This window comes from Alexandromys fortis, unplaced genomic scaffold (genome assembly GCF_014885135.2).
Source record: "Alexandromys fortis isolate MF-2015 unplaced genomic scaffold, M_Fortis_MF-2015_v1.1 scaffold_231, whole genome shotgun sequence".
NCBI lineage: Eukaryota > Metazoa > Chordata > Mammalia > Rodentia > Cricetidae > Alexandromys > Alexandromys fortis.
Window position 1 is genome coordinate 1,603,438 of NW_026068613.1, and position 67,273 is coordinate 1,670,710.

A 67,273-nucleotide genomic window follows, 5' to 3' on the forward strand; every position below is an offset into this window, starting at 1 on the left:
TGTTTATTAAAATAAAGTTTGCATAAAGATCAGAGTGCAAAGCAAGCCACACTAGTCAGCCATATAGGCCAGGAGGTGGTGGGGCACACTTTTAATCCCAGCATCATTAGAAAGGAATAGAAGATGGGAGGACAGAATCTCAGGGGTTCAGTCTCAGTTCTGTTGGGAGAGCAGTGAAGTCGGAGTTTTGGTGGATTGCTCCTTTGGTCTGAGTATTTGTAGAGGAGAGACCTCTCTATTGGCTTGACTGTTTTGCTTTTCTGATCTCCAACTTGAACCTCAATATTTTTCTCTGGGTTTTTATTTTTTTGTGTTACAGAAACTGTCTCCCAAGTAAGGTGGAAGTGATAGAAGGAGATTTCCATTCTTTCCTTAGCAGTTATTTATGATAGCTGTGCTGTAGATTGCAAGTGAATGAATTTAGTAAGTCTTCAAGAGGTGAAAGTAAAGGAACAGTTGGCAGACAGCAGGTAGGCAGCAAAATATCATCAAATCTGGAACTTACAATGTTCCTCAGATGTGACTAGGTGAGCCTAGATGAGGCCTAAGAGTTCCTGACCTAGATTCCTAGGCACAACACAGCCTCCCAGTGGGTGAGAATGGTAAGCAAAAAATCAAATTCAAAGTATCAGATAGACAGAAAAACATCATCAACTTAGGTGTTTACAATATCTGATAGAAAGGACCTGAGAGGCCGTGATGAATGTTAGGGTATAGCTCCTGATCCAAATGTCTCCAGGAGACCATTATATCAAAGAGCTTTCAGTGTCTCCTTCACATTTCTGGAATTTTTATATCATGGGCTAAAGAATAGTAACCCCAATAGAAAATGATTTATAATATAACTATTCTCTCATGTCCATTGTTCTTAGTACCCTTAGCTGTTTTCTTTTCTTCCTTTTTCTGTGTTTGTCTCAGCCTCAGGAGCCTAGACTGCTCTTGGACAAGGCGTCTTGGAGGACAGGAGATAAACAGAGTTAACTGTGAGACAAGGGCTGTCCATCTTGTCTTTTTTTAAATCTTTATATTATATTTTTTAAAAAAATCTATCTTTTCTCCTTTTACATACCAATGCCAGTTCCCACTCCCTCTCCTCTTACATCTTCCACCTTCCCCCCACATCTACACCTCAGAGAGAGTAAGGCTTTTCATGCGAAGTCAACAAACTCAAGCACATTGCTCTGAGAAAGGACCAAGGCCCTGCCTACAATATCTCCAAAGAGAATGGGTTCCAAAACGTCAGTACAAGCAGTAGGGATAAATCCTGCTCCCATTGCCAGTGGCCCCACAGTCTGCCCCAGCCATGCAAATATCACCCATATTCAGAGGGCCTAGTTTAGTCCTATGATGGTTTCTTCACTGTCAGGTGCAGTGGTGAGCTCCCATTAGCACAGGTAAGCTGTTTCAGTGAGTATCCCTATAATGGTCTTGACTCTTTGATCATAATCTCACTTCTCCCACTCTTCTACTGGAGTTTGGGAGCTCAGCCCAGTGCTCTGCTGTGGATCTCTACCTCCGCTTCCATCAGTTGCTGAATAAAGGTTCTATGATGACATTTAATATATTTGTCTATCTGAATGCAGGGCAAGGTCACCTTTTGCTTAGGGTCTTATCTAAGGTCATTCTTGTGGATTCCTGTGAATTTCTCTAGTGCTATGTTTCTTGTTAACCTCATATGGCTCTCTCACAAAGATAACTCTTTCTTTGCTCTCCATCTTTGTTCTTCCCTCATCACCACTATCCCATTTCTTCAAGATCTTCTCCCTGTCCCCTTCTCCCGTCTTCTGTCCCTTCTGTACTCCCTTCTCCCCACACCCACATGCTCCCATTTTTCTCAAGAGGACTTGTTTATTTCCCCTTCCCAGAGGGAATCTATATATGTTTCTCTAAGGGTTCTCCTTGTTACTGAGCTTCTCTGGGGTTGTGATCTCTAGGCTCATTATCTTTTGCTTTACAGCTGGTATCCACATATTAGTAATTACATACTGTGCTCATCTTTCTGGGTCTGGGTTGCCTCACTCAGATTTTTTTTCTAGTTCCATCCATTTGCATACAAATTTCAAGATGTCAGTATTTTTTTACCACTGAGTAGTACTCCATTGTGTAAACGTATCACATTTTCTTTATCCATTCTTCAGACAATCTAGAAGACATCTAGAAGATGTCCCTTCCATGTTTTGACTATTATAAAAAATACTCCTATGAACATAGCTGAACAAATGTCCTTGTAGTATGATTGAGCATCTTTGGGTATATGTTGTGCTTAAGGTCCTTTAACTCCCAATTTTCTGAGAAACCACCATACTGATTTGCTACAAGGGGTATTCCCCTTATTCTTTATCCTCTCCAGCAGAAGCTATCATTGGTGTTTTGATTTTAGATATTCTGACAGATGTAAAATGGAATTTCAGAGTCATTTTGATTTGCATTTCCCTGATTGCTAAAGATATTGAACATTTCCTTAAGTGTCTTTCAGCCACTTGAGATTCTTCTATCGAAAATTCTGTTTAGATCTGAACCCTATTTATTAAAATTGGATTATTTGATATTTTAATGTCTAATTTCTTGAGTTCTTTTATTTTTTGGAGTTTAGTCCTCTGTCTGATGTGAGGTTGGTGAAAATCTTTTCCCATTCAGTAGGCTGCCTTTTTTGTCTTACTGACTCTTCTTGGCTTTACAGAATGTTCTCAGTATCAAGAGATCCCATTTATTTCTTGTTGCTCTCAGTGTCTATGCTAATGGGGTTATATTTAGGAAGTGGTCTCCTGTGTCCATGCATTGAAGGCTACTTCCTACTTTCTCTTCTATCAGGTTAAGTGTGGTTGGATTTATATTGAGGTCTTTAATCCATTTGGACTTGAGTTTTGTGTATGAGGATAACTATGGATCTATTTTCATTCTTCTACATGTTGACATCCAGTTATTCCAGCACTAGTTGTTGAAGATGATTTCATTTTTCCATTGTATAATTTTAGATTCTTTGTCAAAAATCAGGTGTTCTGTTGGCTGTAAATGGTAGGTAATGCAGAGATTTTATGTAGCTATAAGTCTGAGGATAAAAATGAGTGTTGGGTCTTATGCTGGCCCTCTGGATCATCCTCAATAAAGCTCAGTGAACACTTCAGAAGAAGAAAGAAAATATATAACACTCAGAAGATGGTAAGGAATGCTGTAAAACATATCTTCTCAATGTAATCTGACACTCATGAACTCATTAGAACTAGATATTTGTACAAGATTGTACTTTTCAACATTAAATCATGAATATGGAAAATTTCATGAGATCTCACACTTACCTAAGGAACTATGAGTAGTTAATGGGTAATAGGAAATATGGCATGGTTTTCTTCAGTTCTGCAGTCACTGTTGTCTATTGCTGTATGAACACAAAGAATCACCTTCTACATATGCTGATGCAAGCAGCCGTAGTTAAATTTAGTGGGTCACACACACACAAAAAAGTAATATAAAAGTAGGAAGAAGAGGACTGCTGAGAAGAAGAGTTTCAGCAAGAGAGAATGGGATAGCTGGGAGAAAATGAAAATGATCAAATTCATCATGTGCTTTATTAAACTGTTATAGAAAAAAGAGTATAGTAGCATAAAAGTGAATGATTTTGAGGTAAAATTCAATGATGGAATATGCTGTGGGACAATGGTCTTTTACTCTGTAAAGATTTGTCACTTGTATTGGTTTAATAAAATACTGATTGGACAGTAGCCAGGCAGGATGTATAGGCAGAGCAACCAGAACAGGAATTCTAGGAAGAGGAAAAGTTCAGTTTACAGCCCTCACCCAGATGTGGAGGAAGCAAGATGAGAATGCCTCACTGATAAAAGGTACCAAACCACATGGCTAACACAGGCAAGAATTATGGGTTATTTTAGATGAAAGATTTAGTTAATAAGAAAGCACGGGTAATAGGCTAATCAGTTTTTTAATTAATGTAGGCCTTTGTGTTTTCTTTGGGAGTAAACAGCTGTGGGACTGGGCGTGACAGAAACCTCTGTCAACAGGAATATATTAAAATGAGATAATATGAGGTTATAACCATTAAGTAACAAGAGTATCCCCCAAAGGAAAAAAAGAACATAAAATAAAAACTAAGTTTATAGCCTCTGACAACTTAAATAATGGAATTTATCTTTAGGTTACATTTGGTGTGGCTGTGATTGTCTTGTGTGCTTATCAGTAGCCTATACTAAAGTTTTGTAAGAAGGTCTGTAAGCTCTGAGTCATTGTATCATTTATCCTCCCTTTCTCAAGTCTAGTCTAGTTTTGGGGTTTTCAGGTTGTTATTGGTAAGTGTTACTAGACATCATTGTGCTGTTGGCTCTCCATTCATTCACTGAGGCCAGGTTGTTTTCAATATTTTAACTACATCCCTTTTGTTCCTAAGGTCAGTTGTGGAGGCCTCTTGTTACTCACACTACTTCTACAAATTAGGCCATCAACTGGGTGGGGTGAGTCAGGGTCTTGTCAACAATGCTGCTTCCCTTGGAAGCACTGAAGATACTTGCCTCTATATTCACCCTTTAGACCTTTAACGAATTTGCGCAGAGTAAAGTCCTATTTCTGGGGTCTATATGGCCTCTCAGACCAAGAGATTTTTTTGAGAAGATGAATTCTCACAGTTTCAGGCTACATTCGAAGATGTCTCATCTTTCCAGGAAATCTACCTGGTGTAGGGGAAACTCCTAAAACATTGACTTGTCACAGTAGATTCTCATTGATTTTGGCTTTTCAACAATCAAATGTGGTTGTCAAACACCCAGAAGGTCAGTTACACCAAAATTGAATAATAAAGTGTGGTTTAAAATTTAGCTGATGTGTAACACTTAGCTGAAGCCCAACAAGGACAAATTGGTAAATGATACTTGCCTCTGTCAAGACTAAGTTTCCTAACTAGAAACTCAGGAGAGACAATAAGCAATTGTTCTGATAAAAGGAAAAAATCCTTTCTGTTTAAGAAGACTTTTATAAATATACTTTTTTTAAAGTTTTAACCTCTACAAACATTTTTTGTGACATACTTTAACATTTTGATTGTATCCTAATCTCTATTTCCATTTTGGAACAAACTTTTTCCATAGAAGACAATTTCAATGTAAAATCCTTACTATAATCTAAAGTCATTACCTTTATTCTTAAAATTTTAGAATGTTATGGATAACTGTTTAAGATGATAATACAAATGATGTAGTTGAATATTAACAAAAGGCAGTCAAGTAGAGGGACAGCATTTCAGATGAACTAATAATACGGGAATTGACATGTTTTCTACAGTGTAAATAATATTGGAAGACCACATTTCCCATTTTGGAACATCTGTTTACAATGATATCATCAAGATAATTTCATGTACAGATGATGAATAGAGTTGACAAACTAATTGCTCCCTCAGAGCTATCCCTGAACTCCACATAAGAATTAAGTGTTATTTTTTTTTAAGAAAAAAAGAACACTATGAGCTAGCAATCTAGGGCAAAAGTATTCTGATATTGATTGCATAAGCCTCAGGAGACCTGATTCATAATTGGGTATGGAAGCTCCTTGACTCCAGTTCACTGTTCTGATCATAAATAGGAAATGTAAGTTCTAGTCATTGCACTTAGTAAAATGGCATCATGTTTCCAGGTCTACTTGAACTTTTGACAAGGTCTCAATATCAGCCTTTGCTTTTCACACTAACAGGTAACACACACAAGACTTCCTGATCCTTAGGGAATGCATTTCCATTAAATCAATAGGAAAATCCAACGAGCCAATGGAGTCACAGAGCATCATGGTCTCTAAGCATAAATAAAGACCAGAAACTTTGAAGGTCTTTCCTTAGCCAAGGAAGGATATGGAGGGGTCACTGGAATTGGAACTTTTTAGATATGAACAGCATTTGTAAAAGATAAGTGCCCTCAGCCTCTCATCAGAATGTTACTGTGTCTCTCCATACAGTCTAAATTTTACTCAGTGGAATGTGTTCATCCTTGTTAGCCTGGCTCCTATCTTTAGTGATATTCTTTTAGCAGCTCTGCTCTCAGCCTGTCTAGAATTTTTATGAACTTTAGATCAAAAGTTCCTGTGTTGGAGTTTATATCAAGATATAATGTTTGAAAGGAAAAAGAAGTATATTATGTGATTTCTAAGATGAAACAATATTTCAGTTTAATCTAAAATTAAGATAGAAAATGAGGACCATGGAAGTGAATCAGCCAGTAAAGATGCCTACCCGATCACCTGAATTTAATCCCTGAAAACAATAGAGTGGAGAGAGAGAAAGATAACTCCAATAAATTGTCCTTTGATCAACACATGGCACCATGGTAGGTGCATGCGTATGTGCATGTGTTGTGTGTGTACATGCAAACACACACAACACATGCACACACGCATGCACATACACACACAGGCACACAATTTTAAAACAAAAAGGCTGAAAATTACTGGGGAAGAATGAGACATAAAGTCTTCCTTCACTTTTGTATAAGGTGACCATAAAAGTCCTATAGGAAGTGCTTCAATTCCAAGTGAGAGAAAAGGCTTTCTAAGGAAGCAGAGACAAAAAGAGAACAGATCTTACTAAAGATTACAAGGACAGATATGGAATAAAAAATAAAAGGGCTATTTTTGATGTATTTGAAAGTCAATTTTCTATCTGCAGATCTGGTTTACAATAGAAATATTTATGGATAAATATTTTTTAAAATAATCAGGTTTTATGAATGACTCACCAGTCCTTGGAAAACAGTAAGTATCTACTACATGGTAGGTGACTGCATATGCAATGACCAGTGTTGTTACTTTCATTACTAATGGAGTAGTGAGTGGAAAGATTCTCAGTCTCCTAAGTTGTCTACTCTGATTTTGACTTACATAACCCTCTCTTGCCAGTCTGTCCCGTGTCTTTACTTAACACAGAGCATTGTATTTTCCATTTCAACACAATACCTTACCTTTTATATGTATCCTGCTTTTACTCTATCTTTGGTTAATACTTGAGTTGCCTTATTTCCATTTAGAACAGATAAAGGCCAAGAGTAAAGAGCACAGAAGTTCTGTTAGGTCTGGGGACCTTCTCTCAGCACTCTAGTTTTCAAATCTGCAGTGATGTAATTTAAGGAGGAGGTGATATAAGTACACATACTCCTTTTATATAGTAAAATTAAGGAATGAGTAAAGAGAGGCAGGAATAGACTTCCTTAGGGAAGAACACACCATATGGCTATCTAGTACCAAACAGTCAGCTCTGAAAGCACATACGTGTAACATGATATAGAATGAATACTTTGTATTTTGTATGTGTATACATATATGCATGAAACAACAATGTAAAAAGATGCTATGAATTTGAATAAGAGCAAAGAGGGTTTAATGGGATGGTTTTGGAGGGGAAAGGGAAATGATGCTATTATATTATGATTTAAAAATAAGAGAAGTAATAAAAAAGTGTATTGCCAACAGTGACGACACTGGCTACCAAGTTTGACCTTCCAGTGGAATAAATATAAATTAGACAGAAACATATCTGATTCACTATATTAAATTATCCTTTCTTCCATAGCAATTCAATAATTGTCATTTTAAAATGGATAAGGCTTTGGGCATGACAATGTTTGCCTTTAATGTCAGCATTCAAGAGACAAAAGCAGAAGGATCCCTGTGAATCTGAGACGAAACTTAACTACATAAAAGTCAAGTCAACCAGGGCTATGAGTTGAGATCCTGCCTTGAGAATACAGATAAAAACTAAATTCTTTTTCATATCTAACATGAAACAATTAGAAAAGCTAGTGGATATTCTGTCCTATATATCTACCTTCTTTCTCTAAAGTTAGTCAATAGCATCGTGTGTACATCTGCATCAAGAATCCAGTGCATTACAGTGCAACAATAGAATTCAAAAAAAATATTTTGCAAGATGATTTGAGTTTTGAAAGCATATGAATTGCCAGTGAGTTGATAGGTATTGTGTCTTATTAGTAATAGCTGTACAAAGCAATTGATTTAATAAGTTAGTAATATGGGTGCCTTGGGATTCTCTTTTTATTTATAGTTTATGCATACTAAATAGAGCTACTAGGTTTTTATATTTGAATTTGTCAATATCATTTAATTATTATTTATATAGGATCTTGTTTAGCATTGCTTTGTTTTTCTTGAAAAAAAAAGACCTAAGTTAGTAAAAAACAACGTTTGCAAATAATTATAGAAAACCAGTAGTAATGGAAGACACTTAAAAACTAAATTGTATCCCATCCAGAACAGTCACTCTGACAAGTTTTTGCTCTCATTGACAAAAGAAAATAGGAATGGACACTGAGAACTTTAAGACCATTTACTGAGGAAAAGAGAGTGAGAGAGAAAGGAGTGGATAGAGAGAGGGAGGGAGGGAGAAAGGGAGTGAGGGAGGGAGGCAGGGAGGGAGGGAGGGAGAGAGAGAGAATTAAAGAAGGGTTAATAAAAAGTTTCACTTTCATTAAAGGAGAATTAAAGTAAGAAGAAACATAACAAAAAGACAAGGTGAACAGATCAGGAGAGTAAGAACTGTGTGCTCAGGACCTTTTTTATTTGCCGTCTTTATTGTAGGAGATACAAAATTGCTTTCTTCCCACAGTGGTATGGGCTTTGGTCAAGAAAGCAGTACTCGTCCTTTCATGTTTCCTGAGAGAAATATTTAACATTAATATTCTCTTGTTTGAGTTTGCAGGCAGCTTTGAGTTATTTTGTGTGGTCCAGAACTCAGGAAGTATATGTGACTGAAAAGAATAACTATATTTATTGCTGTCAGCTTTCCCTCTTTCTCTCTTATCTTTGGGTCTGGAAGGAATAGCTATTTACATGTTCTGTTATCAGTTTTATACTTTACATCTACGACCAGGGTACAGACGCTGTCATAGGCTCATCTTGGTTCTTAGTTTTAAGCCACGTTTGGATATTTAATTTTTATTTAATGACCAATGCATGAAAATGAATTACAAGAAGCTTTGGGATTTTTCAATGTTGTGTTTAAAATCCCCTTCCTTTTGAATTTTGTACCTCTTATCTCTTTGGAGGAGACTGACAATGAATATTTGAAAACAAGTACCCTAGTGGTGGGATTTGGGGGTATCTACAATCCATATCTCATCCTCAGGTATGTCACATTTCTTATTTCTGGGGCTCATGCTGACCTTCTTTAACACAAGAGAGAGCTTGCCTTAGAGACAAGCTCTGCTGTGTATATGGAAGACAGCCACACTCAACATTTGTAAAGAAGGTTTTTTTTTTCATCCCCTCCCTTCTTTCTTAACATTCCCAGAAGGTGTAGCTTCATAAAGTTAAGGATGAGCTTACCTTAGAGTTTAATAATAGTTTTGCTGGGAACTTTCAGACAATTTAGAAATTGTCTGATATAAGAACACATTGATGTTGACATATTGCTATTAGACTATGTATGTCTTATACTTTGTAAATGACTATAAAACACATTGTGTAAATTGTCTCAGTTACTACAGCTAAGAAGAATCAAAGTCAGGATTCCTATTAAATGTCATAATTTCTCAAACAATTTTTTCTTATTGCTTTGCAGAGGATAATGAATAGTGACAGCAGGTTACTTACACACACCATCAAGATTCAACAGACATGTTTTCAAAATATAAACTTAAGTAAAGCAGTGTCTAATTTGAGAATATTTGACCAGGTCTTGTAACTTCAGCTCTTGGAATAGAAGACAATCATTGATATTCATGAAGCATCTCTTCTAAAGGCTTGGTAGATCAACTTTCAAATATGAATCTATAGTAACTGGTACTTTTATAGAAATCTTGTTTTTGCACATCAGTAGAAAACAATTTGCTACTTCTTAAAGCATACTCAAAGCTCTCATAAGAAACAGTTTCTTAATGGATATCAATGACCAGACTGCTGACTTTTAATCTTTGCAAGGTCAAACATGCTCAAAGCTATGAAGAACCTTTCAGTAGTGACTCAGTTTATCCTTCTTGGCATCCCACACACAGAGGGTCTGGAGACCACACTCTTTGTCCTGTTATTGTCTTTCTACATCTTCACACTGGTGGGGAATCTACTCATACTCCTTGCAATTGCCTTCTCCACTCGGCTTCACACTCCCATGTACTTCTTCCTCTGCCAGCTCTCTGTGTGTGACATATTTTTCCCTTCTGTGAGTTCTCCCAAGATGCTATTTTACCTTTCAGGAAATAGCCGAGCCATCTCCTATGCAGGCTGTGTGTCCCAGCTTTTCTTCTACCATTTCCTGGGTGGCACTGAGTGTTTCTTATACACTGTGATGGCCTATGACCGCTTTGTTGCCATATGCTACCCTCTACGCTACTCAATCATTATGAGCAATAGAGTATGTGCCTTTCTGGCTATGGGAACATCAATTTTTGGCTGTATTCATTCAACATTTCTAACTACTCTCACATTCCAGCTACCCTATTGTGGCCCCAAAGAGGTGGACTATTATTTCTGTGATATCCCTGTGGTGATGAAATTGGCTTGTGCAGACACATCAGCCCTGGAGATGGTGGGATTCATCAGTGTGGGTCTCATGCCCCTTAGTTGCTTCTTCTTCATCCTCACCTCCTACAGCTGTATAGTCCGCTCCATCCTACAGATCCGCTCCACTGAGGGCCGACACAGAGCCTTCTCCACCTGCAGTGCTCACCTCACTGCCATCTTGCTCTTTTACATGCCAGTGATTTTTATATATCTAAGGCCAACACCAAGCCCTTGGCAGGATGCAACCGTTCAGGTCCTAAACAACCTGGTCACCCCTATGCTAAATCCGTTGATCTACAGCCTCCGGAATAAGGAGGTAAAATCATCACTGTGGACTCTTTTACACCCACGGTGCTTCATATCTGAACAATTGTAAAGAAACATCAGTAGTGAGTACTTAGGTATCCTTCAGCTTTAATGAAATAGATTTAGAGACTACTTGAAACTATTTTGTGTTTAAGAACATGGATATTACTATCTTAAATTTACACTATTACAGACTAAGATGCAAAGAATTGGCATCTAGAGAGAAGTGATGAATTAACCCTCCAGGACCAGGTACCTGACTCAGATCTACCTGTATTCTCAAGTGAACATTGCAGGTGAGAGTGGAGCACTCCTTCTGTAGACAGAACAATGTGAGCCTGCCACTTGTCCACTTTTCTTTCCATCCTACTTTTGAATAGCATTAGATAGTTAATCAATTTATTCACATAAGGGCTACTAAAGGTTGAGAGAAGTGATTTTATTTGTCAGTAATCATGTTACATTGAACCAAATGACATTGCATTAAAACAGGGCTTAAAGGAATGGTTAAGCAGACCTTCTGGTTAAATTCAAGGAAAGTATCACGTATATACTTTTCAGCTTGTACCTACTTGGACTTAGGGGTTGACTTTGGTTTACCGTCTAGCATTTTTTATTTTGTTTTCAGATAAAATGAACTGCTAATGAGACATAGGCTATTCAGTCTAACAAGCTACTAGTTTTATGACTGAATTCATTAGCAACTTGATTATATGCAGTGGGAATTAAAGCAACTGTGTTGCTCATTCTAACAATGGCAAAGAAAAGAGAAAAACACAGGTAAGAAGGTGACAGATGACAAAGGAGCACAGAGAGACAATTATCTTCTGCTTGCTTCTGTCAGAGTCAGAGAATAGTCACAGAACCTACCAGGCTAATCCAGCAACCCTATCTTTGTTTGAAGACCTTGAAGCTACTTTAGCAAGAGTTCCCGGAAAGCAGAGCAGCTTTTGCAGGGTCCTAATCTTAAGCTCCTTAACACTCTCTTTTAATGCTGTTTTCAAATAAACAAGAGACTAAAGAGGTTTCATATTATTTGTTCCGTCCATGGCAAGCCATCCTCAATGTTCTCAGGATCTGCTCTTCCATTTCTCCAATGTCTAGTCTTGGCTGCTCAGACAGTCATAACAATCTATGATGCAAGGGGAGGAGCCTGGTCCTGCCACACTTTGATGTGTCATGCTTTGTTCAAGCACAAGGGAGGCCTGCCTCTTTCTGAATGGAGATGAAGAAGGAGTCGATGGGGAGGAGGAACTAGAAAGTACAGGGAGGGGATGGAAGGAGAGAAGGGAAGGGAAACTGCCATCAGGATGTGAAATGAATGAGAAATGTTAAATAAAATAAAAAGGAATAAAAGATGGGGTCTTGCTTCTTTAAAAGAATAAACTCAGAGAGATGCCATTTGATGAGTAACTTCATGCTTAACTAGAAAGAGAAAGGTTGAAGAAGTCCTAGTGTTTGAAAACTGTGAGGTCAGTTGGGAAAATCAAGCAGCTAAACAATCATTAGAATAGGCCTGCATTAGTGTTAGTTAACCCTCCTTGCATTCCCTCTTCGACTCTGTAAATCCCGCCCCTACTGCATTTAACTTTTCTTGATCAATTATTTCCCCTTTCGCCTTTATTCCAATGTTTTCTTTTTTCTCTCCCTTGAAAGTCCCCACTCATGACCCCTTATGAATTTTCTAGCATACATCCTACATACCTATCTAAAGACTCAAAGCTAACATTCATAGATGAGAGAAAACATGGCAATTTTCTCTCTGTGTTTGAATTATCTCCCACTGAATAATTGTTACCAGATATTTCTATTTAACCGCTAATTTTATAATTTTTAAATATCTAAATAATTCTTCATTGTTTTAAATGTATCACATCTTACTTTCCATTATTCATTCCATGACAGATATCTAGGCTATCCCTCTTTCTTGTGAAAAAAAGCTGTAATAAACATGGATGAGCAAGTGTCCCTGTTGTAGGACACAGAGTCCTTTGGGTATATGTTCAAGAATGCTATAGGTTGCTCCTGTGCTAGATCTATTTCTACTTGTGAGAAACCTCCACACTGGCTGCCACAGTGGCTGCACCAATAGCAATGGGTAAATGTCCTCTTCCCTCACAACTGAATTAGCATTTGTAATCATTTTGTTCTTGTTGTTTTGGGATTTTTGCTGTTGTTTTGTTTCATTTGTTTATATTTTACATCATTCTTACTGAATTAATCATTGTAAAAAGTTCAAATTTGTATTTACCTGATGACTGAGTTTTTAAAAAAAAATTTTCAGCCATTTGTATTTCAAGCCTTGGGGCCTCTCTGTATAATTCTATGCCTCATTATTTAGTTACGTTCTTTTGTTTTTCATTTGTTTTATTGATGTTTAGGCAATGATTTTAATTCTAAGTATGTTCTTGATACTAATCCTCTCTCAGAGGTAGAATTGCTAAAGTGTTTTCATTTTTCTCATGATGCCTGTGTTAACTAGTTTTTATGTTGACTTCAACACAAGCTAGAGACATCTGAGGGGAGAGAATCTGATTTGAGAAAATGCCTTCGTAAGCTTAGGCAAGCCTAGAAGTTTGTTGATAATTAGTGATTGATGTATGAGGTCCCAGACAGTCTTGGGTGCTGTCAGCCCTAGAGTGGTGACTTCTATTGCCACATAATAGCAGTTTCAGCAAGCTATGGCCAAAAGCCAGAAAGCAGCTATCCTCTCTGACCTTGCATCAACCCCTATCTCCAAGTTCCTGCCCTACTGGAGTTCCTGCTCTGTCTGTCTTTAGTTTTAAAGGTGGGATGGGAGTGTAATTGCAATAAACCCTTCCCTCCCCGAGTTTCTTTTGGTCATTTTGTTTCATCTCAGCAGTGGAAACTTCAAATGGGACACTGCCTCTTAACTTAAAGGATCGTGTCCTTTGCTTTATCAAAGCTTTTTAGTTTCTTGTGGTCATTTGACACATTTTAATTCCTTGGTACCAGGGCCCTGTTCAGAAAGTCCATTGCTGTGCCTGTAAATGCAAGCATATTCTCTATTTTTCCTCTATCAGTTCAGGGTATCATTTTAACATGGTCACGAAGCATTTGTACATATGTGGTTCCCAGGTATTGTTTCTAATCATTCTCATTCACTACGTATGAAAGTCTCCTTTCCTGGCGGTGGCTAGAGAAAAAAGTATATTAAAACCCCCTTTCAAATTTAAAATAGATTATTCTCTCTTAAAATACATTCCAATCAGAGTTTTCCTTTTCTCCACTCCTTCTCCCCGCTCCCAGATCAACTCCTCTTCTGTTTCCCTCTTCAGAACTCCAAGAGATAGCAGCCCAAAAAAAACAAATCAAGATACAGTACAAGGCAAAAACTCTCTTATCAAGGCTGGACAAGTCAATCCAATAGGAGGAAAACAATCTGAAGAATAGACAAAAAAGCCAGAGACACACCCTTTCCCACTGATAGGAGTCCCACAAAAACACCAACCTATCAGCCATAACATATACCTAGACGACCAATTGCAGAACATTGCAGTCCCTCGGCTTGCAGTTTCCGCCTTTGTGAGCCCATGTGAGCATTGCTTAGTTGATTCAGTGGGCCATGTTTCTGTGGTGCCCTTCATCTCCTTTGAATCTTACAGTCATTCCTCACCGTCTTCAATGAGATGCCCCAATTTCCCTTGCTCTACATTCTCTTCAACACGAGCTGTCACTTATGTTATTGATTTTAGCCATTCTGACAGGTGTAAGGTAGAATCTTAAAGATAGTTCTAATTTTCATTTCCCTGATGGCTAAGGATGTTGAACATTTCTCTGTTTCTCGGTAATTTGATATTCCTCTGTTTAATTATTCCTTAGATCTGTATTCCATTTTAATTAAATTATTTGGTTTTTAATATCTAGTTTCTTGAATTATTTATATATTTTGGATATTAGACCTCCAAATATAGAGTTGGTCAAAATCTTTTCCCTTTCCAAAGGTCACCTCTTTTTCCAATTGACAATGTCCTTTGCTTTATAGATGATTTTCAGTTTTCTGAGGTCCCATTTATTAATTGTCTCATGAGTTTCATTTATTAATTTTGATATTAGTATCTGTGGGATTGTTCTTCTCTTTCCTTTTTGTCCAGTGTATGTGACTGGCCTCTTTATCAAAAGCCAGGTCTTCATAGGTATATGGATTTATGTCTGGCCTTTCAATTAGATTCCATTTGCCAACATGTTCTTTTTCATGCCAATACTCTGTGAGTTATATTTTTATAGCTCGGTAGTACAACTACAAATCAGGGATCATGATACCTCCAGCAGTTCTTTTATTATTTAGGATTGGTTTCTTTGTTTTTCCATATGAAGTTAAGAATTGTCCTTTCAAGGAATGTAAAAAAAAAATGTGTTGGAATTTTGATGGGGATTTCCTTTATGTGGAGATTGCTTTTGTATGCATGAGTGACACTAGAAATTCCAGTGGGGAACTCATATCGCTGATAAACACTTTCATCAAAATGGTTAGATACAAGTTTAACTAAAAAATAAATAAAGAAAATAAAATCAGGAGCCCTCCTACACATGAATGACAAATGGACTAAGAAAGAAATCAGGGAAACAAAACCCTTTACAATAGCCTCAAATAATATAAAATACCTTGTGGGAACTCTAAGCAAGTGAAAAACTTGTATAGTAAATCATCAAGTCTTTAAACGCCAAAATTGGAAAAGATATCAGAAGATAAGAAGATCTCTTATACCCATGGATTAATGGGAATCAACATATTAAAAATATAACAGTCAGAAACTATGAACAACATATATGTGAATCAAAAGATGAATTGGTAATAAAATATACTGCCTATACAGTGAAATATTATTCATCTGTTTAAGAAAAACCAAACAAACTGAAATCATAAAATCCCACGTAAATGGTTGGTTCCAGGAAAAAAAATCATATGGAATGAGGTAATCACGATGCCAAAAGGCAAATATTGTATAAATTATATTTTATATGAATAATAACCTTTAAGGCTTTGGTAGGCATGCTATAATCCACATGCCCACAGAGGTGAGGTACAAAGAAAGGGATAATGGGGAAGGGAAGTATCGCTCAAAGAAGGAGAAATAGAATGTATAGTTAGGAAGAGACAGGAGGGGCACCAAAATAAAAGGATTAAACAAACAAGGGGCCAGAAGCAGAATGATGAAGGGAATAAAGAGAGGGAAAACTAAAACTAAGCACCATCTGAGAGGTTATATGGAAACCTGCTACAATACAAGCTCCTTGAAATATACACATCTGTGGAATAAAACTACATGAAATCACCAAATATTGAGGACAACAAAGCTCCAGCAGTACATATCTCACCACCAAATAAACCTCTAGTGCCAGGAGTGGGTTCTATCTAATTTTGTTGTTCACCAAAGAGGCTCCATGGAAATCCCCTAACAATTCGGGTTATTGCCAATGTTATTTATTGATAGTAAGTCCCTGTTTCTGAAGACAACATCTACATATCTAACTGAACTTGGAGAAGTCCTGCCAGTGCCTAACTTCTTAAGTACAGACTAATGTTCGTGATAGTGGAAGAAACTCTGCTTGCTATCAGAGGAGAATTGTAAATACCAATCAAGCTGCAAACCTTTTGATATTCAGTAGTTGCCTTTGTGTGTGATACATTCCTGTAATGTATAGGAGTAACACAAATGTTATAAGAGTAACCAACTACTATCTGATCAGTACATGAAACCCACTCCTTGACACTGCTCTTTTGGCCAAATATCTGAGACTAGAGGGAACATGGACCTGAGGGAAAGTCAAATTGCTAAAGAAAGGTAGCAATGAAATGACTACTAATATTCTTTTACATAAATCAGTGTCCTTTTCAGCCATCATCAGAGAAGATTCTATCTACAGGAGGTGGAAATTAATGCAGGGATCCAGGATGGTACAATGTGCAGAAAGTGAGAGAGCCTTAGAACATTCAATCCTAAATGGCATGTCTCTACATGGTGCTTCAGGGCGTTATGTGAAAGAGGAGACAAAACGATTGCAAGAGCTGGTGGGATCAGATGGCACCAAGAAAACATTGCCTTCAGACACAATGGGACTGACGGACATGCAAACTTTCAGAAACCACGGCAGCATTCACAGAGTCTTCACAGATCTAAGCCAGATGGATTCCCAGTACTGAGGGGAGAAGTGGACACGAGCATCCATCTGTGACGCAGAAGCTTTCTCCAATTTTCAATTGCTCACAAAAAACAAAAGCAAGAAACAGTTTTTTTTTCTACAGAAGTCTCACAGAGTCTACAAACCACAGTTAAGGGCAGGCCACATGTCCAGCAATAGTTGGCCAGCACAAAACAAACACAATAGTAGTTTTGGAGAATTTTTATTTTCATCTCACAATGCTATAGTTGGATATTTTTCATTTTTACTGATATTTTCATATATATACTGTATTTTCTGATTTGGGGTTATTAATGATTTTGTGTATGTGTGAATGTATATGTCTCTTCGTGCACATGTTTCTTATGTTTTCCATGCTTCTTTTTATTCTGTTTGTTTTGTTTTATTCTGGTTCATATTTTGTTTCCCTTCTTTCTTCCTAAAGAGAGATACAAAGAAAAACAAAAGTAGGATGTTTGAGGAGGAGATGATGAAAGGGATCTATATATTCTATGAAAACCTTATTTTCAATAAAAAAAGTCTTCAGTTCAATTTATCACTTTTCACATTTGAATAATTCAACATTTGTTCTTCATGATTTGGTACCTGTCTTGTACTGAACAATTTTTCCCACAAATATTAAAAGAGTCAATGAATGCCCTTAATATTTGGAATTTGGTTTGAAGACACTTGAAATAAACACATGTTTCTCATTCCTGGTTTTCCATTCCTGACTTCAATAACTTTCTTAAGTCTATATCTTCTACTATAAAAAGAAAGAATAGAGTTGTTTTGTAGGCTCTGGAGACAGGTTATGCTAGCATTGAATCTAACTCGGTGCTGACTGACGCAGCCACAGTGCTAATCATCTGAAAGTTTCAGAGTTTTTATGTATAGACCGCTATGGTAGTTTTAATGTCTCACATAAATCTCAGTAATTTGATTACTTGGTTCTTATTTGGTGACTGTTTGGGGGAGGATTGGAAGAAGCAACCTTGCTGGGGCAAGTGAATCACTAACAACAAACTTCAAAATTTCATAAGACTAGCATGAGTTTGAGCCCACTCTTTGCTTCTTGTTTTTGGTTTGAGATCTGAGCTCTCAGCTACTACTTCAGCCAACTGCTACCTCTGCTTTGCCATCTTGGATTCTACACTCTGGAACTGTAAGCTCCAAACAAATGCTTTGTTTTCTATATTGCCTTGAGCATGGTGTTTTATTTCAGCAATGGAAAAGTTACTAATACAGAAGTTGGTTCCAGGAAGTGGACTATTGCAGTGACAGATCTCTCTCTCTCTCTTTTTTTTTTAAAAGGAATGTAGATTTTGTGACCTTGGGTTTAAAATATGGTTGAATGCTGTAAGAATTAAGTTATAAATGCTTAAGTCAACATATACCAGGATCTTGGAAGACAGTAGTGCTTTGAGCTATGTGGAATATGGAGGCCCAGAACAAGTGGTATCAGAGGAGAACAATATTAACATTTGGATGGAGACCACCCCATTGTAATATTTCACCAAATATTATAGCTGCTTTCTACTCTCCTAAGAACTTGCTCATGGTTACATTTACTAGAAATGGAATTTGCCTGGCTGGTTTCAATCTTCCTTTGGTCCAGTATTCCTCACTATATCCCCATCCTTTCTTTTGGAATAATAATGCACATTCTGTACCATTATATATGGGAATATGTGATCCACAATAAGTCTTGGGCATTTGAATACTTTGGTGCCCAGTTGGTGGCTCTTTGGGGAAAATTAGAAGACAAGGATTTGCTGAAGGAAACAAGTCACTGAGCTGGAATTTGAGGTCTAAACTACTGATACCTATTTTGAATCTTATCTCTGCATCCTGTCTGAGATGTGAGTCCTCAGCTGCTTCTGCAGCTATCTGCTGCTGCTACTTCTGTTTCAGCCTCCTGAACTCTCACCCTCTGAAACCATACACCATAAATAAACTCTTTTTTCCCCAGATTGCCTTAGTCGTGGTGCTTTATCACAGCAGTAGGAAAGTCACTAATACACTGAATAGTATTATTAATAATGCACTAATAGCAACATGAGTAGGACCTACCTTAGATAATAGAAATTTGAAACAAATAAGCTAAAGCTTAGTATTAAGTTCCCAGAACAGCATCTGGTAGAGTTAAGCTCAATATTACTTTTTTGAGAGGGGTTGGTTTTTCTAGAGTTTCTCTGTACTTTGGAATCTGTCTTGGTACTTGCTCTGTAAATTAAGCTGGTCTTGAACTCGCAAAGATCAACCTGTCTCTGTCTCCTGAGTACTGGGATTACAGGTGTGTGTCACCACTGCCCAGCTAAGCACAATAATTTTTTTTCTAAGTCAATCAGGTAAAAAAAAAAAAATAAAAGCAGAAGAAGATCTCAGCTTCCCCACCGATGGATATAAGCCTTACCACATCTCCCAGTAGCTACTCCATTAATTCCATGTCCTTTGTTGTTTAGAGATAATCTCATTTTCTATTTAATACAAGTTAATTTCATCAATAACAATGATAATGGACTAAGCCTCTGAAACTGTAAGCAAGCCCCAATTAAATGCTTTCCTATATAAGAGTTGTTGTTAACATGGCGGCTTTATGTTGTTGTTTTTCACAGCGGCAGAACACTGACTAAAACAAGGGTAGCGCAGCAGGTTTCAGTGAGAATGGCAGACAGATCTATAGGGTCGAGGCACTGCCTGCAGATGGCCAAGGCAGCTTTGCTAAACTAGAGGCCACTCTGTTTCAGTGGAGGATAAGGTTACAAGTCTTATATTGTAAACAGTGAATCTGGGCTGCTATCCAAAAATAGAGGACTTGAACAAATCTCTTATGCTGTCTGCTCCCCCAAATGTATTATCTCTTAGGAAGAAAAAAATTGCAAGACAGCTGAGTTTTGAAGAGTCTCCTTCTAGTTCAGTATCTGTGATAATAATAACTGAGCAGACATTCCTGGGAAGTAGCTCATTCAGAGTGTAGAAACTTTGTTACCACCTAAACCCATGGACATTCTGACCATTCTTTTAATTTGTATGTTCTCCTTTAATTTTTCTCTTTTAAATTGTATGTCCAATTTCACATAGCATGCACATAGATGGTAAGGGAACATGAAGTGTGAGGATCTATAAAGGTTTGAAAAAACAAATGCAAATGTTTGTACTAAGGCACCCCTTCTCTGTGTATCAGGAAAAAGATAAAAACAGCAGAAAATAAACTTCTGTCACCACTTATAATATGTCATGATCCTGTGAACCACCCTCTTTCAAATTCATGGCCTCTTTTTCATTGTTAGTAAAGCACATATATATGCTTATATGTACACTCATATATATCCCCAAATACATAAATACAGCCTGCTCAGTCTGTATAAAACTTTATGTATATATGCTTTCAGGGTTGAGTGTTATACTGAAAGAAAATCTAAGTGGAGCCAAGTCCACAGCTATCGATTTTAACACTCCTAGCCTGTCCTAGAACTGTTATGGTCTCAATAATAAGTTAAAATCGAAAGGAAATAAGAGGCCACAAGAGATTAGGGAATGATGCAAATTTGAAAACAATAGATTTGGCATAGCAACTTGCAGAGGTTCCCAGGGAACAGGTGGTCCAATGAGGCATTTACACAGAAGAGAAAGTGGTGTGGTCACAAGGGGTTCACACACTCTTTGTCAATTTCTTTAGGGATTATCTTCCTTAGTGAACTGTTGTGTAATAAGTGTTGAATCATTCCTTGAGCTCAGAAGACTTCTACTCTTGAGTCTTATAACATAAATGAGGTTCTTGAGGGACCATGACATCATTTAAAATCCTATAAACACAGAGGATCATTTCCCTTGTACTAACAACACACCATCCTGTCACCAAGGATGTAGTACACTCTTCTATGCATTGTCCTGAATAAAAAAGAGGCCACTTGTGATTTTTAAGTTAAAAAAAAAGAAATCTCAAACCCAATGTTGGCACCATGGGAGGGGAACACTTGGTGAGGTGAGACTCCCTTCACTTTTGGAAGAAAGTAAAGATTAATTCCCTCATTGAGCTGTTATGATCTGTAACCAAGTAAGTGTTTAAATCTTCTTCCCTTCCTTCTTTTAAGTTTTGTTTTTCACACTATGGAAGTCCTGGAATGCAAGGATTTATAGGTAAGTCCTTATTTTGGGCTTCCTTATCAGTCAAGGTAATGACCAGTGTCCTGGTGCCACTTAGCGTCTTACAACATGAAGAAATGAGGACTTTTACTGGATCATTATTCATTGTTAATTAATCACCTTTTATGTTCCACAGTACTACAAAAGATTGCCATTATAGAATTTAGTTAAATATTTTTCTTCAAAGGGAAAAAATAATGACCTTTACCAAAGATACATAAGACAAATGCTCAGGCCTGTCTTCCTAATTTTTTGAAAGATGAATGCATTCATTCATAAAAGTCTGCCCTTTTTCTTATTACCTGAAATACAGTATTTTCAAAAGCTTGTTTTCTAGTTACATATCTTCAGGCATTATTCTTTCTTTCTGGGTAATCTCATTCAGGATTAACATACTCACTTTTGTTTCAGTCAGTCATCTTCGCAAATGCTTTAGTAACAGACTCCCACCATGTCATGAATGAAACCGTGGGACTCACTATGTAGTGTGATCCTGTGCGTAAGAATATTTCAAGGTCATCATCACATTAAATCTTTCCAGCGACTGAAGTGAGTTTTGTTCCACTTTAGTGAAGTTCGTTAAGTGGATGTTTAGTGTAAATCAGGTGTGACTTACAACAGCACTTCATATGCTCACTGCAACACCCATGCAGTCACAAAGCACGTTATAGTAGCATACACTAAATAAATAAATGAATAAATAAATAAATATAGCAAACATCAGTATCAGGTGACACAGAGCAGAAGCAAGTGAGAAAAAAGTAATGGTCACTCAATGGTCAGACATGGATTTCCCTTTTTATTCTCATGGAGTTGCTTTAAACAGTCACAACATTCCATTTTACTCTCAAAAATCTGCTGGACATGGCAAATTTAACTGTGGAATTTGGCTTGAGTTTCTGATGTACAATTTTGTCCTTGCTTAAGATGAAAACCTGAGTATAAAAGTTATAAATCATGGACCTATAGTTATATCATCAAGAATCAGAATTGTTCCAGTTCTTATCTTCAGCAGCCATCCAAAAACTGGGTATGATGATGCACACCTGAAAACCCAGCATCACTAGGTGGAGCATGGTGACAGGGTGATTTTGAGGGCTTGATGGCCATCGAATCATAAAACCAAGCTCTCGTCAGTGAAGGACCTTGTCTCAAAAAATCAAGGTAGAGAGACATAGTCAAGGTAACTGAAGTTGATCCTTGGCCTCCATATGTGCACACACAGGCCACATGCAAGCACACCACACCCCCTCCTACCCTCCCCACTCCAACACACGAAAATTTTAAAATCAGGGTTGTATAATTCTGGTTAAGTTACTTTGACTAGACCTTTATTAAAAAATCTTTCTGAAAAAAAGTACTTTAATTTTGAGTTCTGTCTTTTATGAAATTACATCCAATTTAACGCTTTAGCAATTTCCTAAGTTGCTACTTGACTCACCATTTTTTATAGACATGTGTGACTCTTATGAGCTGGCCTAGTGGTGAGTATAGAATCAGTCAGAAGCTTTGGGGTTTCATGTGTTTATTTTTAAATTAAGCTTGAATTTGTAAGGGAAAATATTACAAAACGCTGGCAATCAGCATCTCAGTTTACAAACAATGCTAATTTCCTAAGGCTTTCTTCTGTTTGATTTGTAATCTTAGCATGAATCTTGTATATGCTGCTTTAGAATTGGCTGCGTGGTGGCTTATGCTTTCTCTTGTACATCAGTGCTATTAGTGTCATTTATATCACCCAGTGTTGGAATGTTTCGAGAGGCTACTCTCATGTGAGCTGTATGGGATACTATATGCACTTAAGCCTGTGTCCCCAGTCTTCTTATTACTTGCCATATTTCTCAACCAAATTCAGCTATCTCTACAGGGAACAAAGGGTTTCCTAAAGAGGCATTCCTACTTCGTGGTGTTCATGCCAATATTAAACCAGCGTGTTCCCTCCCGACCCCTTGCCTTGGGTGGAGATGTAAAATAACATTCCTGGACCGTTCTACACTACAAATGGCTAGGATGGTTAACATTTAAAGTAAACCTGATCTCCTTAAATTCTTATTTCTTCTGATTACTTCCCCTTTTCCTTCTGGCAGCATCAGAATTCCATCATATCCAAGGCAAATCATATTTTTATTTTTAACAGGGATTTTGGGAGAGTGATATTATCTGAGATCACCAATAATATGCATAAAACTCAATAACCATTACATATTAAGCACTCTATAGAGAATAACTCTAAAAGTTTTCAGTAGTATTTTTTTCATTTTATCATGGTTTTCAATGATAATCTTTTCCCCATTGTGTCCTACATTTTCATGGTTCATATCATTCATTACATTTCAACATCCTCTATACATTTTTGTTAATATTATTTCCCTGAAATGCATTCATACACATACACTGCAGTTTTGTTGTTTGCGCTTTATGCTTACTGAGACTAAATTAAGTTGTCCTGAAAACTCTAATGATGTTTATATATGGAGATGACTGTTCTAGAATTCTGGAACAACCAGTGACCATGACCTCTTCTCTACAATGATGCATATACCCAAACTGAATTCAATCCCAGATGATGTTCCATGAGAAATAGTAAATTTTTTAAAGAATAAACAGGAAGAAGATTAATTTTCTTCTAACAAGAGCCCTAACATATTCATGATTCAGTTACTTCAATGCAATAAATATTCATTATAGACTTCACATAATAGCAAAAATAAATTACAGTAATATTTTAATAATTTATCAAGTAAAATGAACACTCTAAATGTAGCTTAAGTGCTCTGTGTATGTATGTAGGGATTTCAGATATGTATGTATTTCAGATACTTTTACACTAATTTCTATTCATACTTTTTTCCTTTTTTCATGTTGTTATGTAAATTGTCAATAATCATGATGTTCTCATGTGGATGCCCTCAGGAAATTCCATTTCTTTCTGTTTACTCTTCACCCTACTTACTATTATCAAATTTTTCCCTTTGCCAATGGACAATGATTGCTTGCCAGCAACTAGGAAAATGTTTGGGCATCCAGACTGCCTCTCTCCTTGCCCAAGAATCAAATGCCTCACAAGGTGAAGAGTGTCTTAATATTCTCCAGTAGATATGGAATCTGGGGACAGAAGATGAATGCTGGGCCTCTGAAGTTCATTGTTCCAAAGTCCTGGATATGATTCCAGGGTGAAAGTAATCATTTCTGAGTCTTCAGAAATTTGGTATCAAAACAAGTAAGTAACACCGCAATTATGTTATAGAGCTGCAGTAATAACTGTGATAGATAAGCTGTCTTCCTGGAACACATAGTCCAGCTCTGTCCACATTGAAATTTCCAACTTGTCATTCAGGGATGCATTGACTGAACAAAGTTGTAAGTTCCAGCTCTTAAGTAAACACTTTCCTAGACTAGATTTAGATTAAAAATTGCAGCCTTTGTTTTAGGGACCTCAAGCTTTTTAGATGCTGGACTCAATCTCACCATAACATCATATATGGATGGTGAGGGTATTGACTTATCATTTCCAAGATTTTAAAAGACAATTTTTTTACACAGTAATCATTAATTGTAAGAAAAGAACAGACAAAAATGAACACAACAGTTAGACACTATAGTAAAGATCACTGGATAAATTCTACATAATTTATATCTCATGAAGATGGGTAAGGTAAAAATGCAACGTGAAACACAGTCTGCTCCTGTCTGAGTTCCAAGAACACTGAAAGGAAAGCATTTCAACAGCCTTCTTATCACACTTACCAAGAAGTACATTTGGGTTCTCAGCATATTTAGTTGCCTATTTCTATTCAAACTTAACAAAGCAAATTATGACATAGAGACTGAATGACAGTACAAGGGGATGTATGTAACCAAAGAGTACATTTTACATGTCCTCTGCTGAACATTCTTTCTTTATTTAGCATTATCCAACTATGTCCTAATAACTACTGGGAATATTGGGCCAGATTAAACATGCTTACCCTAATTTCTTTGGTAAATTAAGCATTTACAAATATTAAGTTTCCAAGAAGTCCAGACTTTTTGTTTTAATGCAATAACTTTTCAGAATTTAATATACAATGATTATTAACATTGTAAAATATTTTATATTTCTTTATTTACATAGCATATAATTCCACTAAAATCTAAAATCCACAAAATGCACCATAGCTGCTAAATTCTAGGGAATTTAACAATCTAATAATAGTGAAAAGTTTCACTATAAGTTCATTTCATGCAAATGAACCTTCTCATATGAGTAAATGTCCCAACCAACCTACACACAATGCATGTATGCATCTATCTACATTTATACACAAATATATGTATGTGTGTGTGAAATTAGAATAGGTAAATACTACACAAATTGTACTCTTATGATAACTCATAGTTCAAATTAGAAGGGGGCAACCTAAATTCAACTTTAATGAACATTTAGTATGGTCAGAGCTCAACCATCTATTTCAAAAGCTGTCACTGAGTGCAATTGAGTAATTTAAAATGCTTTAAGAGGAAAGAAGAGGAACAATTTTCCAGGTTGGATTTTCATACTGTATTAATTCTGAATAAAAAATTATGGGAATTAGCTAAACCATGTCACTCTTCTATTTGGAACTCTGTCATCTTACCTCATCCATTGCTTCTGCATGTTAAGGATTTACTTCATTCCTATTCATGCTTGAGAGGTAATCTCTAATATGAAGTCTGTGTTAGTATTATGTTTTATAGCACAGAAATGACCTTTCAATAACTCCCATTGTTATTTCTAAGGAAAAATTATTAAAAACCATGAGAGTAAATCAATCTTTACATTCATATTTTCATGTTTAGGAAAATCCAAAACAAGCTTCCTGGACCATGGGAAATCAAACATTGCTGGATGAGTTTGTTCTATTGGGAATACCACAGACACAAGGATTAGAGACTCTACTCTTTGTTGTCTTCTTATTCATCTACTTCTTCACATTGCTTGGAAATTTATTCATTTTCACAGCAATTGTTTCCTCATCTACCCTTCACACCCCTATGTATTTCTTCTTGGGACTTCTATCCATTTTTGATATGCTGTTCCCATCAGTAACCTGTCCCAAGATGCTATTTTATCTCTCTGGTCAGAGCCCAGTCATCTCCTACAAAGGCTGTGCCGCCAGCTCTTCTTTTATCACTTTCTGGGTTGTACTGAAGGTTGCCTCTATTCTGTGATGGCTTATGACCGCTATGTTGCCATCTGCCACCCCCTGAGATACATGCTCATCATGAAACCTGGAGTGTGCCTGAGTTTGGTCACAGTATCCTTGTTGGTTGGTGGTCTTCAGTCCAGCATTCTGACATCCTTTACTTTTCAATTAACTTACTGTGGGCCCAATCATGTCCACCATTACTTCTGTGACATTCCTGCAGTGTTGCCTTTGGCTTGCTCTGATAGCAGACTGGCTCAGAAGGTGGGTTCCATTAATGTTGGGTTTCTGGCTCTGATGCTTCTCTTCAGTGTTTGTGTCTCTTATGCACACATTGGGATTGCCATTCTGAGAATCCGTTCAGCAGAGGGCAGGCAGAAAGCATTCTCCACCTGCAGTGCCCACCTCACTGCCATACTCTGTGCCTATGGACCTATCATCATAATCTACCTGCAGAGCACACCAAACCCCCTGCTTGGTGCTGTGGTGCAAATATTAAATAATATTGTCTCACCCATGCTGAACTCTTTAATCTATTCACTGAGGAACAAGGAAGTAAAGAGGTCCTTAAGAAGGGTGTTTCACAGTTTAGCTTAGGTGTTTAAAAATTAAATATGGAGTTCATAATTAATTTTTAAAATTATTCTGTTACCATCAATCTCCTATTTAATTCTTTTAAACAAACAAACCCATAAGAGAAAACATTTATAGTATTTTCTATTTTTTTTGTCTCTATCATCACAAATGTCTCAAAATTAATTCTATAACTATTCTTATTTGCCATTCTTTTCTGGGTAAGTAATCTGTAGCCTCATAAAATGGCAAAAGATGTTTTTCTTGTCTTGATACATTCTTTCAATTTTGTAATTAAAGAAAGAAAAGACCTTTGACTCTTCCTTTACTTCTCTATGTGTCAAGTCTGGCCCCACTTCAGCTTCTGTTGTGCTTGGCATGCACTTCTACTTCATACCCTTTAGCCTTTCCCAGTTGCATTTTATAGATTCTTAAGTTATATTTTTAGAACACTAATTGTTCTTCAGACACTGAGGTGATATTTTTATATATACCACCTTATTTAATTTTCATTTGATGTCCATAAAGTAAAGTTTACACATCCCTAAAAGTACTTTAAGGATAAGGTCCTCAAGATACCAAACCAGCTTACTTTATCATTCACAATCACAGCTTTCGTTAAAAGAAAGTTGACTGCACAATGCTTGATGTTTGATGACAAGTACTTCACCTATTGAGTCTTATCTTTGGCCTTCACACTTTCACCCACTCAAGTCAATTCAAAAATAAGAAACTAAAGTAAGGATTTAAACACACACACACACGCGCGCACACACACACACACACACACACACACACACACACATACACACACACCTTTTAAGTCCTTAGAAATAAAGTCTCCTTAAATAACTTGCCTGCCAATGTGCCACTCAATGGTAGCTCTAAAGCCCTTTATGACAGAAAAGAGTGGGCCAAAAAATAACTGGGAATGATCACAGACACAGGTCTTTTTAATGCATCGAGTCTATCGTCACCAGTCATTCTGCTCTACGTTTGGCACCATTTGGAGGTGGGGTAAAGTCTTTTTCTCTGTGCCGTATTCAGATAAAACCAGGACTGGCCTAAGTCCCTTTGTAGACTCCTTTGCCATGATTTCATCCCTGCACTATGCTGCCAGTGCATTCAATTACTATCAGCCTAAACCATTGGGCAGGTTTCTCACCCAGTGACATGGAGTAGGTCCTACTTGTTCAGATAGTATGCTTATTAATTAATTTTCTCTCCAAGCAGCATTTTATTAACTATGCCACTATGTACTCTGGAGGTGAGAAACATTTCTCAATTAAAAAAAAAAAATCAGAGTCCAAGGGGAAAACAAGGATATTTGTGGTATTTCAAATGAGAATGAGCTCTGTTAGCTCATATATTAAGCTTTGTCCTTGCTTGGGGGGGACTGTTTTTGAAGGATTAGGAAGTATGGTCCTGCTGGAGGAAGTCTCTCACTAGGTCCTGGGTTTTGAAGTACAATTCCTAGTGCTCACTCCTGACTCGTGGGTGTAGGTCAAGGTGGGAGCTCACAGCTATGCCTTAGCTTAACCATCATGAACTCCAATCTTCTGATACCATAAGCCAAATAAAACTTTCTTTTACAAGTTCCTTTGGTCATTGTTTTTTTATCACAGCAATCGAAAAAAAAAACTATGAAAATTCTATTTACTGAGGATTTCAATCCAGTACATGCCAGATCTTAATTTTTATGACATCACTTGTGGGATTTGTTTCCATTTTTATTTTCTTAAATCTCTAAACTTTTTCAACCATAATATAAAACAAGACAAAGCAAAAAAAAAAAAAAACACCCAATATCAAATGTAAGAAAAATTTTCCTTAAATGAAGTAAGAATACAATGAAACCCATCCAGATAGAAAAATGATGCCATAGGGTGCAACCTAATGATTATACATTTCTCCTAGAATTACTCACAGTCATCTAAACCACAGAAAATCTTAGTTCTACATTTTTTATTAATATATCATACACTATATTTGTTGTTCTTATGGTTGGATTCTGGTAGGAGAACCCACCGTACCATCTCATCTGGAAAAGTTGAGACATTCAACCATACTTTTATAGACAATGGGATGCCCAAAGGATGTGTCCAATTAAGAGTTCATTGAGTTACTCAATACCATTTAACAACCCAAACTGTGATAAAAGAGCATAATTATCGTCACAGAACAGAAGCATTCTGGAATATTAAATTCCAGATAGGGAACACCAATATGCAAATATATATAAGTTAGAATGGAATACATGTCTTTTATTTATCCTTCTACTTTCTAGAGAGATCCAAGTGTTACCCCTTGAGTACTCTATTACTTAACCTCGCTAGGACTGTGAATTATAGAATTGTTATCCTTTAGTTTATAGCTCATATCCACTTATGCGTTAGTACGTACCATGTTTGACTTTCTGGATCTGGGTTACCTCACTCCGGAAGATTTTTTCTAGTTCTTTCACTGTGCTTTCAAATTTCATGAAGTCATTGTTTTTAACAGCTGTACCACAGTTTGAATACCCATTCTTTGGTTGAGACATTTCTGGGTTGTTTCAAGTTTCTGGATATTATGTATAAAGCTCAACTATTGTGAACAGAACTGAGCAAGTGACCTTGTGATGTGACTGAACATCTTTTGGGTATATACCCAAGAGTAGGATCGCTGAGTCTTGATGTAATTGGTTCCTAATTTTCTAGAAACTGCCATAGTAATTTCCAAAATGACTGTACAAGTTTATTCTCCTACCAGCAATGGAGGAGTGTTCCTCCACATTCTCTCCAACATAAGCTGTCACTTGTGTTTTTGATCTTAGCCATTCTGACAGGTGTCAGATGGAATCTGAGAGTTATTGTGAATCTCTGATGGCTAAGGATGTTGAACATATCTTTAAGTGTTTTGTAACCATTTGAGGTTCTTCTGTTGAGAATTATCTATTTAGATCTATACCCCATTTTTAAATTAGATTATTTGGTTTGTTGATTTCTAGGTTTGTTTTTTGGGTTCTTCACATATTTTAGAGATTGGCCCTGTGCCTGATGTGGAGTTCATTAAAATCATTTCCCATTCTGTATGTAGTCATTTTGTCCTATTGACTGTGAATGTTCTTTGTCTTACAGAAGCTTTTCAGTTTCATTAGGTTCCAATTATGATTTGTCTTCTTGTTTTGTTTTGGTTTATTTTTTGAGACAAGGTTTCTCTGTAGCTTTGGAGCCTATCCTGGAACTAGCTTGTATAGACCAAGCTGGCCTTAAACTCACAGAGATCTGCCTACCTCTGTCTCCCAAGTGCTGGGATTAAGGCATGCGCCACCACTGCCCAGATCCCAATTATTATTTGTTAATCTTAGTGTCTGTACTATTAGTATTCTAGTCAGGAAGTTGTCTCCTGTGTCGATGAGTTCAAGGCTATTTCAAACTCTCTTTTCTATCAAGTTCAACATATCTGGATTTATGTTGAAGTCATTGATTCAACTGGACTTGAGTTTTCTGTAGGATGATATATATGGATCTGTTTGCATTCATCTACATCCAGTTAAACCGGAATATGCTGAAGATGCTTTCTTTTTTTCCCTTGTATAATTTGGCTTCTTTGTTGAAAATCAGGTGTCTATAGGTGTGTGGATTTATACCTGGGTCTTTTATTTGATCACATTAATCCACCTATCTGATTTTATACCAATACCATGCATTTTTTATTACTATAACTCTGTAGTAATTGAAATAATGAATGGTGATACTTCCAGAAGTCTTTTTATTGTACAGTATTGTTTTAACTATCCTGGGCATTTTGTTTTTTTCTGTATGAAGTTGAGTATTGTTCTTTCAAGGTCTATAAAGAATTGTGTTAGAATTTTAATGGGGATTGCATTAAATGTGTATATATATATATATAGCTTTGATAAGATGGTCATTTTACTATGTTAATCCTACTTATTCGTGAGCATGAAAGATTTTTCCTTTTTCTGATATGTTCTCCAATTTCTTTCTTCAAAGACGTGGAGTTCTTGTTATAAAGGATTTTCTGAGTGGGCTAGAGGGAGGTGGGAATTGGAACATGTGGGATCAGGTGGGAAGGTATAGAGGGAAAACCCAGAAGGAGCCAACAGGAAAGGAGTGAATTTCAGGGTCAGGTAGAACACTGGTGCAAGGCAAACTCCCAGAAATTTGCAAGGATTACCACAGATAAGACTCGCAGCAACATTGAAGAAGTAGCTTCAACTGACCATCTTTTGTGACCAGGCAAGACTTCCAGTAAAGGGCTTAGGGAACAAACCCAGCCATATAACCTCTGACCTATAGTCTGTCCTGCCTATGGGATGTGCTGAGATCAGTGCCTGGCCCAACTGTCAACAGAGAGTCTTCATACAATGACCAATGAAAACAGATGCAGATATCTATAGCCAATCATTCAGCCAAACTTGGTAATCCTGCTGGAAAGAGGGTGGAAGGATTGCAGGAGCCAGAGAGGTCAAGGAAATCGCAAGAATATCCACAGAATCAACTAACCTGGGCTCCCAGGAGCCCACAGAGACTGAACTAACAACCACGGAGCTTGCAAAGGACTGACTTAGGCCTTCTTCAAAAACGTGACAGCTGTGTAGCTTTGTATTCTTATGGTACTCATAATAGTGGGAACAGGAGCTATCTCTGACTCTTTTGTTGGCTTTTGGGACCCTATTCCTCATAGTGAGTTGCATTGCCAGCCTTAATGCACGGGGAGATATATGCTGCACCTTAGTCTTACTGCAACTCAACTTGTCGTGTTTTGTTGATGTCCATGGGAGGAGGAGTGGGTAGGGGGTGCAGAGCACAGTTGGAGGGGTAGGTCTTGGAAGGACAGGAGGGAAGGGAAACTGTTGGGATACAAATAGATAAGAGAGAAAGAAAGAAAGAAAGAAAGAAAGAAAGAAAGAAAGAAAGAAGGAAGGAAGGAAGGAAGGAAGGAAGGAAGGAAGGAAGGAAAGAAAGAAAGAAAGAAAGAAAGAAAGAAAGAAAGAAAGAAAGAAAGAAAGAAAGAAAGAAAGAAAATAATGGGATGAGCCGGGCAGTGGTGGTGCATGCCTTTAATCCCAGCACTCGGGAGGCAGAGGCAGGCAGATCTCTGTGAGTTCGAGACCAGGCTGGTCTACAAAAGCTAGCTCCAGGACAGGCTCCAAAACCATAGAGAAACCCTGTCTTGAAAAACAAAAACAAAAACAACAACAACAAAAAAGAATGGGATGTATGAAATCTGAAATATTTATCATTATTTTGTTATCCCTTTCTAAATATGTATTGATTTGACTCTGAGAAAATAAAACTTAGGACACATTAAAGATTTCTTATGCATAAAAACATGTTAGTTAGAAACATACATGTTCATAAATTAGTATTTAAAATTTTCCTTTTCAGCAATAAAAGAAAAAAAAAACAATAAGAAAAAGTAAATAATTTGACAGAAATTCAACCTGAGTCATAAATGTCATTTCTTTAGCAGGTAGAAAGAGCAAAACATCAAATCAATCTACATCTCACTTTTATATCCATGTAAGTGATTTCTTATACAGAGGTATGTTTGAAATAGTGTTCTCATAAATGATCAGGCATGTGATCACATACAGGGAACTTTTACTACTATCCCTAAATGTTCTCCTTTAATTGCTTTATGATACCTTGTAATATTTTATAAGCTTTTCTCATGTAGAAAAAAAATACATAAGAATGGGACCTAGTAAGGCAGATTATTAAAGCTATATATTTGAGAGGAAAAATGAGAGCAATTTCCTAGAGAGAGAAATTTGCCCATGACATACAGATCTATGTTGTGGCATTATAATCCTGTTATATGATACATTTCTCAAAACTCATTTGTGATAAAATGCCATGATCCCACTGAGAGGTAATGAGTTATTTTCATTTGTTGTCCTTTTCTACCGACTCACACTCCCTGAGTACACACAGGTAATGTTTGTTGAGGATTTTGGAGAAGTGGTCACTAATAATGAGACTTGAATTATGATTTTCAGAATGCATTTAATCACAGGATGCTAAAGAACATTGTAATCAGATTTCTCAGACCTCTCCTTTTTATTCCTTTTTTCCTGACCAATTCTCTTTAAATTTCCTATTTTGATATGATTATTTGCCCACAAATATTATTCTGACCATCATAACTGCTGTTTCCACAGTAACTACAGCTAACTCTTCATATTTTCTCTCTAGTCTAATACTAAAACTCAATGGTGATTGAACTATGGTAAATACACTTAACCTCATAATAGACCACTGGTATTTTGTGTAATCAGATGCTCTGGTGACTCCTAAACTTCATCACACACAGATGTCACAGTCACTTACTGTTGGAGTTCTTCATACATGCATCCAGGTGGCACATGTGCACCTACGTACATTTACATACATTAAAAAATAAGTAAAATTTTATATATTATTGAGAACATATAATACTGTTCCCGGCAAACATGGGCTACCCAAGAAGTGCCATGTTAGGGTTCCCAAAGCAGAACCCTACCCCCCTCAAACAACTCATTTCAGTTTGCATAAAACTCCAGGTTCTGCCCGCTTTGACTGTAGGAGAAATAAGTCTTTTCAGATATCGGGGTAGTTGGCTGCTGTAATCTTCCCAGGAATTTTTTTTTACCTGCAATTTTGAACTAGAGGTGTGATGGAGAGGTTTATTTGTTAGTTCTTCTTACAGTATTTGTTAATAGTAAAAGTACTAAATCTTTGACAAAACCTAAGAGTGACTCCCAGGTAAAATTATTTTCAGTTGAATGCTCTGAACAATTTGTTTCCTGAGCTGTTTAATTAGCCTATGTTCATTTCTTTTGGGATAATTTTAGGGTGTATACATCTTTGAAAAAAAGATTAATTCCTGAGACATCGTTGTTAATTAATATGCTGAATTAACACTGCTATAATTTAATGAAAATTCTATAGTACATAGACTATTTCTTCAATATCCACCAGGTGAAGACATTTTGCTAAGTGCTTAACATTTTCAGGTCATCACTAATTTAATAACATAATTGGGAATGATTGGGATTACATAAAAATCTCCCAAATGACATTTTTGGTTCTGTAAAGCATCATCATTACAAATGCTGCTCAATGGCTTAAAGGATACCACCAAGTTCTTATGGTATCCACATAAAGAAGGTTTTGTTTTGCAAAACAGATAGGGAGGAAATTGGAGCCCAAGAAGGTGAAGAAACAGGCAAAAGACATAATAGTCAATATGACTGTGGAACTCCAACCACCAGTTTTCCATTTTACTATCTCTAAGTCTCACGGAGGAGAGCTCAACACCCCCAAAGAAACACACACTACCTGGGAGAATACATAGGGGAGTTAAATGGAGCCTTCTCAAACATTATTTGAAGGTAACAAAGTGTGATTAAGAAACCATAAGTTGGTTGATTTCACTCCTTTGCCAGTGAATAGGAATACCTTCAGAACTGTGTGTTTACATACCATGGGAACACAAAATAGGGTTCGCTTCACAGAGGACACTTAAATGTTGTACAGCATCTGGAATCGATGGAGAATTATTAGTGAGAAATATAACTCAATGTAGTCCAAAAAGATAGCTGAAGGCAAACTTGCCTATCCAGTGAGTTGATGAAGATGACTAAGAGAAGGATGCATGAACAGTGACTTAGAGAAGTGGGAATGACTTAAAGGCAGCTGTGTCATAGAAAAGCCCATCCCAGCCTGGATAGGAGACATGAAAGCTGCACCCTAGTGGGACTCAGAAGCATCTAGTTCTGCTGGTCTGAGAGTCTCTTCTAACCATTGCTTATTTATTTATTAATGTAAACTCAGGAAAAGGTAGCATAAGTCCTCTGCATTTCAACTTTCATGGAAAAAATGAACTTGAAGTTTTATTTGCTTTCACTTGAAGGAACGTTATGAAACTGAGAGGAAAACATAGAAATCATGTATGCCGAGGTTTTAGCTAGGCATCTTTCTGCTGGCTTCCTCACCTCTGATTGCTAAAACTAAATAAACTTCAGTATTTCCTGGGGGACTTGAAAGAATAAAAGGTTAGTCTTATAGAAAATAAAGACTGATGATAAATAAAATATTTTACCCTGCTTCCTCTCAGCAGCATCTCAGCTAATGCTCCTATTCTATTGGCATAACATCATACAGGAGTCTATTGTCAGGCAACCACAAGGAAGATTCCTGAAGCCGGCAGCAAGATTCAATAAGGTTCTACAAATGAAACTTTTCTATTTATTTCTTAGTATTATGAAGCATGATGATTAGATAAAGGTAAATGCCTTTTAGATGTAACTTAAAAAGAGAAGAAATACATGTTATCCCTTGGAAAGTTTACAAAGACTCCCTGATTTAGAAACATAAAATGCATAAATGTAGTTCAATTTAATTGCTTTTTTTGTTTGATTTAAGCAACACTTAAAAAAACAAAAAAGATTTACTGACCACCCATTGAGAAGTAATTCACATCTGTGCCTTTTGAGGGGTAAAATTACAGAACAAGAAACAGGATTAAGTTCAGTAAGAAGATGTGCACAAGAAGCAAGTATGAACTCACATAAGATTGTATGAGTGAAAGAGTTCACCATAAATATAACTTCAATTAGTTTGAATTTATGAATTTCTGGTAGAAAATTGAACTTACCTTCTCTTTTTTGGAAAATATATGAAATTCTGCTTTAGTCTATTTGAGAGAGTAAGTGTGTCTCTTAATCACTTAAAGGATTAGGTGACTAACAAATACTTGGGAGAAGAGGAGTGCTTGGAGAAAATTCACAGAACATAAAAATCAACACAGGATATTCTAAGACACTTTATCACTTATGTTTCATTATAAAATATAAGGAAATATAAAATAAATATGTATCTTCAAACAACGAAGAATGTGGTAAATTGATGTAATGTACATTTCATTTTAAAATGCCTTGGAAGCTATAGATATCAATTTATCTTGTGAAATAAGTTGTTGAGGCAAATCTGACCTATGAAATTGTGATTCAAACATTGTTAAGCAAAGATTTAGACATTTTTATTTATTTTCCAGACTGAGATTTCTCTTAAGAAATATGTTCCTCAGGGCTGATTTAACGTCCTTATTCCTCAGGCTGTAGATTAGTGGGTTGAGTGTGGGTGTCACAAGATTGTTTAAAATTTGAATTATTGCACCAAGCAATGGACTGGGACTGGGCTGTAGGTAGATGATGATGACTGGTCCATAAGCACAGATGATGGCAGTGAGGTGGGCACTGCAGGTAGAAAATGCTCTCTGCCTTCCTTCTGTTGAGCGGATTTTTGAGATGGAGATCCCAATTCGAGTGTAGGACACAAGTATTAGGAAAAAGCAAATGAGAGACAAAAGACCAACATTTGTAAAGCCTACCTTCTGTGCTAGAGAGGGGTCCTCACAAGCCAGCAGTAACACGGCAGGCATGTCACAGAAGTAATAAACCACCTCACTGGGTCCACAGTAGGGCAACAGGAAAGTGAGGGAAGTTAAGATAAAAGAGTGCACACAGCCACTCATCCAGGTCCCTGTGGCCAAGACACAGCACACTCTGTGGTTCATGATGACTGTGTATCTCAGAGGGTAGCATATGGCAACAAAGCGGTCATAGGCCATCACTGTGTACAGGAAGCACTCTGTGCAACCCAGACAGTGATAGAAGAAGAGCTGTACAACACAGCCCTGGAAAGAGATTCCTCGACCCTGTCCTGAAAGATATGACAGCATCTTTGGAGCTGTAGTGGAGCAGAAACCCAAGTCAAAGATGGAGAGGTTTCCCAAGAAAAAGTACATGGGAGTGTGGAGTCGCTGAGAGGATATGACCGCAGTAAGGATGAGGAAGTTTCCAAGGAGGGCAAAGGCATACAGGGCTGAGAATAGGAGGAGCAGGACCTTCTCCAGGCCTGCTGTCTCAGGGATGCCCAGCAAGGTGAATTCTGTCACCACAGTGTGGTTTGTCATGTTTATAGAAGAATCAAATCCTGGGAAATTGTGGGAAGAAATTTTTGGTAAAATTATATATATATATATATATATATATATATATATATACATATATATATATATATTTATAAAATAAAAATTTTACCATATATATACACACACATATGGGTTTAGATGATTTTAAATCATTAGGGTGGGAGTTAAAAAGTCAGTGGTATTTACAGAAATATATTCTAGACAGAACTGCCTCTCCCAATGATGGGGTATATTTTGTCAGCTGGGCATGGAATTGCAGGTTGTGTTTCTAACAATGTCATTCCAAAGGTAACTCTTAGAGCAATTGCAGATGGTATCTTAATATTCTCACTCAGAAAGTAGATTCCAATACTGGTCCATTCTCTTCTTGTATTCATATAAATGATCCTATTCCATCATTACAGATGTTCATGATAATTCCAAAATGAAGAAAAGCACCCTAGAATTGCTCTTGTAGGGATGATAGTAGAAAGGCAAGGGTGGAAGAGGGACAAAAAAGAGTGTGGAGTGAGCAAAATCAGGATGCATGGTGCATAGTTTTAAATTTTTCCAAGAAAATTTTAGTTAATGAAAATTTTAGTTATGCTTTCAATCACATTGCACACAGGATCTAAGACAAAGAGTAATGAGAACAAGAGCCTATACAGTATTTATGAAAAAATTACAGCAAAAAGAATATATTTCAAGATTTTAAACTTGAAGTCTGACTATTACTGAATCCGCAAGCTGAATGAACGCACTACATTTCTCTTACACAGAAGTATGAATGTTTGCTTGTTCTTCTTGTGAAAACTGAGGATTTGTGATTTTACATGGTCTAATTCTAAGGAGTGTATGAAAAAAAGATCAGAATAGTATAGTGACTGAAGTCTCCATAGGTCTAGCTTCCTGTATAATAGTGGAACTTTGCCTCATTCTCTTTCTTAGATACATACTATACATCTTACAAGTACATACATGAACACAGACACACACACAGTCTAACAGACACATGCACATACACACACTTTAGTCCAAACCTCACATTTCCTATTATGTTCCATTGTTAAAAGATATTTGTTAACATATGTCACAAGAGGTAAACTAAGTAGGTGGAGTTCAAAAATGTCACCTAATAAGTGTATTATTGTCCAAGTGTACGGAAGGAAAGATTATAGCGCAGAGAGTAAAGTCACAGATATTTTAAATGGTATGAAGTTCTACTGCTTTTCACCAATAAAGGTGCATCCAGTTTTATAGGTTCATCTCTGAACATAAGTATGTATCATCATCTGCCAACTCACTTTAACTCTCTTCAAGATTGTTGAATCATAAGAAACAACAAAGAAAAACTTCCTACAGAAAGGCCTTGGCATTCCATGTAGAACAAAGAAGCTACTGTTGCCACTACCTCAGGCTGCAAAGTCTAACTCTGGAACCATATTTGAGTTAAACAGAAGGGGTGGGCATAGAAACACTCCTTTACAGTTGTTATATTTTGAAAATTTCTGACATATTTTTATATATTTTTTCAGTTTTCCAGTACAGTATTATCCTTGAATTACAGATTAGCAGCCAGGCGGTGGTGGCACATGCCTATAATCCCAGCACTCGGGAGGCAGAGGCAAGCGAATCTTTGTGAGTTTGAGGCCAGCCTGGTCTACAAAAGCTAGTTCCAGGACAGGCTCCAAAGCTACAGAGAAACCCTGTCTCAAAAAAAAAATACAGATTAGCTCATAAAATCTATTGCCTATAAATCTGCCCTCTTCCCCCATATTATATCCCTAGTGACTGAGAGACTGAGCACTCTGATAAAGGTGAAGGAGACATTGAGCACTTACTGAGCCAATAGAAAGCCTAATATGATGGATGTTGTTATTGAGCGTTGTTTCCCTCTGTACCTGCAGCAGAAGAAAGGAGTCTCACTATGATTCAGTCTGTAAGTTGGAATTGATAATTATTCCTCCTCATTTTTTCAGTTTCTAGTAGAATGCTGCACATCCAAGTGTGCTTCAGCTCCCTGGCAGCAATTTCCTGTTTGCTTCCAGGAACTGCAATAATTCACAACACAAGAGATTTTTAAATAATTGTGATCTCCCTTTGGGTATTAATCCCAAGAGGAAGAAGTCTTATGGAGAAATCATTTCATTAACTCCTTGGCTTAATTGTGCTGTGTTTGGAGGGACTATTTTGACATCTCTATCCATTTTTCACTGACATACAAAGTTTACAGCCACCAACTATGGTATAAAGGGCAGACATTTACTTAGCTCGCAGATCTGGAGGTCAGAATAATGTATAATTAAAAAATTACAGATGAAAATAATAACAGGAAAATGTGTGTGATCCCAATAAACAACCTCCTTCTTGCTCTTCTTATTCTGAAAAGAAAGGGGGAAATTATTTTTATTTGTAGTCCTATTAGACATGAAGTAAGACAACAAGGCTCAGAGGGAGAATTAGCTGGATAAGAACGACTGATATTTAGGACATTTCCACAGTAGATGAGAAGGTTTTTCCATTAAAGGATAAGTTGGGAAACTGATGGGCTAAGGGATGTATTCAAGAGGGCAACATCAGAGATAAAGCAGACAGTGAGACGCAGGCGTGGGAACTGCTATAACTTCTTGAACCTGCATCTGTAACCTAGGGTCAGTGACTGCCAATATTTCATGATTGTAGAGATCTACCAGAAGTACCTGGGTGATATGGTTATGATTAAGTACATGACCAGCATACCAAACGAGTGTGGAAAGGATCTTGTTTAGTTCCAGAGCAATATATGGTACTCAGTTTTAACCAGATGATTGTGGAGAGGCAATACTCTTGGAAACACTCCCAGAAGAAGTGGTCCTTGTCAAATCAATTTCAAATGATGTAAGTGGCATTCTGCCAGGAACTGCATCAATTATGATGTGGTTGGCATCATCCTCATTGCCTTTGACACGGGATGAGGTAGCTTTGAGTTTCACCAAAATTCTATCTGTTCTAATTCAAAGATAGAGTAGAGACAGTAAAACACACACACACACACACACACACACACACACACACACTAAGAGAAAAGACATTTAATGGTGATCTTCCATGGGATGCAATCCATATATATAATGAAATATCTATATCAAAACTTAAAATTCTTAGCTCTCATTCTTTCTTCTCCAGTATCCCAGTGCAGTCCGCCACAGCTTGAGATTGCTGCCCTTTTGAAATATTAGGAGCTCTTACCTGACAGCTCTGCTGTAGAAATATTTGGACACTAAAGATTGGTGTGGGAGAATTGTCTATATTCTGTGAATTATATTTTAAATAAATGCTGGTTGGCCAGTATCCAGGCAGGAAGTATAGGTGGGATGACCAGACAAGAAGTTGAGGTGGGGCAATGGGAACAGGAGTATTCTGGAAAGAAGGAAGCTCCCTCCACAGTCCTGTCCAGATACCGAAGAAGCAGGATGTGAGCTGCCCTGCTGGAAAAAATACTGAGCCATGTGGCTAACACAGATAAGAAAATGGGTTAATATAAGTTATAAGAGCTAATACAAAGTGTGAGCTAATGGGCTAAAGTGGTTAATGAGTTCAGCATGGGTGAGACAATATTGTTTAATATTTGCACCTCAGCACCAAGCAGGGGATTTGCTGTGTGCTGCAGGTAGATGATGATGATAGGTCCATAGGCACAGAGGATGGCAGTGAGGTGGGCACTGCAGGTGGAGAATGCTTGTTGCCTGCCCTCTGTTGAATGGATTCTCAGGATGGCAATCCCAATGTGTGCATAAGAGATACAAGCACTGAAGAGAAGCATCAGAGACAGAAAGCCAAAGTTAATGGAACTCACGGAACTCACTTTCTGTGTCATTCTTCTATCAGTGCAAACCAAAGGCAAAACTGCAGGAAGGTCACAGCTGGAGTGCACAAAACAGGGCCCAGACTACATGAACTAAAAAGTAAAGATATCTGGAAGCCAGCTGAAGACATCCTACAATGAATTAGTTACTCCCATTTTCAATTGTTGCCCTTTCCTGTTTATTCCCGTCCTTGGGTGTGTGCACAGAGGTTGCTGTTGGGGTCGTGGGGTGGGGAGTCTTTCACGCTAATGAGAATTGAAATATCATGCACATTGTGGATTCAGACACAGACCATTGAAGAACAAAAAAAAAGTGGGGTGATGTGAGAGTCCCCTCTGTGTGCTGTGATTACCTTTAATGAATAAAGAAATTGTTTTCACCTGTTGATAGGGCAGAACTTATGTAGGTGGAGAAAACTGGACTGAATGCTGGGAGAAAGAAGGAGGAGAGAAACAACCATCAGCCACCAGAGACAGACACTTGGAATTTTACCTGGTAAACCACAGCTTCATGGCTATACACAGATTAATAGAAATAGGTTAAATTAAAATTTAAGAGTTAGCCATTAAGAATCTAGAGCTAATAGGCTGTGTCATAGAAAAGCCCATCCCAGCCTGGATAGAGAAACACGACAGCTGCATTCTGGAGCCCCTAGGGGGACTTGTATGCAGCTAGCTCTGCTGGTCTGAGAGTCTTTTCTTACCTCTGCTTGTTTATTTATTAATGTAACCTTGGGAATGAGGTAGCATAAGTCATATACACTTCAGATTCCTTGGGAAAATGAACTTGAAGGTTTTATTTGCTTTTACTTTTGGAATTTTTATGAAACTAATGAAAAACCCTGGAAATTATGTGTACTGAGGGACTTAATCAACCACCACCTCTCTCCTGGCTTCTTAACCCTGGCTGCTAAAATTTAATATATTTCGGTCTCTTTCTCAGAACTTGAAAGAATTAAGTTGTAATCATGTTTCTGTATAATTTTTATATTTCTATTTAATTTCTATATAATATGCACATTCTCTATATATTTATATAATTCTGTACATATTTATATAATGTGTTTCTATAAAGGTTGATGTTAATTGAAAGAGAATGTTTTATCCTGCTTATTTTCAGTAGCATTTCGGCTTATGTGCCTATTCTATTGGCAAAAAAAAAAAAAATCACATAGCAACTTGTTGCCAGGCAACCACAGGACATTTTCCTGAAACAGCTAGAAAGCTATTTCACAGCAGGCCTCACTATTGGCATCATTCCATAAAAGAACATAAATACATTAACAAATAAGTACTTCTCACACATCCAAACATGCATTATCTCATCTACCTCCTCCATTAAATTATGTCTGGGCAGGATATTTACTCTATCATGGTACAACGAACTAAAAAATAATCACAAGACTGTAAAATATGCCAGACAATAGCATGCCAATTTCATTAATCTATAAATGTATTCATTACAATTATGAATATTCCTATTTTTAGAAAAGATATTAAGAGGTAAATATGAATTATACTCTAGTTATATCTTAAAGAAGTGTAAGTTCTGAATATCTTACTCTACAGTTCCACATTGACCTTAATATGATGTTTACAAGTCTTAACTGGGTCATGCATGGTTCACTGTTCTAGCTGTCTTAAAAATCAGGTCTGGTAAAAACTAAGTCTTCAGAGCCTATTTTAACCCCACTCATTTTCAAGCAAATTTTACAGGACACTCCTACTGTCTGAGCCAAGATCAATTTACAAAGGGCCCTCCAGACAACACCAACACCCCCAGCTCCTGGGACTTCACCATTGGTTCCTGGCTCAAAATGACACATACCAACTAAAATCTGATTTTAAAAGTGCATACCTGTTCTCCTTATTCACCAGTGCCTCTCCTGTATAACCCAGGCACTTCTCTGTCCCATTCTTTCTGGCAGTTAATGACCCCTCCCATGACTAGTCCCATTCATAGGGCCAATAATAACAATGTATTTTTTCTCCTAGCCACATGCCTTCTCATATCCCCCAAGGAACAGACGCCTGAAATGGCTACCAGAAGGGTAGTAAACCAGATGCCTCTCCAGCTGTACCTCTTGCTGAGTGTGACCCAACCAGCTCACAACTCTCTCCTCTCCCAAGTTGCCCCATGCCTGCAGGAAGTAGCCAGACTCGAGCTGCTCACCCTTTTATCCAAGGAGTCTGGATTGTTTTATTGGAAGCATCACTCCAGCCCCTGTAATTCATTTTGAAATGTTTTAGTGGAAAGTTCCATTTCAAGCCCCCTCCCCTGAGAATTGCCTCAGTCCAAACCCTACCTTTGAGAAAGCCTGTCAAATGGTGACAGAGAGAGTCAAGACCACTCTCACGGGCTGTTTAAACTGCCCCAGAGAATGAACATGAGGTCTCTCCAGTTTTTCTTCCCACTCTCTGTGGATTTCTGGTCTTCCTCCCTGGGGAACCTGAAGGACTTCCTGGGAGTGCTGGCATCCATTTAATCCTGGCCTTTTCTAATTCAGTGTGATTTGGTCTGATTTTGATTTGTATGTCCGAAGAGAAGTTTGTTGGGTTGGAAAACCTTTACAATCCCCTGTTCTGTAAGATAGTTAGAGTCTAGGAAACACAAGTATAAAAAAAAGAATATGATTTAAAAAAGAGAGAAAAAATGAATATGAGTAGTTGCCAAGCATAAAGTGAACTCTATACAGTTCTGTTCTGGTTTTATGGTGTGTGTGTGCTCATGCATGCGTGTGTGCATGTGTGCATTTACTTGATTACAATTTGATGGGGTTTTTGGACTGTATAGAGGCAATAAATATATCAACAATGTCTAGACCATTTGCATTTGACAAATTCAGAGAAAATACTTCATATCTATCTTATCTTGGTGAGTCCAAAGATATATACCTAATTTACTTACTATTGTAACTTGCCTTCTGTATCTAGTAAACTATAACTATAGCTATCTAATCTTCAACTTTTCAGAGATGCAAAAAGGAAATAATATTAGGTGAGTAAGCAGGGATTTGAGTAATGACAGAAATAGCTGGCTGCTATGACAGTCACCCAAAATTCCTCTGCAATGTTGGGGCATTCTTCTTTGGTCTACAGACCCAGTATATTAGACAGACATTTATATCCTGCTTGTCTAATTAAGACAGCATAATGTCAATATTCAAAGCAGGGGCATTTTCTTGCCCAGTGGCTTACTTTTGTCAAAAAGAATGTAAACTCCATGTGGAGTTTTGTCGATGGCCGTTATCTTCTCTGAGGTAGATTGATGCTGCCAGGAGCAGACATGTTTCATTGTCATAAAAAAAAAGAACCTAGATTATTAAAACATCTTAAATGCCATATTCTATAGATCTCTGAAGTGTTTGAAGATGACCTGTCTATCTAAATTATATCTTTGTTTGTCCTTGAAAACATACCTAATGTGACTACAAGTTCAATTATACTAGGTGATTAACTACTAACCTATATATATTTTATTACCCTAAACAGTTGGTAATAATAATTTTGAATGACTTGAAAATTGCATTACATTATTAAATGAACTATATAGGTACAATAGCTTGAACAAGATAAGAAACATATGTACAATGTGTTGGAGGGGGACTCTTTTGGGGGAGGGGGAGGGAAATGGGAAGCAGTGGCGGGGAAGAGAAAGAAATCTTCAATAAATAAATAAATTAATTAAAAAAATAAAAATAAACAAAATTAATCTCAAATTTGTATCAAAGTACAAAATTTATATATAATATATAAAAGTAAAACCAATGTAAAACATTTAAAGCTAATAGTTGCTTTTATAAAGTAGATTCAATAATCTACCTTTCTATCTTACCATATTTATATCCCTTTTTCTTTTTCTTTCTTTTTTCACTTTTCTTTTTCTCTTTCTTTCTTTCTTTCTTTCTTTCTTTCTTTCTTTCTTTCTTTCTTTCTTTCTTTCTTTCTTCCATAATTTTTCTAGACAGGATTTCTGAATAGCTATGGAGCCTGTCCTAGAACTCACTGTGTAGAACAGGATGACCTTGACTCACAGAAATCTACCTGCTTCTTCCTCTCCAGTGCTGGCATTAAAGCTCTGTGCCATCACCACCTGGCCCTTTATTATTATTACCATTATTATTATTTAAAACAAGAACCTTGAATCTAATTCCTCTTTTTTAGCTTTATTTCCTCTGACCATTGTCCATAACTGAAAGACTCTAAATGTATTTCTGAGGCCTCTCAGCTCTAAAGACATTTTCTGAAGCCTCTTAACATTTGAAAATTGGGCAGTCCCCCCCAACACACACATGCTGGACTGCTCATCCTCCTGTGTCCTTGTGAATAATCTTCAAACAGAACTCCATTCTGGGAATTGAGGCAAATACAACCCACAGATACTGACTCAGTCACTAGAATAAGGTCAGGATGGCCCATAGATGCACCCCCTTTTCTCACTCGATCACACAGCTGTTCTCCTGCCCTCGAATAGACCAATCACTGCTAGTAATCCTTTGAATAAGCCAATCCAATAAGTTGGAAAACAATCTTCAGGTTCCCCGCCCCCCCTTGTGTCTGTGGCTTTTTGCTTTAAAAGATGGACTGTAACAGCTATCGGATGTCTTTCATATCCAGAACCTGAAGGGCCCTGTCATGACAGAATAAAATACTCTTGCTTTTGCATCAATTGTGGCTGTGTGAATGGTATCTGAGGCAACTCCTTCCTGATATTTGGACTTCTAGTCCAACATAACAACATGTAAGCAACACACTAAACAAAGACAAACATCCATAATCTATTTTTTAGGGGAAGGTAGGCATAATTTTCTAGGCTACTTCCTGCTGATTGGGGGCATAATCTTATGGGGACCCAAAGAAAATTTAGGATTATGGCTAAATCCTAATGGAAGTATTTTGTGAGTCTGAATCATTTCAGCCAAAATTCTTGAAGGTGTCCTGGATGTAGAAATCAGAGGAAACTATAACAAATTTACTCTGAAATGTTGGATCATCTGGGTTATTTTTTCCCATTGAAAATTATTTAGGGGGTCTTCTTTGATCAAACCTTATTTTTCTTAACTCAGAATGAATCCACAGCCACTCAAATCTTATTTTTCTTTACCAAGAATGAATTCACAGAAACTCATTTCCTATAGAAACAAAAGCAAAACTTCTTTTCTAAAGCAACATATCTTTTAACTTAAAATTTGAAGTCAAGGCATTTTGATCAAACCTTATTCTTCTTAATCAAAAATGAATTCACAGACTCTCATTTCCTATGGAAACAAAAGCAAAACTTCTTTTCTAAAGTAATATATCTTTTGACTTAAATTTTGTAGTCAAGGCATTTTGATCAAACTTTATTTTTCTTAATCAGAAGGGATCTCACTTCCCATGGAAACAAAAGCAAAACCTCTTTTCCAAAGTAACATATCTTTCGAATTAAATTTTGAAGTCAAGGCATTTCCAAAGTATATAAATAGAATTAATCCAGCAACATTTATAATCAAAAGTCTTTTAGCAGCTCTTGCTCCTTCCTCAGCAGTCAAATAATTCAAAGAGAACACAATAGCATGCAGTATCCAGATTCTCTGTGTATTTTCCGTATTTACATGAAAGCTAAGCCAGGGCAGATTGAAGCTGGGAGCATTAGTTTTTCTCCTGAACCCAGGTACCTAGGTTTGGGTTCCAATTCTTAACAGCTGTGACTCCAATCTCAGCCCTGGCTTGTTTTTGTGGCTAAAAAGCCTCAGGCAAATGTTTTTTTTTTTTTCTGTAAATTCTTTCTTTCTTTCTTTCTTTCTTTCTCTCTCTCTCTCTCTCTCTCTCTCTCTCTCTCTCTCTCTCTCTCTCTCTTTCTTTCTTTCTTAAAGATTTCTGTCTCTTCTTCACCTCCGCCTTCCATTTCCGTCCCCGTCCACCAATAATGTCTCCCTCCCTCGTCAGCCCAAAGAGCAATAGAACTCAAGAACAATGGCAATGGGTTTTTGATCCTACTGCTCGTATTGGCTTTGTGGAAGCCTAGGCAGTTTGGATGCTCACCTTACTAGACCTGGATGGAGGTGGGTGGTCCTTGGACATTTTTGTAAATTCTTGCCACAAAAAGTTAAGTGTCAAATGAAGCACGGTTAACAAAAGGTCAGGGTCAGAAACTGAAGTTCTGAAAGATCTGAAAATCAAAACAGCCAGTCACTGGCTATTACCTCAATCTCAGTCTGAAATGGAGATCCTGCCTCCTGGGATCTCAAAAGGAGATTGTGTGTTGAGAACTGTTTCCTCCTGTTTTATTATCCTCTCTAGGGGCTGGGATGAAAGGTGTGCACCACTCCAATGTGATTAAAAGCATGCAACACCCGGTTTCTGTGGCAACTAGTGTGATTACTGCAATTAAAGTTGCATGTCATTGAGGCTACTGGGATTAAAGGTATGTATTACTACAACCTGGACTGTAAGGCTGACCAGCAGAACTGTTTTACCCTCAGATCTTCAGGCAGTCTTTATTTCAGTCTTTATTTATTACAATACAATTGAAATGCCACTACAATGACTCGTTTGGAAGAGCTGACCCAGAAAGTATGGGTGTAAGAAACATGATCTTCCCCTCACCTGAGATGGGTGGTGGCCCAGACTGAGACCTGCACAATTACCACTCAGACCCACATCCTGTACCATGGGGTGGCCCCCCCCTAATATCTACCCCTTCTATGGCCTGCGGGAGTGCCTGAATGCTCTGGTCCTGAGGAAGGAAAAACATTAACCTCAGGATTCCATGACTCGGGACAACAGCAGGATATCCAAGAGGAATTATGTTGTATCAGAGGCCTTGACAAACCAAAGAGTCATAGAAATGAATATTGTCTTGCAGGTAGGGCTAATTGGACAAAAGGGTGTGGGAAAGACTAAGGATCCAGGTGGCTTTTTGTTGTTTGTTTTGTATGGGAGACCATGCTGCAGCAGTGAGCAGCAGTAATAAAGGGACTGGGAAGTAAGTGTGTTTAGGGTACGTGGTGTGAAATTCCCAAAGAATCAATAAAAAAAATATGGTTTTTGTTTGCTTTTTATTAAGGCCATGTGTACCAAAAAATGGCAGGATCAAATGCATAATCGGCGAGATCCCTAGATGCTGGGCATATAGGTACAGGATTTAGTGTCTGCCCTGTTGAGTTTTAGTTTTTCTTCCGTCTAATCCCTTTTGTGTTATTCCTTTTCTTCATTTTGGAATTTGAATGTTTCTTGTACCTCTATAAATAGCAACTTTGTCATTTTGGACTTATAAAGGCTTACTTTCTGGAGCCTAGACAGAGATCATCATCACAGCAGGGGCTTGAACAATGTGGAAACTGAGTGCAGGGGGAATAAGATGGGAGAAATTAAGGGAGGGTAAACTGTGATCAGGATGTATTGTATAAGAGAAGAATCTATTTAATACTAAAAAATTGCCCAACAAAAAAAAAACAAGAAAAATATTTATAGAGAAATTAAGTGAAGTCATAATTATTAGATGGGTCTGAGACATTGAGTGAAAGGACAATGATGTCAAATTTAGAATATGTGGCCTCATACAGTAACATTACTACTCCTGGTTGGAATTTTAGGTTATGCATCTATCTTGAGGAAGTGGTTCACTGGGTACTGTTTTAATGCTTGCACCATGTCACAAGCCTTGTCATTTTCTGCTTCTGCTCTTTGCCAATCAAGAAGTGAATACCATCTACGACATATCACTGACACATGGTTTACTTATGATTGCATTATAGGCCCATACATACAGAATCAAGTGATCTTTCAATGTAGACTTTATAACTATAAGCTCAAACAAATTGACCACCCTCCTTAAAATGTGTTGTCAGGTATTGTGATCACAGATATGGAAAGACAAGTAATGTAAGTGGCCCAAGAACATAGTTAAGGACAGAGATGGATGATGGGATCCTTGAGGTGAGACTCAGAATTTTGGGAAAATTGTTACTCTTATATTCCTATATCACCTAGTTCAGAAAATCAGTAACAGTTAAAACAGTACCCAAAGAGCTTGAGAGTAAAGTATGAAGACTTGATAATCTTGTGAGTTGTGTGACTTTGTAGTATAGATATTGACAGACTAAAATTGTTAGTGGAACATACACAAAAGTTATTTTCCAATACATAATGTCAGTAAAACAAAATTTAGCAGTGTTTCAAAGGGCCTGATATGAACCTACTCATCCTAGGATTATAACAACAACTCTGCACTCAATGTTGAGGTTTTTATCCTGGAATCCGGAAAACTCTGCCTTAGACCCTATTGCTGGCATTTCTGCAATACACCCTGGTTTTGTCCCTTGTTTCCTACATACTAAAAACTAAAAAGAAAAAAAAAAAGAAAAAAATCCTGTTAGTTTCCTGAGAAACCGCCACATTGATTTCCAAAGTGGTTGCACAAGTTTGCATTCCCACCAACAATGGATGAGTGTTTCCCTTACTCCACATCCTCTCCAGCATAAGCTATCATTGGTGTTTTTGATTTTAGCCATTCTGACAGGTGTAAGATGGGATCTCAAAGTTGTTTTGATTTGCATTTCCCTGATCCACTGAGGAGGTTGAGCATGACCTTAAGTGTCTTTTGGCCATTTGAATATCTTCTGTTGAGAATTCTCTGTTCATTTCAGTACCCCATTTTTAAAATTGGGGTAATCAGAGTTTTAATGTCTAGTCTCTACCTCAGGATTCTCCAGTTCCACTCTTGGGATTATATCCAAGAGATGCCCAATCATACTACAAAGCATTTGTTCAACTATGTTCATAGAAGCACTATTTGTAAAAGCCAGAACCTGGAAACAACCTAGATTCCCCTCAATAGAAGAATGGATAAAGAAGGCGTGGTACATATACACTTTAGAGTTTTACTCAGCGGTAAAAAACAAATGACATCTTGAATTTTGCATGCAAATGGATAGAAATAGAAAACACTTTACTGAGTGAGATAACCCAGACAATAAAAGAGGAAACCACTCATAAGTGGTTTCTAGCCATAAACAAAGGACACTGAGCCTGCAGTTCGTGATCTTAGAGAAGCTAAATAAGAAGGTGAACCCTAAGAAAAACATATAGTTATCCTCCTGGATATTGGAAGTAGACAAGATTGCTGGGAAAAAGTTGGGAACAGAGGGGTGGGGGTGGGTTGGGGGAAAGTAGAGATGGGGAGAGAGAAAGGAAAAGAGGAGGATTGGTGAGAGCTTAGGGGGAAGGGATGGTTGAGATGGAGGAAGGGTGGATATGGGAGCAGTGAAGAAGATATCTTAACTAAGGGAGCCATTTTAGGTTGGCAAGAGACTTGGCTCTAGAGGGGCTCCTAGGTGTCCAAGGGGATTTCACCAGCTAGGTTCTTGGGCAGCAGAGAGGAGGGTGCCTGAACTGGCCTTCTCCCATAGACACACTGATGAATATCTTGCATATCCCCATAGAATCTTCATCTGGTGATGGATGGAGATAGAGACAGAGACTCACATTGTAGCACTGGACTGAGTTCCCAAGGCCCATGTGAAGAGCAGAAAGAGGGAGAACATGAGCAAGGACGTCAGGACCGCGAGGGGTGTGTCTGCCCACTGAGACAGTGGGACTGATCTGATGGGAGCTCACCAAGGGCAGCTGGACTGGGACTGAACAAGCATGTGATCAAACCGGACTCTCTGAACATGGCGAACAATGAGGGCTGATGAGAAGCCAAGGACAATGGCATGGGGTTTTGTTCCTACTTCATGTTCTGGCTTGGTGGGAGCCTAGCCAGTTTGGATGTTCACCTTCCTAGACATGGACGGAGGGGGGAGGACCTTGGACTTTCCACAGGTCAGGGAACCCTGACTTTTTTTAGGACTAGAGAGTGAGGGGGAGAAGAAGTGCGGGGAAGAGGATGGAAAGTGGGAGGATGGGAGGAGGTGGAAATTTTTAATAAATAAATAAAATAAAAAATAAAAAAAATCCTGTTATTCATTAACCAGTATTCTTTACTAGAATTATACCCAGTATTTGTCTTTGACTGGCACCAGGCAAATGAAAGATAAATTGTTTTTATCTGATAGTTAACTAGGATTATATGTAAAGGAGAGAGCAATAACATTCTTCCATCCCATTATTATTTACCATTTGACAACAATTCCTCTATCTATACTCCCATTTATCCAAGCAGTCCAAAATTTTGAGATACTCAATGCATTTACAATTAGTATTTTAGTCTTTGTAGGGGCAATAAATACTATCTAGCCCAAGAGAAACCTCAGAATTTGATATATTTTTCATTTCTCTAAAAAGGATCTGTCTTTTTCTGAATGAAAGATTTTGTCTGCTTCCTCTCATAAGTCAGGCTCACAGCTTGACCGAATGTTTTGTTGATGGAAAGAAGTGAGGTGAGCCCTTCAGGAGAGCTAGTTCTCTGTAGAAGTCCAATTAATGAGTGAAATATAATTGATTACATTGGGACTTCATTCTTCAGTAACTCTATTATGTGTTGTCCCCGAATCCCAATTATTTTGCTTAGCACATTCAATATCATGACAATGTAAAAAGTGATATAGAGGCAATAGGAACTACACTTCACAGTCTGAATTTTCATGTTCTTACAAAGTAAGTGTGATGCTCTATCACAATATAAGACAATGAAAGCTATACCGAATTCTCAGTCATACACGCTCTACTGTAACTTAACAGGCTGTATGCTATACTGTGTTGTCAGCATTCTAAAGTAGTACATCCATCTTTTATCGTGACTACAATATGTCAATCAGGGAGCATGCATAAGTTGTTAGCATTTAATTATAAAAATAGACCTTGCACTGAATGATTCTTGGTAGATACAATTTAGAGTAAATGTTCTGGGAACATGTAAAGTAGGCACAGTTACATTGTGAGGAATCACATTTAAAGAGTTAGAAGATAACAAATACTTGAGGAATAGATGTGGTTATAGAGAAAGCACATAACACAAAAAGCAGCACAGGAGGTCTAGTTGGTAGCCACCCCTGGGAGACCTCTGTGTCTTTGAGGCCAGGCTGTTCTACATGGCTTGAGCAGCCAAGATTATACAAAGAAATCCTGTCTTCCTCCCCACACCAAAATAAAAGAAAAATCAACACTGGATCTGCTAAGAAACTTTGCCACTTATATTTTATTGTAAAAAACATGGAGATATAAAATAAGTCTATATCTTCAAATAATGAAAAAAGTGATAAATTAATGTAATCTATATTTTATTTAAATATGACTTGGATATTATGGATGCCAATTTGTCTTATGAAGCAAGTTGCAGATTCAAAACTGTTCTTTTAAATGGTGAATCAGACTTTATTCATTTACAATTTAGATGTTTTCATTTATTTTCAAGACTGAGACACTTCTTAAAAAATACATGTCTGAGGGCTGCTTTCACGTCCTTATTCCTCAGGCTGTAGATCATTGGGTTGATTGTGGGTGTCACAAGGTTGTGCAAAATTTGAATAATTGCACTAAGCAATGGACTGGGATTGGGCTGTAGGTAGATGACGATGACTGGACCATAAACACAGATGATGGCAGTGAGGTGGGCACTGCAGGTGGAAAACGCTTTCTGCCTCCCTTCTTTTGAGCGGATTTTTAAGATGGAGATCCCAATTCGAGTGTAGGACACAACAATGAGAAGAAAACAAATGAGAGACAAAAGACCAACATTTGTAAAGCCTACCTTCTGTGCTAGAGAGGGGTCCTCACAAGCCAGTAGTAACACGGCAGGCATGTCACAGAAGTAGTAATCCACCTCACTGGGTCCACAGTAGGGCAACTGGAAAGTGAGGGAAGTTAGGATAACAGAGTGCACACAGCCACTCATCCAGGTCCCTGTGGCAAAGACACAGCACACTCTGTGGTTCATGATGACTGTGTATCTCAGAGGGAAGCATATGGCAACAAAGCGGTCATAGGCCATCACTGTGTACAGGAAACACAATGTACAACCCAGACAATGATAGAAAAAGTGTTGTACAACACAGCCCTGGAAAGAGATTCCTCGACCCTGTCCTGAAAGATATGACAACATCTTTGGAGCTGTAGTGGAGCAGAAACCCAAGTCAAAGATGGAGAGGTTTCCCAAGAAGAAGTACATGGGAGTGTGGAGTCGCTGAGAGGATATGACCGCAGTAAGAATGAGGAAGTTTCCCAGGAGGGCAAAGGTGTACATTGCTGAGAAGAGGAGGAGCAGGACCTTCTCCAGGCCTGCTGTCTCAGGGATGCCCAGCAAGGTGAATTCTGTCACCATGGTGTGGTTTCTCATGTTTATGGAAGAATCAAATCCTGTGAATCTGTGGTAAGAAATCCTTGGTAAAATTTTATATGTGTGTGTGTGTGTGTGTGTGTGTGTGTGTGTGTGTGTTAGATGATTTTAAATCACCATTGTAGGAGTTAAAAAGACAGTGGTATTTACAGAGATATGCTTCAGATAGAATTCCTTTCTTGATGATAGGGTATATTTTGACAGTTAGGCAACAAATTGCAGATGGTGTTTTTAACAATGTCACTCAAAATATAACTTTTGCAGCAACTACAGATGATATCTTAACAATCTCACCCAGAAAGTAGCTTCCAATGCTGGTCTCTTCTCTTCTTGTATTAATATAAATGATCTTATTCCACCATTCCAGATGCTCATGATAATTCCAAAGTGAACAAAAACACTCTAGAATTGCTCTAGTAGGGATGATAGTGGAAAGGCAGGGTGGCAGAGGGACAAAAAAGAGTGGGGAGTGAGCAAAATCAGGGTGCATTATGAATAGTTTTGAAATTTTCCAAGAAAATGTTAATTAATGAAAAGTTATGCTTTCAGTTACATTGCAACCCAGTTCTGGGTGCAGTGGTAATGAAAATCAGAACCTACAGTATTTTTGAAAAAAATCACAAGAAAGAGAATATACTTCATGATTTTAAACTTGAAGTCTGAACATTATTGAATCTGAAGCTGAATGAATATACTCAATTTTTCTTATGTAGAAGTATGAAAATTTGCTTATTCTTCTCATGGAAACTGAGGATTTGCGATTTTGCATGGTATATTTGTAAGGATCATATGAAGAAACGTTTAGAATAGCATAGTAACTGAAGTCTCCATAAGTGCTTCTTATATAATAGTGGAACTTTACCTCATTCTCTTTCTTAGACACATAATATACATCTTACAGATACACACATGAAAACAAACATACACACAGACACATGCACAGAGACACATGCACATAAACACACTTTAGTCCAAGCCTCACATTGTTAAAAGATATTTGTTAACATATGTCACAAGAGGTAAAATAAGTAGATGGAGTTCAAAAATGTCACCAAAATAGTTGTTATTGTCCTACTGTGTAGAAGGAAAGATCATAGTGCAGAGAGTGAAGTCACAAATATTTTAAATGGTATGAAGTTCTGCTGCTTTTCACCAAGAAATGTTCATCTAGTTTCATAGGTTCATCTCTGAATGTAAGAATGTATCATTGTCTGTCAACTCTCTTTAACTCCCTCTTCATGATTGTTGAATCATGAGAAACAACAAAGAAAAACTGCCTATAGAAAGGCCTTGGCATTCCATGTAGAACAAAGAAGCTACTGTTGCCACTACCTCAGGCTGCAATGTCTAATTCTAGAACCATATTTGTGTGAAAAAGAAGGCGTGGGCATAGAAAACAATCCTTTCCAGTTGTTATATTTTGAAATTTTCTGACATATTTTTATATATTTATTTCAGTTTTCCAGTACACTATAATCCTTAAATTACAGATCAGATCATAAATTCTGTTGCCTATAAATCTGCCCTCTTCCCCTCCCATATTATATCCCTAGTGACTGAGAGACTGAGCACTCTGCTAAAAGTGAAGGAGACATTGAGTACTTACTGAGCCAATAGAAAGCCTAGTATGATGGATGGTGTTATTGAGTGTTATTTCACTCTGTACCTGCAGCAGAAAAAAGGAGTCTCACCATCCTTCAGTCTGTATATTGGAATTGATAATTATTCCTCCTCATTTATTCAGTTTTTAGTAGAATGCTGCACATCTAAGTGTACTTCAACTGCCTGGCAGCAATTTTCTCTTTGGTTCTAAGAACAGCAATAATTTACAACACAAGAGATTTTAAATAATTGTGTTCTTCCTTTGGGTATTAATCCCAAGAGGCAGGAGTCTTATTGAGAAAGCATCTCATTAACTCCGTGGTTTAATTGTATTGTGATTGGGGGCAGTATTTCAATATCTTTTGTGAAAATTATCATTAGCTAATAATATTCAAGAATGTTCACTTGAAACCTCATATTTTTCTCATATACCTAATCCATGATCAAAGATTTTAAAAGATAGTAATTCTTAAATCTTGTTACATGACCTATATGGTGATGTACTGTTCTTGGAAGGTGTGAGAAGACCTGTCAGAAAATGTTCTATTAGCTGGGATCTGATGTATGAATCAACAGATAGTGTAGGGAAGGACAAAACAATTTCCCAGCAGAGGTATTGGTATTTACAATATGCATGGTGGGATGAAACTCAACATCTTTAAAGAATTTAGAGCTGGGCCTGAATACAGAGTCTCTGTAGGTAAAAGGTTTTTGTCCTGAATGCTGCTCCCAAGTAGCCACACAGAGGCTTAATCTCAATTATAAATGCTTGGCCAATAGCTCAGGCTTTTTACTAGTTCACTCTTATATTTTCAATGAACCCAAGTATTTTATTTACCCTTTGGTGCATGACTTGGTATCTTTTCACTGTATCGCATGGTCGTCTTCCTTCTCTGTGTGTCAGCTTGCTACTTTTCTGCCTCTGCCCTTTTTCCCAGTACTCTGTTTATTTCTCCCCCAACCTTATCATGTCCAGCTGTTGGTCAGTCAGCTTCTTTATGAAACCAATCATAGTGACATACATTCACACAGTGTAATAAAATATTTCATAAGTCTCTACTGTCAGTTTCTTGGAAATCTGAGAGAGTAGAATCACAAATGTAGACTCTTCTGAATGACAGTGTATATTCAAGGTTGGCTGTGAAACAGTCCTTCTGAACACTGAGAATATGTATAACTCTTATTGGTTCAGAGAAATGTAACAGGAAAGTAGCCAGGCAGGTAGTATAGGTAGGACAGCCAGACAAAGAGGACTCTGGAAGGAAGACAGGCAGAATCAGGAGATGCCAGCAAGTCACTGAATGAGCAGGACATGTAGAAAATGAAGTAACAAGCCATGAGCCAAATGGCACAGCATAAATAAAAATATGAATTAATTTAAGTGTAAGAGTTAGCCAGTAAAAAGCCTGAGCTATCAACCAAGTATTCGTAAGCTATATTAAACCTTTGAGTGGTTACTTGAGAACTGGCAGGTAGAAGAAAAATGCCCAGCTACAAAGGTTAGTTTAGGAACCCAGTATAGATCATGTATCAAAATAAGACATTAAAATGCATAGGGAATAGTCTGGTTTCTCTTCAGATCTCTTAAAATGAAAAGCTCATTTTAAGTGTACTTATTTGTAGTGTGATTGCTTATCATGGGGAAGGCCACAGGTTTGATTCCTATTGAGAAGTCACCCAGTGCGTAAGAGCACTGCCTGTTATTCCAAAGGTCCAGGAATCACATGGTGATTCACAACCATATGTAATGAGATCTGTTGACCTCTTGAGGAAGAAACCTTGTCAGTTGTCCTCACCAACTTATACCATGACACCCAATATGGGCAAGTTCAACAGAACTGCCATATATAGGCTGCCCATGCATGCTTCAACATTGCCAGGGCACAAATTCTATTTTCATCTCAAAGAAGGGAATTTTATTGGTTATAGGAGGAGAACTCTGTGTAAGATAATGCATGAGAGAGAGAGAGAGAAGACAGCCACTGATCACTGAAGCTCCTATTGTTCATGTTAAACAAGTTGCCTATGAAGTTAGGAGTAGATGAAAGGCTAGTATTTTAAGCAGAAGTGTTCCAGTACAGAGTGTATGAGAAAGTATATGAAGAAATGATCACATCTAGAGTACAAAATATAGTTCTTGGAAAAAGACGTCTATTGGAATACTCAAGCAAGATCCTTGAACTCGAGACCTTTCAGACACATGGTAGGAATAAAGAATTAATAGCTATTAGTGCAGAGAAAAGTCATCTTCAGTGTATAAGGGTAAAGAGTCAAGTAGCCTAACATAATGTTAGTAGAGTAGACTTTTATTTCCAGATAAGGAGATAAAATGAAGCCCCTTGGGTTGGAAAAAAACTAATAAAAAATGAAAAGAGAAAGAGTATTTGTATAAAATGAAAGAAAAAATTTATAGGAATAAAGCCAATGAGGAGAAACCTAAACCAACCATAGGTAAAATAAAGGATTATGAAGGAGGTGAAAATAAGACTACAAAATCCAGTAAGATAAGAGGATAAACATAAGGGTTAGATACTTTAGGAGATAAAGATGCCATCATTTCTAGTTTCACTAGATTTTGCTCCACTGTGCAAAGATGGATGAAGTTCTGAAATAAGATCCTGTTTATTTTCACAAAGTGTATACTTTAATCATTCTAACATCCCCAGTTCCCATTTGATCTACAAAACAATCACATAGCAGTCTAGCTCAGACACACGTAGAATGCATCCACAGAGCAATCGCAAGTGCCTGGCAAGGAGTACAATGTGCTCAGTGGAAACTCACTGCTTTTCCTAGAAGTAGTGTTTCTCAGTCACCCTGCATTCTATTGCTCAGATGTTCTTGGACGCACTCCATTGAGGTTGGGAAAAAATTCAGATAGAGTGGACTGACAATATCTAACAGGAATGTTGTTATATTAAAAGAAGTTATCTCACTACAAAAAAAAAAAAAAAAAAATGTAACCTAAAAACAAATAACAGCTGTAAAGATGGAGCTCTAAATGTCTTCTAGTATGTTTCATAAGTACAAATGCACTGAAGTTATATAATCTACCAGCCCATCCATCATGCAGAATTGGACTTTAAACATGCTGAAAATGTCATAATGAAGACCATGAGTTTGTAGGATAATTTAAAACTAATTTTAAAAAAAAATGCAGGGAACCAAGGGATATTAAGATTGGGAGAAATAGTCTCCAGGGAAGAGCACACCAATTGGTTATTCAACTGCAAATGGTAATCCCTCATGACATATCCATATTAGGGAACATTATATAGACTCTACATGTTATATTTAGAAATATACATGTATGTAATTAACATGCACATATGTAACAATTATCTGTGGAAAGAGACATCGGTAAAATGAAAGCTAAAGGAGAGCTATATAGAAAGAGCTGAAGGGAGAAATGGGAAGAAAGAATTTTATTATATATAATATCAAAAATAAAAGAAAATACAGTCATTAAACCAATGCTCCCTCTTCTTCTCCTTTTATAGCCTCCCAAAATTTCCATCCCTTACTAACCATCGTTCTATTTCATTTTTTTAATAAAATCAGCTGATTCTAGAATATAGAATGACTATGTTTATTTTACTATGATTGGCTACTCTCTTCTTGTATCATCCATGTGGGCGATGGGTAATACATGTGTCAGAACTTCATTGATGCTCATATCTGAACAATATTCCTTTGTGTATCCATTGTATAATATATTAAAATGATACATTCATAAATTCAGATGTTTTTCATTCCCAGGCTTTGTAACTAATACAGTTATGAACACAGAAACATAAATAGCTTTTCAAGATCTTGCTTTTGATCATTTTGTATATCCAATGAGAATCTGAATTGATTGATTTTATTATAATCTTCTACCACCTCATTTTTAAGGAACTATGATGTTATTTTCATACTGTCTTCTCTAGTTTACATTTTCAACAATACAATAGCATAGAAGAGTACAATTTTTCCAAGCACAAAAATCATTATATATATATGTGTATATATATATTTGCTTAAATATTCTAATGTTGGGAGTTATAATTCAATTATTTAAAATGTTTGAAGCTTTTGATACAGTAATTAAGAAATTTATTTAGGGGGGATCAATGAATGAGTTTAAATTGTTCATGCTTAGACTTTCAAATATCTGTAAATTTCTAGCATAACTATTAATTAAACTTAGAATACTTTTCCACATAACAAATGTGTTACTAATGTTCTTAATTTTTATGCCAATGAATATTCAATGCATCATTTTATGACAGATGCATCTATACATTTTCCATTGTTATAAAATGTTTTTAGGCACTGGCTATGGTATAAAGTGAAGGCATTTACTTAGTTCACAGATCTGAAGGTCAGAATCATGTATAATTAAAAAAATTACAGACAAAAATCATATCAGGAAAATGTGAGTGACCCCAATAAACAACCATAAACAACCTCTTTCTTGCTCTTCTAATTCTGAAAAAAAAAAAGGAAAGTTATTTTCATTTGTAGTCTTGTTATACATGAAGCAAAAAAAAAACAAGATTTGGAGAAAGAACCAGCTGGATAAGAACAACTGATATTTAGGACATTTTTACAGTGAATGGGATTGTTTTCCCTTAAAAGATAGGATGGGCAACTGCTGGGCTAAGGGATGTATGTATTCAAGAGGGCAACATCAGGGATAGGGAAGGCAGTAAGATGCAGGAGTGGGAGCTGCTTTAACTTCTTGGACCTGCATCTGTAGCCTAGGGTCAGTGATTGCCAGTATTTCATGGCTGTAGAAATCTGCCAGAAGTACCTGGGTGATATGGTTATGACTAAGTACATAACCACCATACCAAAGGAGTGTGGAAAGGATCTTGTCTAGTTCCAGAGCATAATGTGGCTTTCAGTTGTAACCAGATGATTGTGGAGAGGCAACACACTTGGAAACATTCCCAGAAGAAGAGGTCCTTGGCAAATCAATTTCAAATGATGTGAGTGGCACTCTGCCAGGAACTGCAGTGCACACCATCACAGCTTGAGATTGCTGCCCTTTTGAAATATTAGGGGCTTTTACCCAACAGCTCTGCTGTAGAAATATCTGGACACTAAAGTCATTGTCACCTGAAAATGTTTTAGTCACAACCTGGAAGCACAGTGATGGATTTGCCTGAATGACGATGGAGAATTCACTGAGCCAGTTGTATCTGGGTGCTTCATGAAGAAGCCACTGCAGTACCCAACAAAGCAGCTGTTTGTCCTGAGAGACGGCCAGCAAAAAGACACTGAGTACATCTGTTATGGCTAACTAAAAATTCCTTAAGGCCACCATTGCAACACTTGTGCCATTTGTGCGGAACTCAAAGGCTATTGTCCCCAAATAGTTTTAAGCTAGAGACTAAGTTTCAGACTTGAAATGGCATTGTCATGGAACAATTCATTTTTTTAAATGCAAAACTAAGATAAAATCTTAAGTAGCCATGCTTTGAAAACAGCAATTGTCATCTAGGTAGTAACAGCATCTGCCATGTTTTTGAAAACAAAAACCAAAAAACCCAGCAGCAGTTCCTTGTTCCAGCAGCATCAAGCGGATAACACAGGATGAAGAAAGGAGGCCTCAGACTTGGATCCAGACCAGGTTCAACCACTAATCGATTGCTGTAGGAGACCAGATGCTAATTGCTCTTATTACAGTCCGAGAAATGGGGCGAGACAAGAATTAACAGTGATCTATTCGCAGCACTTCTTATCAATTGCTTCCTGAGCAATTCATTACTATTATGAGTTCTCTGGCAAGATGGTGAGGTGTGTTAAGCTATCACAGAGGGCATGAAGGCCAACTTTATGAGGGGCAGGCAATTAGAAACAGGCATCCCTTAGCCAACTGGATATGTATACAAGGGACATAATGCTAATAATACATATGAAATTCTATATCTGTTATGTGAGGTTTTTAATACTGAAAACTCCCACATAGAAATGGTGCAGGTTAATTCTATAGGAGTGGTGTGTACATGTATGGAGATGATAGTTGTGAAGAGAGCATCACAGTCACCGGACAATGTCATGTCCTATGAGTACCTTACATTCTTTGTGAAATAGGGGAACTGAAGTGAATGGGGGCAGAAAAGAAGTGTAATTCCATTCAAAGTAAAGCAGAAGTATGAAATGAGATTGTTTTGACACTGGAAAAATGACAAATAAGGTCATAGCTATCTCCAGTTTTTAATCAGGAGGTGTCTGTGAGCTGAGGATAATAGGTATAGGAAATCTCTCTGTTGTTACTTACTATGCCTCTTGGATTCTTTGCCCAGATTTCAGGTCACTACCTCTGTAGTTGGCTATAGAGTTTCTTAGGAGTATTCCTTGATTGTAGAGGATGAAGAATATAATAATTGTTATAGGCATACCACATGAGTTCAGCTATTCCATTGTGTACATATTTACTTGTTCTTTTATTTGAGCGTAGGAAAGTAAGACTAAGAATCCACAAGAAGGCTGGTTTCAGTCCTATGCAGGTAAATAGATACACTGACAGACCTGTGTGCTTGCACAGCATGGGAGCACAAAACAAATGCTGTTCCCTCCACAGAGGAAGCTGGAGGGGGAGCTGTGCAGCATCTGAAGTCCATGGAGAACTGTTAATGAGAAACTCAACCTGATACTAGGCCAGAAAGATAACTGACGGCCACCTTGCCTATCCAATGAGTTGGTGGGGATGACTGAGAGTGGGATGCACGAGCAGTCACTTCCAGAAGCAAATGACTTAATGGCAGCTGCGTCATAGAAAAGCCCATCCCAGCCTGGATAGTGAACCGTGAAAGCTGCATTCTGGAGCCGCTAGGGGGGACTTGTATGCAGCTAGCTCTGCTGGTCTGAGAGTCTCTACTCACCCTGGTTGTTTATTTATAAATATAACCTTGGGAATGGGGTAGCATAAGTCATATACATTTCAGCTGTCATGGAAAAATGAACTTGAAGGTTTTATTTGCTTTACTTTTGGAATGCTCATGAAACTAATGAAAAACCGTGGAAATTATGTGTACTGAGGGACTTCACCAATCATCTTTCTACTGGTTTCCTCACCCTGGCTGCTAAAATTAAACATATTTCAGCCTCTTTCTCAGAACTTGAAAGAATTAAGTTGTAATCCTGTTTCTATATAATTTTTATATTTCTATTTAATTTTTCTATTTCTACATAAAATGCATATTCTATACATATTTATCTAACTCTGTACATATTTATATATGCATTTCTATAAAGGTTGATGTTAATTGAAAGAGAATGTTTTATCCTGCTTATTTTCAGTAGCATTTCGGCTTATGTGCCTATTCTATTGGCAAAAAAAAAAAAAATCACATAGCAACTTGTTGCCAGGCAACCACAGGACATTCTCCTGAAACAGCTAGCAAGCTGTCCTACAGCAGGCCTCCCTATTGGCTTCATTCCATAAAAGAACATAATTCATTACCAAATGAGTACTTCTCACACAGCCAAACGTGCATTATCTCATCTATCTCCCCATTAAATTATGTCTGGGCATGGTATTTACTCTGTCTTGGTACAACGAACTACAAAATAATTACAACACTGTAAAATATGCCACATAATATCACGCCAATTTCATAAGAGTATAAATGCATTCATTACAATTATGAATATTCCTATTTTTATAAAAGATATTAAGAGGTAAATATGAAGTATACTCTAATTATTTCTTAAACAAGTATAAGTTCCAAATATCTTCCTCTACAGTTCCACATTGACTTTAATATGATGTTTACAAGTCTTAACTGGCTCATGGTTCTCTGTTGCTAGTCTCTGCTTTCGTTCATTATGGCACCAGGTGAGGCTTTTTTCCTACTTGCAAGTTTCATTGCTCTAACATAGGGACTTTAATTTCTACTTTCCCAGGGGCAGAAATAAGGGTTTCATAATACTCACTTGCCATCTAAACATTTCAAAAACAAAAAAAGGCCAGACAATTAATAATATTTCAACTCAAATAGTAATAGTATTTTGTTTCTGCAAAAATTCTAAGAGAAACATCATAGTTTGGATATAGTAACATGCAGGCAGAGTTCACAGAAGGGAAAGGGAATGGTGTTGCCAAAATTGTCAGGATGCATAACAGGCTACATGGCTTGCTGGAGCACAGAATCATGAATCTGGATTTAGAACTCAGTCTTAATATCATACTTAATATGATACTCAGATGGTTCACACGGCTGCCATACCCAGAAAAGAACACAAAGACAGATACTTTATTCTCTCAGAGAAAGAGAAGAAATACTCATATTCCCTGTGTTGAAATTAGTCAAAAATTTAAACAGTGATATCATAGTATCTAGGTTTTCCTTATAGGTCCTTTATTCCTTCTGATGTTTAGTTCTCTTGTTTTCCCTTTTTTTTGGGGGGGGGGGGGGGGGAGGCTTCGAGACAGGGTTTCTTTGTAGCTTTGGAGTCTGTCCTGGAAACAGCTCCTGTAGACCAGACTGGCTTCGAATTCACAGTGATTTGCCTGCCTCTGCCTCCCCAGTTCTGGGATTAAAAGCGTGCACCACCACCGCCTGCTTGCTTTGGGGGGGGGAGGGGGGAGGCTTCGAGACAGGGTTTCTTTGTAGCTTTGGAGTCTGTCCTGGAAACAGCTCCTGTAGACCAGACTGGCTTCGAATTCACAGTGATTTGCCTGCCTCTGCCTCCCCAGTTCTGGGATTAAAAGCGTGCACCACCACCGCCTGCTTGCTTTCCTTTTTATTATTTAATGCTATTTTAAATTTAAATGTATATCATCATGAATCTCTCTTTGTCCAAGTCCTTACAGATCTTCTTCCTGTCCCTCATCAAACCAGTGTAAATTCTTTCTCAAAACACAAGCAAAACCCAAAGGAAACAATGGTCGCTGGTTCCTAACAGCTCCCTCTGAGAAGGGGGTGAGAAAGTGTGGCGAGTATTGGGCAGTCTGGAAAAAGCAGGGAATGTTCAATAGGTTGTTATATTCCAAGAGCCTCCCCTTACTTGCTGAGCTGAGAAGTGCCCTGTTTGGGATTTAAAGGGGCTGGTATTTCGGCAGATTGTGACCTGAAATCTTTTGCCCAATGAAATCTCTTATTGCATCTGGGGCATTGAGTCCTAGCTTTTGCCTGGGGGCAGTCATGCCGCAGATGGCCTGGTTTGCTGCACCCCCAGCAAGATCTATCTACTTGGGGGACCTTGGGTGTGTCATCAGTGCGCTGCCTGTCCACAAGGAGGGCATCCAGGGAAACAATGAGGGCAGCAATGGGACCCTTACTGAGATCAAGACCCACTTGTGAATGTCCTTATTACAGACCACTGCGACTAGCCACCTTCTCCTTAAGAGAGAGTTCAGCTATGGGAGTGGGAATCCAGGACTGGTTAACGGATTTGTCCTATATTGACCAGAGAGGTTTCCGCTGGTCTTTGAGGCCTGAGATGGGTGGGGGTGGGAATGGCTATGGCAGCTGGGGGTCATACTGCCATGTTGGGAAATTTCTGCTTTCAGGGGCAGGTGGACATTGAAGCACTTCACTCCAAGAGAACTGCAAGGGGAGTGGAGCTGGTGGGGAAGCCCGATGTGCCAACTTAACTGTGGCTGCTGTGCCCTCTGCAGCTTTCACGGGCGTCATCTGTCTGTCTCCTCCTCGTCCGATGCCATAGAGAGATCTATCATGGAAGGGGTGGAGGTGATAGAGAGGCTACCCATTTTATAGAGGGAGATAGCAGGCAAACAACAGGCAGAGAGAAGATGGCAGTCAACAGGGATTAAAAAAATTGTGTTGGACTTTCATGTTTTATGGTTAGTGGGGGACTTCCACGTTGTTTTAGGCTACGGCCATATGCCGACATGGTGTCTCCAGATGAGGGGCGGCAGTCAGGAATCAAGACTTGATTCTGTCTCCTGGGGGATCAGCCAGGTGAACCAAAACAGAAAAAAAAATGTGCCTTCCTAACCAGATGGGCAGACTATCATGAGAGACAACACAAAAGAAAGAAAAGGGGGTCCCAATGTTTCCCTGACGAAAGGACCGAGGGGCCCTCTCACTGAAATATGCTGTCTTGGGGGTGCTGCCCAGTGCCACAAGGACAGAAAGGGAGATGACTAGAACCTGTTCAGGCACCAGATGCTGCTGGGTCCTAACAGATCCCTTGGGGAAGGGGGTGAGAAAGTACGGAGTCAACGGCATAGACACCAGGAATAAAGAAAAAAAGCCCACAGTAGACTCGTTTATTAAGCTAAAGGGAAAGCCTAATATATCCTCCTGCCAGCACCAAGGCTGTGCATCATTCTGATCCATTGAAATTCCGTGATTGCCCCTCATTGGCTAAGCATGATCAGGACATCTGACAGAACCTGTTGCTAGGCTTTCAGACAGACTCCAGGTTGGCTCTTCTCTCAGCCATGTAGGTTTAATTTTCCTACAAACAACAACACCTCCAAAAAACAAACAAAAACAAAAAAAATAAAACAACACCCCTCAAAAACCCATCAGATTGTAACACACACACACACACACACACACTAAAAACAGAACAGAACTGTAGAGTTCACTGTATGCTTGGCAACTACTCATTTTGTTTACTTGTGTTTCCTAGATCCTGACTATCTTACAGAACAGGGGATCAATAATTGTTTTGAATTATTTATCTCACAATTTAATTTGTATGTAAACTGTTAAATTCCATTCTTTTGAGACTTACATTATAGCCTTATAAATTACAAATAAATCTAGTCTCATAATATAGTGGAACAACATTTTCCACTACTTAAGCAGTGCCTATGGCTTTGCATTCTCTCATGTCCAAATCTTCTTTCATAGATGTTGCTTACTCTACACCTTGTTGGACATCACTGAGGTACACACAATCTAAGTTTTGTCCAATAGAAATGCACCCAAAATATGTAGGAGTTTGGCACTTCCTTGTTTCTTCCAAATCTAAGTTTGCAGGCATATAAAATGCAAGGGTTATACAGACATGGAGGCTTGCACCCAGACTGAAAAGGAAATCACTGAAGCCAGGCATTGAGTTGCTGTCTTTGTAGGGAGTCTGTGACAGAGTGTTTCATGATGATCTGATGGTCAAAGCTAAGCAAGAATGAAGATTTCAGGATGTTAGATAAATTTCTCAAGAAAAGTTGCAGGAACTAGTGAAGCCATCTTTAAAAAAAGTAAATATGTCAGAAGCTTTGCTGATGCCAGGGGTCAGGATAGCCACCTAACACCATGTTGGTGTCTGAGGGCATTGTAGCCACAGCTAGCTATACCAATTAAGATGGCCTATGCTCTTACCTGGGCCATGATGATAGGTATGTTTCTCTTTCAGATGGGTTCTGTGAAGACGTCAATGGCCCATGTTACCACAGGGGATCGTAGGAACCATGTGTGTCAAAATCTGAGGGCCATGCTGAGACACCCATCTTCACTTTCCCTGGGATAGCTGGCCCTTCCCCTCAGTGGCACCACAGAAAGAGAGAAGAATCTGCTCCCATGGGAGAACTGAGCCCAGCAATCCAGAGAGATGGTTCCACACTTCATCACTTGAAGCACGGTTAATAAAAGCTCAGGGTGAGAAACTGGGGATCATCCTGAAGATCTGAAGAGCAAAACAGCCACTCACTGGCTCTTACCTAGATCTCAGTCTGAAATGGCAATTCTGCCTCCTGAAATCTCAGAATGAGACTGTATGTTGAAAGCTGTTTCCTCCCATTTTATAATCCTCTCTAGGACTGGAATTAAAGGTGTGCACCACCATGATTAAAGGCATGCACTGCCCGCTTTCTATGGCAACTAGTGTGGCTACTGGGATTAAAGGTGTGTGCTACCTAACCTGGTCTGTAAGATTTACCAGTAGGACTGCTTAACACTTAGATCTTCAGGCATTCTTTATTTATTAAAATACAATTGAAATGCCACTACATTTCCCCTTTTTGCCTAAAATAAAAAAGAAGGCTATAACTAATTTGAGAATATATATAATAAGTACAATGACTATATACAATATATTCAGGCAATAAATACATCAACAATGTCTAGTCATTTGCATTTGACAAATTCAAAAAAAAACACTTCCTATCTATCTTATCTTGGTGAGTCCAAAGTTTTATACCTAATTTATTTCTATTAAGTTTTCTTGTATTAAACTTTCTATTAAGTTTTATTGTATCTTCCCTTCTGTGTCTGGTAAGCTATAACTACAGCTATCTAATCTTCAGATCCTTCAGAGACACAAAAAGGAAATAATATTAGCTGAGTAAGGAGGAAGTTTAAGCAAGCAACTTCTAAAAAATGTGAGTAATGACAGAAACAGTTGGCTGCCATGACAGTCAACCAAATTCCTCTGCAAGGTTGGGGCATCCATCTTTGGCCTCCAAATCAAGCATAATAGACAGATTTTTCTGTGAAGCAGGATATTTTGTATGCTACTTGTCTAATTAGGACAGCATAATTTCAGCAGTCAAGGCAGGGGCATTTTCTTGCCAAGTGGCTTACTTTTGTCACAAAGAAAGTAAATTCCATGTGGAGTTTCTTCGATGCCCATTATCTTCTCTGAGGTAGATTGGAGCTGCCAGAAGCAGACATGTCTCATTGTCAGAGAGATGGCTCAAAGGTTAAGAGCATTGCCTGCTCTTCCAAAGGTCCTGAGTTCAATTCCCAGCAACCACACGGTGGCTCACAACCATCTGTAATGAGGTCTGGTGCCCTCTTCTGGCCTGCAGGCATACACACAGACAGAATATTGTATACATAATAAATAAATAAATAT

At 37.7% G+C, this 67,273-nt stretch overlaps 4 protein-coding genes across 4 annotated transcripts; 2 read left to right on the top strand and 2 right to left on the bottom strand.

Annotated features, from left to right (window-relative positions):
* The first annotated feature begins 9,913 nt into the window (after positions 1–9,913).
* Positions 9,914–10,879, top strand: LOC126495939 (olfactory receptor 149). The gene has a single exon (XM_050133536.1). It carries the CDS (start codon positions 9,932–9,934, stop codon positions 10,877–10,879), a length of 948 nt encoding a protein of 315 aa, XP_049989493.1. The 5' UTR covers positions 9,914–9,931.
* A 15,068-nt stretch (positions 10,880–25,947) lies between these two features.
* LOC126495941 (olfactory receptor 148-like) lies at positions 25,948–26,864 on the top strand. The gene is given in 2 exon segments (XM_050133539.1): positions 25,948–26,233; positions 26,236–26,864. Coding segments are annotated over 2 exon segments (915 nt in total).
* A 6,930-nt stretch (positions 26,865–33,794) lies between these two features.
* LOC126495938 (putative olfactory receptor 10D4) lies at positions 33,795–36,806 on the bottom strand. Its single transcript, XM_050133535.1, has 2 exons — positions 35,912–36,806; positions 33,795–33,832 (listed from the first exon to the last, which is right to left on the bottom strand). Exons 1-2 carry the CDS (start codon positions 36,804–36,806, stop codon positions 33,795–33,797), a joined length of 933 nt encoding a protein of 310 aa, XP_049989492.1.
* Positions 36,807–51,970: 15,164 nt separating this feature from the next.
* On the bottom strand, positions 51,971–52,909 carry LOC126495940 (putative olfactory receptor 10D4). Its single transcript, XM_050133538.1, has one exon. The coding sequence runs from the start codon at positions 52,904–52,906 to the stop codon at positions 51,971–51,973; it is 936 nt and encodes a 311-aa protein (XP_049989495.1). The 5' UTR covers positions 52,907–52,909.
* Between the last annotated feature and the right edge of the window lie 14,364 nt (positions 52,910–67,273).

Coding starts and splice junctions, on each gene's coding strand:
- LOC126495939 (XM_050133536.1), top strand. CDS start 9,932: ATGCTCAAAGCTATGAAGAACCTTTCAGTAGTGACTCAGTTTATCCTT.
- LOC126495938 (XM_050133535.1), bottom strand. CDS start 36,806: ATGACAAACCACACTGTGGTGACAGAATTCACCTTGCTGGGCATCCCT. Junction 33,833..35,911: donor CGTTAAATCAGCCCTGAGGA/ACATATTTCTTA, acceptor CCTGAAAATGTT/AAGCACTTAGCAAAATGTCT.
- LOC126495940 (XM_050133538.1), bottom strand. CDS start 52,906: ATGAGAAACCACACCATGGTGACAGAATTCACCTTGCTGGGCATCCCT.